The 61,196-nt window shown below is 41.1% G+C and overlaps 1 long non-coding RNA gene and 1 pseudogene across 2 annotated transcripts; both read left to right on the top strand.

Moving 5' to 3' along the window:
* The first annotated feature begins 8,812 nt into the window (after positions 1 to 8,812).
* Positions 8,813 to 10,389, top strand: LOC306882358. The gene is made up of 3 exons (XR_013785236.1): positions 8,813 to 8,891; positions 9,322 to 9,392; positions 9,630 to 10,389. It is a non-coding gene; the product is annotated as an uncharacterized lncRNA (long non-coding RNA).
* A 9,034-nt stretch (positions 10,390 to 19,423) lies between these two features.
* LOC306884011 (ATP-binding cassette sub-family C member 12-like) lies at positions 19,424 to 35,617 on the top strand (annotated as a pseudogene). The gene is made up of 30 exons: positions 19,424 to 19,468; positions 19,603 to 19,748; positions 19,996 to 20,142; positions 20,365 to 20,488; positions 20,869 to 21,095; positions 21,202 to 21,375; positions 21,479 to 21,622; positions 21,726 to 21,874; positions 22,579 to 22,686; positions 23,060 to 23,254; positions 23,368 to 23,439; positions 23,533 to 23,644; positions 24,762 to 24,834; positions 24,953 to 25,156; positions 26,068 to 26,202; positions 26,370 to 26,466; positions 28,580 to 28,645; positions 28,754 to 28,843; positions 28,945 to 29,048; positions 29,426 to 29,608; positions 29,984 to 30,210; positions 30,338 to 30,475; positions 31,178 to 31,367; positions 31,471 to 31,560; positions 31,664 to 31,853; positions 32,137 to 32,296; positions 34,415 to 34,493; positions 35,074 to 35,188; positions 35,263 to 35,427; positions 35,497 to 35,617. The product of its transcript is annotated as an ATP-binding cassette sub-family C member 12-like (transcript).
* Positions 35,618 to 61,196: the final 25,579 nt, after the last annotated feature.

The following is a 61,196-nucleotide window of genomic DNA, read 5'->3' as shown; positions in this document are numbered from 1 at the left end:
TGTGCCTAATGTTAGTTCGTAGTGTTCTCACAGGGCAAAGCAAGGACGAAGTCCCTTCATCTTGATCCACTCCCTGGAAAGAATGCAGTTCAGTCACTTGGTTTAAATGGAGAGGGGACAAGATCTTTGGCAAAAAGGCTGGATTAGGGCGGAGTATAACCATCATCTGGTAGAAATCTACAGCAGTCTGCATGCACTGACAAGGTGTGCAGCTCACTAATCCTTTTAGCTGAAGTGATAGCTATTAGGATTGCAGTTTTAATTGATAGACACTTCAAGTCCACTGAATCCAGGGGTTAAAATGGAGCCAAAACAAGAGCCATGAGAACAGTATCCAAATCCCATGGAGGCAATGACTCAGACCTTCGCGCCTTAAGGCGTTGAGCACCTTTAAGAAACTGGCCTAACAGCCTGCCATCATGAGGAGAAAGACTCAATCTACTCCCTCGAGCTGCAGAAATAGCAGCAACGAATCCTCTAAAAGTAGTAGGCGATTTCCCTGAATCCAAATGTTCCTGCAGAAACTCCAGAATGTCAGGAATTGAACATGTCATTGGGTCAAAATGATGAGAAGTACACCAGGAAGAAAATACATGCCATCTATAAGAATATAATGTCCTTGTTGATGGTGCCCTGGCACTTTGTAAAGTGTGCACTACAGACTCTGAAACAGCTGGGCCCTCTCAGGGGCCAAGCCCACAGCTTCAGTCCCTGAGGAAATGGGTGGAGCAGTGTTCCCTGAGCCTGTGACAGAAGATCTCGTCTGTGTGGAAGCTCCAGGGGAGGGCCTACCAGGAGAGATTGAATGTCTGAGAATCAGGGCATGTGGGGCCACAATGGAGCAACAAGGATCACTTCCACTAACTCTGTCTGTATCCTCTGCAGTAAAGGAGGAAGTAGTCCGAGGGGGGGGGGGGGGGGCATACAGGAGACCCTGAGGCCACTCTTGTGCCAATGTATCATACCCCAGAGGTGCCTGCATCTTCTCTAGTGAGAAAAAGAGAGGGCAATGAGTTGACTCCCAAGAGGCGAAAAGATCTACGCCTGCCATCCCAAAATGATCCCAGATGATTTTCACCACATCTGGGTGGAGACGCCACGCTCCTGGCCAAGGACCCCCTCTTGACAGCATATCGGCTGCTTGATTCTGCAATCCTGGAAGATGCACTGCCTTTAGTGAGAGGATATGAGGTTGTGCCCCAGTGAGAAGGTTGTGAGCCACCTTGTAGAGGGGATGTCAGTCCCCCCTGTCTGTTCACGTATGATGCTGCTACCACGTTGTCTGTCCTCACTAGGATGTGGCGATCTACCAGGTGAGGTAGGAAGTAGCCCAGAGCTAAATGAATGGCCCTCAATTCCAACACATTGATGTGCTGAGACGTACAGGGTGGTTCCCAAAGGCCTCTGACCCATGTACCATTGAGCACCGCTCCCCAACCTCTCATGGAGGCATCTGTTGAGATCAGTTGCCTCTGCAGAACAGGTCCCAGCCGAGAACCTTTCATGGTACTGGTTGGCTCGATCCACCAGCGGAGGGCTCTCAGAAGTCCTCTTGTGACAGGTATCTCGCACATCAAATCTGTCTGTTGACAGTGGCCAGACCTTAGTAGATACCTCTGTACTGGACGCATAAAAAGGAGCCCCAGAGGGATTATCTGAGCAGCCGCGGCCATGAGACCTAGTAGCCTGAGGCAGGTCCTCCACTGAACTTTCTGGCCAGACCGAAAAAGGGAGAGACAGTCCACAAGAGCCTGATGGTGCTCTATCGTCAAAGAAACTTTCATGCTCAGAGAGTCCAGGTTCATCCCCAGAAACTGGGCTGTCTGAGAAGGAATGAGCTGGTTTTCTCCCTGTTCATTTGGAGTCCTAAGGACTGAATGTGATTGATGACCAGCTCTACATGCTGCCGACATATCTTCTCTGACTGTGCACACACCAGCCAATCATCCAAATAATTCAGTATTCTCACATCTTGATGTCGGAGAGGAGCTAGTGCTGCATCCATGTACCGTGTGAAGGTGCGGGGAGCAAGAGACAGACCAAAGGGTAAGACGCGGAACTGAAACACCCCGCCATTGAACGTGAAACGAAGAAACCGCCTGTGTCCCTCCCAGATTGGAATCTGGAAGTAGGCATCTTTCAGGTCTATGCATGCTAACCAGTCCCCCTGACGTACAGCCTGTTTCACTCTTGGAATAGTTAACATCTTGAATCTTAGAGGTTTTAAAAACTTGTTCAGACCTCTGAGGTCCAAGATGGGTCGAAAAGTGCCATTTTTCTTTGGCACTAAAAAGTAACGGGAGCAGAACCCGGTCTCTGCTTCGTCCAACCTTAATTCCAGTATGGCTTTTTTTTTCTCCAAAGGGTTTTGATTTCCTCTAACAAGGCTTGTTCTTCCGAATGACTGGACGTTGAGGACATTGTCAGAACTCTTGAAAGAGGAGGTCTGGTTCTAAACTGAAGCCGATAGCCCTGAATCATTGATGTGATGACCCAAGGATTGTTTGTGATGCCTTTCCAGGCTGCTACATGGGCTGAAGGAAGGAGGAAGCACAGTGAGTTCTGGGAATCCTCAGGAATGAGAAGGAGGCTCATTCCCCAGCCGTTTACGGGGAGCAGCTGTTGACTGCATCTCATGTCTAGGTTGCCTACGACCCTGGTGTCGTCTAGTGCCGTCCATCTGAAATCTCAGATCTCTTGCATCTACAGCATCTCGCCTTCCAGATGATTTTTGGCCTTTTTTACGATATCTTGACCAGTTTTTCCCAGCAGCTGCTGGAATTTGCCCAAATTTGTGGAGAAATCCCCTCATCTCTCGCGCACAAGCTTGAGCATCACGAGCTTGCTGCAGCATCTCGACAGCACCAGGTCCAAACATTGCTGAAGGTACCACAGGAAGCCCTAGCAAAGACGTGCAATCCGCTGGGGGCAGTCTGGACTGATAGAGCCACAGATGCCGTCTTGCTGTCCACAACCGAGCTGTCGACCTTCCTACTGGGGTTGCTTGTCCTTTCGAAACTCTCAACAAGGTAGAAGAAACAAGCTGTAATTCAGCTACCTTCTCTGGACTCAAAGATTCATTGAGGCTTTGCAGCAGAAGGTTAAGATACAGCTGAAGAATAGCCCCCGTGTTAGCCAGGCAAGCTGTTTTAGCAACTTCTCCATGAAGCAGATATAGAATTCTATCCATGGCTCTGCAGTTCTTACTTAGTCCTTCTGAACGTCCAATAAGTGACTTAGAGGGTGATATCACTGCTGCAATCGGTTGGTCAATTGACATCCGATTTTTTCAGCATTTTGGACAGCTGTAAACATTTTAAACTCTTTTGGAAATGGTGGAGGTTTGGAAGGATGTTCCCACTGAGCCACAACCTCTCTCTCAAAATCAGGTAGGAGGGGAGAGAAAAACGGCCTGGATTGTGAGGAGACACTGGCCACATCAAATCGAGACGAAGCAGTCGGTGCTTCAGAGACCAACAGAATATTTAAAGCTTCAACTGCCCTCTCCATCAGAGCTCTCAATGGATTGGAGTCATGTGACTGAGGGGCCAGATCCTCTGACTCGTCTTCTTCATCCCCTAGCTGATCAACACTTTGTTCAGACACAGTCTCAGAAAAGAAAGAATAGTCTAGGGGGGCATTAACCTCTAGTACATCAGTTAAAGCAGTACAAGACTCATAACCAGCTTCAGACATATCTGGTGCTGATAACCCTGGGCTAGAGTAGGGATTATCATGTTGGACTGTTGTAGGTGTAGAGCTAAAGCAGCAACTGTAGCAGCCACATCCTGTCTACATAAAAAAAAACCTACATTAAACACTTCTCTTTTAGAAAACTACAGACCTGTCTCTCTCCTTCCATTCGTAGGGAAAACACTCGAACGAGTTGTCTTCAACCAGCTCTCACGGTTTCTTTCACAGTACAACAAACTGGATGCTAAACAGTCAGGTTTCAGGAATGGCCATTCAACAGAGACTGCACTACTCTCAGTCACTGAAGCCCTGCGAATTGCAAAGGCAGATTCCAAGTCATCAGTCCTCATTCTGCTGGATCTTTCTGCTGCTTTTGACACTGTCAATCATCAGATTCTCCTGTCTACCCTCTCATCACTGGGCATCACTGGGATTCCACTTCACTGGTTTGAATCCTATCTCACCGGTAGATCTTTCAGGGTTGCCTGGGGAGGTATCCAAACCACATCAACTGGTCACTACTGGAGTTCCTCAGGGATCGGTTCTTGGACCCCTCCTCTTCTCCACATACACTACATCGCTGGGTCCCATCATACATGCTCATGGCTTCTCCTATCACTGCTATGCCGATGACACATAGCTCTATCTCTCTTTTCAACCAGATGACCCAACGGTAGCTGCACGGATCTCAGGCTGCCTGGCGGACATCTCAGCATGGATGAAAGAACATCACCTACAGCTCAACCTGGCAAAGACGGAACTTCTTGTCTTCCCTGCCACTCCGACTCTACAGCATGACTTCACGATTCAGTTAGGCTCATCAATGATTACCCCATCAACTTCGGTCAGAAATCTTGGTGTAATATTTGATGACCAGCTGACCTTCAAAGAGCACATTGCAAAGACTGCTCGATCCTGCAGATTTGCACTACACAACATCAGAAAGATCAGGCCCTTTCTGACAAAGCATGTTGCACAACTTCTTGTCCAGGCCCTTGTCGTTTCTAGACTGGACTACTACATCCGAACCTACATCCCCTCCAGAAGTCTGAGATCTGCTAGTGAGCGACACCTTGTGGTACATCACAGAGAGGCTCAGAATCACTCTCCAGAACATTCTCGTTCACCATTCCTGGCTGGTGGAATAATCTTCCCACCCTATCCGGAATGCTGGATCCCTATCAATCTTCAAGCAACAACTGAAAACTCATCTCTTTTGGAAGTACTTGACTTCATCCTAAACTCAAAAAAAAAAAAAAAAAAAGGAGGAGTGCTGGTGGAAGAACTCATGAGTTTGCGCTTAAAAAACTGCTAACGTGCCTCTCTTGCATGAGCTGGGAGAATAAAGCAATTCATGCAATCTTCTGGCTGCTCACAGCCTTTCCAGGCATGCTCTATGCCAAGACATATACAGGAGTCATGACCATCTTGTGGTGGTATAGAGGCCTGGCATGATTGAACACAGGTAAGCCCACTTATTTTAGACATGTTCTAAATAAGTGGCCACTGACTATTGTCACTTCACTCAATGCTGCTGCCGCCAAACAGATAGATGGCGCTGTAATAACGTGATAACGGTATGCGCAGCATGCGTTTGTTTTTGTAATGTAATAATAAAAAAAGATTAATGAAAACATAATTAATTTATAATTCAAATAAATTATTAAAGAATTGGTATGCTGTAAAATATATACGTAGCTGTTTGGTATTAAACGTAACTTACTCCTGCGCCAAGTGAATAACGTTACTGGCTATCGCTTGACTAAAAACCTGGGCCGAATTTGGTTTTATTTTCCTTTTACTACACAGTTTACAAGATGTTGAGTAGTTATAGCCTACTTGTGGACAGGTAACAGTTACGCTTCTTTCTTGTTCTTTGTTGTGTTCAGCTACATAAAATAATCCAGAACAGAATGTATGAATAAGCCAATGATAAGATAAGAAATTATAAAATGATAATATTATTTTATTTACACCGTGTTAATCATAAATGTAGCGTGACGCACTGCATTGACAGGTTACTAGATAGTAAACTTAGCTAACTTTCATGTCAATAAAACTGACTCATTTGAAAAAAAGTGTTCATTCATTGGTCAGGAGGCTTTAAAGCAGCATTGAACTGTACTGATTTCAGGTGCACCATCACCTACTGAGAAGTTATGATGGTTAATATGTAAACAATCAGGACATTGATTGCTAAACAGATTAAAGTGTTCAATAAGTTGTCAAGAATGCTGTAGAATGTAAATAATGGCCGGGATTTCTTTTATTAAAAGAACTGCTAAGGTTATTTGCCCTAGTGCCCCTGCTGAAAAAACCAGCTTAAACCAGCCTAAGATGGTTGGCTGGTTTTAGCTGGTTTAAGCTGGAAATAGCTGGTTTTAGCTGGTCTCCCAGCCTGGCCAGGCTGGTCAGGCTGGTTTTAGCTGGTTGGTCAGCTGGCCTTCCAGCCTGGTCAGGCTGGTTTTAGCTGGTCTCCCAGCCTGTCTAGGCTGGTCAGGCTGGTTTTAGCTGGTTGGTCAGCTGGCCTTCCAGCCTGGTCAGGCTGGTTTTAGCTGGTCTCCCAGCCTGTCTAGGCTGGTCAGGCTGGTTTTAGCTGGTTGGTCAGCTGGCCTTCCTGCCTGGTCAGGCTGGTTTTAGCTGGTCTCCCAGCCTGTCTAGGCTGGTCAGGCTGGTTTTAGCTGGTTGGTCAGCTGGCCTTCCAGCCTGGTCAGGCTGGTTTTAACTGGTCTCCCAGCCTGTCTAGGCTGGCCAGGCTGGTTTTAGCTGGTCTCCCAGCCTGGTCAGGCTGGCCAGGCTGGTTTTAGCTGGTCTCCCAGCCTGGTCAGGCTGGTCTCCCATCCTGGCCAGGCTGGTTTTAGCTGGTCTCCCAGCCTGGTCAGGCTGGTTTTAGCTGGTCTCCCATCCTGGCCAGGCTGGTTTTAGCTGGTCTCCCAGCCTGGTCAGGCTGGTCTCCCATCCTGGCCAGGCTGGTTTTAGCTGGTCTCCCAGCCTGGTCAGGCTGGTTTTAGCTGGTCTCCCATCCTGGCCAGGCTGGTTTTAGCTGGTCTCCCAGCCTGGTCAGGCTGGTTTTAGCTGGTCTCCCATCCTGGCCAGCCTGGTTTTAGCTGGTCTCCCAGCCTGGTCAGGCTGGTTTTAGCTGGTCTCCCAGTCTGTCTAAGCTGGCCTCCGAACCTGGCCAAGCTGGTGTCTATTTTACCTAATTACAAATTAATTAGATTGTTCCACTTTCTGACAAGGTTAAATTCAAGGGTAGTTTAGTATCATAGTCAAGCATGCTAGATGGTACATCTTAAATTATTCTAGTTGCTAATGATATAATATATCTGAGAGGAGTCTAAAACAAAATTATAAAACTGGTTTCACAAATAAATTATAGCATAAAATACAGTATAAATCTGTAGCATGCCCTGACTTAAATCAGATTAAATTATTGTCTGATGAAATACATTCACCATAGTTGTATGACCAAATATAATTTGGTATTTATATAATATATAACAATTTTAGTGTCATCAGTAATTAAAATATACTAAAATTTAATTTTTACAATATCTTTGACAAGAAATGCATAACGCATATATAACTTCTGGAATGTGTGAGTCATTGAGGACTGATTGAGGACGTTTAATATGTACAGAATATCATTTTCTTAGTTTTCTGTAACACTTTGTACTATTTTAAATATACTTCAGTTATTTCCAAGGATGGAATTCAATTGTGTGATGTTTGTAAAATAATTAAACACTACTTGTTATAGAGAATGTAAACTCACATTTGTTTTTCATTAACATCTTTTCTCTGTTCCGACAATTTTAAAGTTAAGGCAAGACGTGTTGTTGTCGACTCCTGGCAAATGTCCAGGCTAAAGTAATCCCAAGTCAACTACTTCCATTGTTCAAAACTAGGTTTCCCACTTACTGTTACATACAATTCTCAAAAGCATGACTGACAGTAGCAGTCTGAAAGATCTGAAAGTGTAGGTTGTATGTGTTGGAGTGGGGTTTGGGGGTGAGTGAGGGGAGAGAACAGACTGACAGTCACACAGAAACAGCATCACTATATGAAAAGAGCTGCACTGTGACACACCTACATCTACAATCCCCCCACCCTAGACTGCTATACACACACCCACTCTTCCTCATCGACATCCACTCACCCAAACCTCCCATAGCAATACACCAACATCCCACAAACTCTTGCCACCACACTTTTCTCACCCAACCCACACTCATACACCCTCCTCTACACCCATCCACACCCCTCACATCAACTACCTCTCACCCAATCCACTTCTCCCACATCGATATACCCCCCCCCCCCCCCCCCCCCCCCCCCCACACACACACACACACACACACACACGCATGTTGGTTTTTGTGGTTTATTATTTATGGGGACTCTCCATAGGCGTAATGGTTTTTATACTGAACAAACTGTGTGTGCTATTGCCCTACACCAATCCTACACCTAAAATTACCCCTCACAGGAAACCTTGTGCATTTTCAGATTTTCAAAAAAACACCATTTAGTATGTTTTTTAAGCCTTTTGAATTACGGGGACATAGGCAGTGTCCTCATAAACCACCTTCATATTATAATACCTCTGTCATACCCATGTCATTATACAAATTTGTGTCCTCATAAACCACATAAACATACACACACACACACACACACACACACACACACACAGAGTGAACACAAAATAAAACAAAATAAATAAAATAAATTAAAAATTAATAAAAATTAAACAAGTAGATTGATTGAAAGAGGGAACACTAATGTTAGAGGAAAAGAAAAGAAAAGAAAAGAAAAGAAAAGAAAAGAAAAGAAAAGAAAAGAAAAGGTGGACAAGTATGGTGTCCCATACTCAGAATTTGTGCTCTGCATTTGACCCATCCAAGTACACACACACACACACACACACACACACACACACCGTGAACACAAAATAAAACAAGTAAAAAGAATAGAAAAATAATAGATGATTTAATAATAATTAATTAATTTATTTATTATGTAATGTTCTAATTTTAAATGTTTATGTGAATTCTTCGTGACTGTGACGTGTTTTAATTGGCGCGCGTGCTGAACATTCGAGTCTCATTCAAACACTGGAGTAGAGGGAGTTGCCATGGAAACGACGACTGACTAGCAGGAAGCTCCGTCTTTCGCTGCTGTTTTGACTGTTTTCGGTAAGCTTAGTCCCTAAAATCACACAGATATTACATACAACTGTCCCTGACACTTCTCTTGCTTGTAATTGTCTGTTGAAATTAATTTATAAATGGTTTAATGTCTTCGAACATGTCCGTTAGCATTTTAGCAGTTTTCAGAGGACGTAACATTAGGCTAACTCCATAGACTGAGCTCTTTATGAAAGTTTGGGATTTTAATTACATATGTATGTGTAGATGAGAGCTTTTGACAGTTCTGTAATAGTTTTGCTGGTGTTTTTTTCAATGGGTAATTGGAAATAGGCTCATTTATTTAACCTAAACATTTAGCCTAACAGTTGCACTGTACCGTTAATCCGCGACGTCACTGCGCTACAGTTAAACTGAATCAAGTTCAAGCGTGTTGTGATCTCTCCTGCTAAACAAATACAAAAACTACTGATTGCAGGAGCAACAAACAACAGGGGAAGCTCCAAGATTCCACAATGTCTGAAGGGAGCCCTAGACGGAGAAGGACAGGTGAACTGGGAAAGCTTCTTAATTTTTTAAGACGGGTTTGACATCCATAAGTAAGCAGTATGAGAATATTAAATAAGTAAACCTAGAAACAAATTCTGTTATGTTAAGAAATAATTTTTAACTTTTCCACATTTCACCTCTGCTTTAGAGGTGGCATTTACATTTTCCTTGTAATAAACCTGGCATTGCATACTAAATATGGTTGTCTCTGTGACAGATTGCTTGTTATGTTCCTAGATTCTTCAATGCTGATGGCCTGCTGCACCCCAGAATCTGAGCGAACCTCCTGTCAGACAACATCTCCAAAGCACAGTGAACCTCAAATATACACTATTCTTCAAAATTTTATATTTTTAGAAAATACATCTCTTATGCTCACCAAGGCTGAATTTATTTTAAAAAATCAGATAAAAAAACACACAAAAAAAAGCCCCAGTAATATTGTAAAATATTACGATTTAAAATAGCTGTTTTGTGTGAATATATAGTAAAATGTAATTTATTCCTGTGATCAAAGCTGAATTTCCAGCATCATTACTCCAGTCTTCAGTGTCACACGATCCTTCAGAAATCATTATAATATACTGATTTGCTGCTCAAGAAACATTTCTGAAAACAGTTGAGCTGCTGAATATTTATTTTTAATTTTCTTTAGGATTCTTTGATGAATAGAAATTTCAAAAGAACAGCATTTATTTTAAGCAAAATTCTTTACACTCACTTTTGATCAATTTAATGCATCCTTGCTGAATAAAAATATGAATTTCTTTTTTCTTTTCTTTTTTAAAATAACTTTTAAACTGTGGCGAGGGGGCTTGTTTCATCCCACTGTTTTTGGGAGAAGCACGCACAAGCTCCCAGTCCAGACTCTCTCTCCACCTTCCCGTTCTCCGGTGGCTTTTTATCCAGCCAAATGTACCATCATGGATCACAAGTATAACCAAACCATCATATCAGTTATCATAGCAAAACATTACAATCAGAGTTGTTTCAAGGTAAAAAAATTTAAAATCAGCATAACCTTATCCACGCTAATTACTGCAATTAGACACAGGTGTTTATCATTTTGCACTTTACTCAATGCTCGTCTCCCAAATCTCTCTCCTGCTGCAGACCTTGCTGAACCACGCCTGCTGAAAATACAGCTTTGGTCACAGAAATAATTTACAGTTTAACAGATATTCACACAAAACACATATCATAATCGTGCACTACAGTTATATGTGAAGAAATGGATCATCTTTTGTGTGAAATAATACGAACAGCACCTCTGCTAATCTTTCTCCTTTTGGTTTCCTGTTTCTGTCTCGGGATGCCCATCCCAAGGTTACTAAAGATTATGCAAGTTCCAGTTTGGATCCAGCCTCACTTGAGAAGACTTCAGAAGACGCCAAATCTCACGATGACTTCAGATGATGACAACTATAAATGAACATACAAAGCTGCCAAATATTATCCTTATATTGTAATCATTGCCCTAAAAGGTAAGTTAACAGATTTTCAACCAGATTTGTATTGTTACAGTGTTGGTAATATATGTAAATGAACAGTGTTTACCTGTTCTCTAAATTACATGTACCGAGATATCACCATTTATTTGTAGGCAAAACTCTGCCAGATGATGCAAAAGGTTGATTGCACGTCTCATTTGTGTGTGGTGGTGTGTACTATAACTTTTGAAGAGGAACTAATGCTCCTTTGCAGGGCTTTACAGTGCGACCATTTCAGTCCAGCCAAGCCGCTGTGCATCTTCATTCAAATACAGCGGTGTTTCGTTTAAGAATGAACTGCGTTTTTAAATTAATGAGTCAATGATTCAATTACCCATTCATAAAGACAGTCATGTACTTCACTCCTGAATGAATCAGCCGTTCGAACGAATCAATTCAATTAATGATTCAGTGATAAAATCAGTGAATTTAATTGCACTTATGCAACCTCTGAGCCTCATTAAACATCTGAAAATACACCTACAAGCCACTTGTGTTCTTCTGTGCCACCTCTGTAGTACACATTTATTCCTTATTTACTGATTTAATTTGATATTTAGCATCGTTTGGTACTGTGTTGCCTCCAGGCAACATACTTTATTTTAGGATTTTTTAATAAAATGAGACACCCATTTAATTGATAAATGCTATCTCAGGGTAGTAGAACTCAAACACTAATCAATGAAAACCCCAAAAAAGTGGTCACATGACCCACAGTGGTCCATTTTGCTTCCAATAGGTGCGTTCGACTTCATGCAGCACTTAGCAGACCGATCGGCGGCTGACTTGAAGCAGTGCATGCCGGTTAGAAATTTAGTCCGACTTGAACCGGCGCCGACCACACGTCACTGTCACGTGTGGCATCAAAGTACCGCGATAGCGTTTCGAGAGCAGCCGGCTGACTCAGCCGGCGCAATTTCTCCAGAGCGACTGCGGGAGCGCTGATGACGACACAGCTGTTTCACGATTGGCCAAATTCACCACATGACAACACCAACGTGTATTTCGGGTTTATTCTGACAACTTCAGTCCCACTAATGCTCATATACGGACTTTCAAAAAAATAAAAATAAATTAACTTTTCATGTCATCTTCATCTCGTAAATCATGTTTATTAAAAGATTACAATTATTTTTACTGCAATCACTTTTTTGTTCATTCGTATAGCATAGGTTTATTTTGGACCTTTTTCATACAGACCCTTTACAGTATTAAGCTGCATAACCTATTTAGATAATCATTTTTTTATGGAATAAATCAAATGTCAATCTTACAGATTTTTAATATAATGTGGTCATCATGGATTCTGATTGGTACTAATTGTCTAGTTACTGGGTTCATCCATCTTCACTTGCATGTGATTACTGCCAACAACTCTGGCTGGATGTCAACTTAATACAACATTCAGATCACTTTCATAAGCTGGTATAAATCATAATAGAAAGGCAAATAAATTGGGCTTATCCGTAGGCCTGTTCATGGTGTTCACGTATGAATGTTCATGGTGTTTTGTCTTACTAAAATGTGCTTTTTTATTATTTTTATTAAGTTGCAGTAGCAAAAACACGCATAATGAATCATACTGCACAAGTCAAATTTTCAATATGTTCTGTTTATTTACTTAAAACTTGTTTCTGTCGTGATGACACCCTTTCAAAATATTACATACATCTTAAAGGTTTATTAAAACAATACTTATTACATTGAACCTTTACTCACTTTCGTTGCTCATTGTGCTCAATTTCATACAACAATAACGGCATTTCTATAGCTTCCAGTTCGTCTGCAATAAAGCAAGCAAACGCCACGTGATCTGCCATGACTGAGGTAGATGCAGCAAATTACGAGAGCCCCGAAGTGTCCGACTTGACGACTCCGTTTTCAACTCCGCCCCTGACTGCAAGCGGCTACTCTCGTTGATCGCCGTCTGTAGCCGTGCTTCAAGTCGAACGCACCTAATGTCAGGACATGTGCACGTCACATGACTCCCTATTTTCTCCAATGAAAAGTGCATATATCATCAATTTTCATCCATATAATTGCCTACAACAAGTATGAGTCACCTTCATTATTAAGTTAAGAAGTATTTTCAAAAACTTTTCTTTATATCATCATATTTATTTTAGGAAATTAAAACTTCATGTTGCCTCAACATTGTACCGTAATGGAATCGGATGAGGCCATGCAGGCCTGCTAAGTTATAATACAAGTATATGATATTAGTAAGGAAAAGAGTTAGAATTATCTAAATGTATTTGCATTTTTGCAAAATTTTGTAATGCATTTGTAAAAATAGTAATTCAGATACTATATCTGCACATTATGATTTTTCTGTTGAGGAATTGCTTTCTCAGAAGCAGTGAGGTGTCATTAGTGAGGAAGGAGATTTTACATGCATGTGCGTGTGTGTGTGTGTGTGTGTGTGCATGCTTGTAAGGATAAAGTGCATATTAGGATAAGGTTATGCTGATTTTTTTACCTTAATTTTTTAACTTGAACTCTGATTGTAATGTTTTGATATGATAACTGATATGATGGTTAGATTATACTTGTGATCCACGATAGTACAATGTTGCCTGAGAGCAAGAGCTGGATATGAAATTGCATTTTATTAAATATGAGATATGCAATACTTTAAAAACTTGATAAAACTAACTGTTCAGGTGTTTGGTTATGGAAAATGATGTTAACAATAAATATATTTATTTTTTATGCATAAAAATGTCAAATGTTTAATTTGTCCGTTGTGGTACAATGTTGCCTTGAGGCAACACACTTTTAAAATATAAATAAATACAATTAATGAAAATGTTTATTGAATTTGTTATAGTGTTCAATTTTAAGCAGGAAAAACATCACAAATATTTTTTTTTCTCGTTGATATTATATTGCGTACTGTAGAGGGTTAATCTTGTATGAAAATTGCATGAAAAAGAAAATGCCAGTATTATGCCACAAATATTTTCTACTTAGCTAATCTTAAATTAAACTTGGATTGATACTTTATAATACCAGAGACCAGATGTGATACTTCATAACGCAGGGGTGTCCAGATCTGAATTTAGGAAGGCAGATCTCCAGGAGCAGGATTAGGCAGCCATGTTATATTGGTTATGTATGATGGATTTTGAACTGTACTATATTTATTGCATGTTTTCCAGTTGAAGACATCAGTACATCAGATGTTGGCCTGGACAGCTGTATCAGTAACAGTACACCACACTGACCTCTCTGCGTTTGCATGGATGGCTGACTACTACCATGTTCTATGAAGGTATTATTTTAGCAAAACTGAGCACCTGTGACAGTGGAATTTGCAGTTATAAAAAATAGTCACACATGCGTATCAGTAAATTCGAAGTAAATTTTTTTTTAGGAGTTGCAAATGTTTTATTTACACTTTCTCTCTCACAAACACAACACGACAGTAATACAATTTCAAATCCTGAGGTGCACAAATCCTATTCTACAAATCACAAATTAAGAAACTCATATGCTCACAGTTAGGAAAGAGTTGCTGCAGTGAATGTGGGGCAAAACACATTCATACACCCGAATCAAAAATGTGAAGTCATAAACAAATTAGGCACATTTGTATATGCAGTCGTGGTCAGAATTACTGGCACCTTTGATAAATATGAAAAAAGAGGCCTGTGAAAATAAACATTAAGACAATATAGACACACATCCTCTTCCAAGCAGATTTGTGACATTTTCTGTGGACTGGAAATTTTAATTATGGCCCTGATGGTGGAAATGGGAATTTTCAATGCTTTAGCTAATGTTCTTATAGCCACTTTGCAATTTGTGATGCTCTTCAATCTTTTGCTGCATATCAAAAAATATATTCTTTTTTTTACTCATTGTCGGGCACGTGCAGGTGGGGGTTTGGTGCTTGAGCACCTGCCCCTTTTCCCCTCGATGCCCAAAGTGCCCTTTTGTCAAGGCAATTTTTTTACTTTTTTTAATTGTAATTAAACGCCCTTTTGTGAAGGCCTGCCCAATCTAACTATTAGTAAAATTAATGAATAATAGTTTAGCAGTAAATTCAATTATCCACATGATAACCTTTCACCTGACGATTTCATCCGGGGCAATCCCTCACGTTCAGACACCTTTAGGATGCTTTCAGTAATGCAATTTGAAGCAAGCTTCAGACGGGCCCGGACATGTACTGGCTTAAGCAGGGGGACACGTCTGGCACTGCAGGATTTGAGTCCCTGGCGGCGTAGTGTGTTACTGATGGTAGCCTTTGTTACTTTGGTCCCAGCTCTCTGCAGGTCATTCACTAGGTCCCCCCGTGTGGTTCTGGGATTTTTGCTCACCGTTCTTGTGATCATTTTGACCCCACGGGGTGAGATCTTGCGTGGAACCCCAGATCGAGGGAGATTATCAGTGGTCTTGTATGTCTTCCATTTTCTAATAATTGCTCCCACAGTTGATTTCTTCACACCAAGCTGCTTGCCTATTGCAGATTCAGTCTTCCCAGCCTGGTGCAGGTCTACAATTTTGTTTCTGGTGTCCTTCGACAGCTCTTTGGTCTTGGCCATAGTGGAGTTTGGAGTGTGACTGTTTGAGGTTGTGGACAGGTGTCTTTTATACTAATAACGAGTTAAAACAGGTGTCATTAATACAGGTAATGAGTGGAGGACAGAGGAGCCTCTTAAAGAAGAAGTTACAGGTCTGTGAGAGCCAGAAATCTTGCTTGTTTGTAGGTAACCAAATACTTATTTTACTGAGGAATTTACCAATTAATTCATTAAAAATCCTACAATGTGATTTCCTGGATTCTTTCCCCCCATTCTCTCTCTCTCATAGTTGAAGTGTACCTATGATGGAAATTACAGGCCTCTCTCATCTTTTTAAGTGGGAGAACAATTGCACAATTGGTGGCTGACTAAATACTTTTTTGCCCAACTGTATATTCCCTGCACTCCACAAAAATATCCTGGAAATTTAGCAGTGTTCAGAATAGAAAAAAGAACGAAAATATAAGTAAAAACTAACACAAACTGCAGTAGCATTCACTATACCACGTATTATAAACACCCAGCCTAAATATTTAAAGTGAAACTGAAACGAGTGGCGTGGTTGCTGGAAACTGCACAATACAAACTCTAAATAAACTCACTTTTCTCATTCGTCACCAATCCTAATGTGCACGCTTTGCGCTTGACCTTGATTGTTTTATATAAGTCGCCTTAGAAATCGCAGCACCTTGGAATGAATAATCCAGAAAAACAGTATTATATCCATTTTCATAAAAATGTGTGTGGAAACAGAAGAAAGCATGTCTTTGCAAGATAAAACAACAAATTATTTCCATGTTTTCCTCACAAAATTACAGTGCCAGTGAGCAGGTGGATAACACTGACAATTTAATTTATGCAATTCATGATAATTCATGTACCCTTACTGGAAAGTGTTACTGAATCCTGAAAAAAAATGTATCACCATTTCCACACAAAATATGAAGCAGCACAACTTTTCAACATTGATAATAATCAGATATATTTCTTGAGCATCAAATAAAATTGGTTTCTAAAAAACCACGTGACACTAAAAACTGGAGTAATGATGCAGAAAATTATCCTTTGCATCACAGGAATAGCATTACATTTTATAATATATTAAAATAGAAAACTTTTTTTTTTTTACATTTCCACTTTTTTTTTAATTTGTAATAATATTTCACAATATTTTGATCAAATAAATGCAGCCTTGATGAGCAGAAGAGTTTATACTTTAAGGTACTTTAATAATAACAATTCTATTTATGCTTTATATTATATTATTATCACGATTATTAAATGCTGCTTTTTATTTTTACAGGACAATAGTATGTATTGCAATATAAGATATATCTTTTAATGTGCTAAAATATATATTTTTAATAATAAGTGCCGGGGGCGTGGCTTGTGGGCGTGGTGATATTTTCCTGCTTTTTTTTATTTGTCTCTAACTGATCACATGCCTGTTTTATTTTTTTTTACTTATTGAAAGGTTAGATTTTTGTGATTATTTTATTTTTAATGAAAGAGCAAAGTATAAACAATAGATTTATTTTTTATAGGCTTCTTTGATCTTATTTATTAAGGGTGCCTATAATTCTGACCGCGACTGTAAGAATGAGAACTCATATGCGAGATCTCACATGACATATCAGTATGTGAGATCCCACATGCATACCTGCGCTCTATCCACTGATAAACACAGCATGTGGCCCTTGACCCATTTTATTTGACACAGAATTCTGACATGATCGTGTCATTATTACTCAATCGACACAACACCACCCTGAAATTACTTTGCCACTGTACATTTCTTGCCAAAACCATATTTCTACAGTGCAATTTTTTTTTTGTGCAATTTTTTTTGAGTGCTACTATTTCACATTCAATATTCTAGACTAAATTAAAGGTATATAAGTCACTTTTATGGATGTTTCTTTACAAACTTCATAGTTTGTTTTTTTATACCAAAGATATACCACAACAACAACAAAAATACCAGAGTTAAATTCTAATAAAGTCTATAAAAAATGTTCAGTTCTAATAAACACACATTACAGGAAAAAAAGAATTAAATATTATGACGAAATTAATATTACAGAATATTCTGAAAAAAATGAAATATATCCCTGCATAAATCAGGTATAACTGAGCCTGTGAAGTTCTTCATTTGTGATTTATAGAATAGGATTTATACACCTGCAATGGAGATTTTGAGAAGGTGTAACTGTTTTGTTGTGTTTGTGAGAGAGAAAGAAACAAAATATAAGATTTCAACTCCTAAAACATTTTCTTAAGGGAAATAAAAGTGCTCAGTTTCGTTACAATAATACTAGATACAATAGATGCACTGTATGCAAATATAACAAAGGGACATAAACAACTTGCAAACTTATTATCTTTAAGTGAAAATATTCATTTTGAATACAAAATAGATCATTTGTGTGATTCGTGTAGACCCAAAGAGTTATTGAAAATTAACTTTGTCTACTGATATTAAAATTGTGGGTTACATGTTCATCACCTTTTTCAATCCTGACCTGATTAGTTTACATCCCTGATCTGATAATGCAAAGAACTTAGTTTTAATTGCAACATTTTAATTTCTATATTAGTCTAATAAAGAAGCTTTGTATACAGAAGGTTTGTATGCTCTAAACATGTATTTGTAACTGTATATTTTGTATTAATAAAGATATTATGACTAAATGTGGTGTGTTTAATAAATTATTACTAATGTATCTATTATTAAGTATGTGAGATTTTTAAAAAGCAGAAAATCAACATTGTTTTGATGCCACGAGAAACTACGCTGATTCCATGTCAGTCTGCTATCTGGCCGGTCTTTGACCAGCTTAAACCAGCCAAGACCAGCCTGACTGACCAGCTAAAACCAGCCAAGACCAGCCTGACCAGCTAAAACCAGCCAAGACCAGCCTGACTGACCAGCTTAAACCAGCCAAGACCAGCCTGACTGACCATCTAAAACCAGCCAAGACCAGCCTGACTGACCAGCTAAAACCAGCAAAGACCAGCCTGACCAGCTAAAACCAGCCAAGACCAGCCTGACCAGCTAAAACCAGCCAAGACCAGCCTGACCAGCTAAAACCAGCCTGACCAGCTAAGACCAGCCAGCCTGGCCAGCTAAAACCAGCCAAGACCAGCCTGACCAGCTAAAACCAGCCTGACCAGCTGAAATAAGCTAAAACCAGCCTGACCAGCTGAAACCAGCCAAGACCAGCCAGCCTGGCCAGCTAAAACCAGCCAAGACCAGCCTGACCAGCTAAAACCAGCCTGACCAGCTGAAACCAGCTAAAACCAGCCTGACCAGCTAAAAATGTGGTCAAAACCCCTCTAAAACCAGCCTGATAAACCAGCTATGACCAGGCTGGGAGACCAGCTAAAACCAGCCTGGCCAGCTTAGGCTGGTTTAAGCTGGTTTTTTCAGCAGGGGCCCTTCCTGTTGCTGAGAGAAATAAAAGCTTTACAGTCTGCCAGTTCGTTGTTGAAATTTGTATTTGTAGAAACTGTAACTCGTTTTGACCTTAATTGTGGTGACTGACACTCAAACAGTAACATAACATCTGTGTAAAAAGTAGGTGAAATAACCTTCTTGTGTCTTTGCCTTCTCAACCAGAGTCAATTTCCTCAGGGCTGTTATAAACTGACTTTGGTTTATTTAACAGGCTGAAAAAAAGACTGGATTTACAGCATCCGACAGGTGGTGAGAGAGACAGAGCACGGAGTGTCAAGACCTCTGCTCATGTTAACCTTTGAGCCTGGTAAAATAGTGATGTAACTCAGCATCAGGATATTAAAGCTCGTTGCTGCTAGAGTATTAGGGCATTCGTGGTTAACCTGACAAATACATTGACCAGTACACAGACAAAGACAGCAGGTAAAGGGTAAGTAACTTTTACTAATATTAATATATTAGTATTACTGTAAGTACTGTTTTTATTAATTCAAGACATTATATTTCATGTTTCTTCAAGTTCTTGATTAATAATAACCCACAGAAACTGAACAAATGAGGAACTCCACAGAGAAACAGAATGTGGAAGGAGTTTCTTTTGTAAGTGAGATGCTGACTGTATATTTTACTTTTCTCTGTCAAAACATTTGTCCTCTGAGATATTTTTGACTCTCATTTTTGTTGACTTTTATTTTATGATATCCATATCTCTGTTTTTCTCTCTTATTGTGCAGAAACAGAGAAGAGATAGTGCTTCAGTCATGAGTGCTTTTCCTGAAGGTCCTCCGGTTCTAGATTACAGGGAACCAGAACCTCCTCCTAAGAAGCACAAGTACCAGCAAAGCTTGAAAACCCTCATCCCATTCCGTTTTGGCTCAAAGTAAGACAATCACCAGATTTCTCAACATATTTTAGCATATTACAATTTTTTTATATCAATAAGGAAAGTGATCTGTCCATTTCATCAAGAGATCAGAGAAAAACCTAAAATAACATCTGTTTTCATCATTGCTAATGAATGAAATGCCCCAAGGTTTCTGTTTTTAATCAACAAGTCTGTCATTCATATATAATTTCTGAAAAATTCATAATGTGTTCTTAAATGCACATTTTCTAACGTTTTACAGCTCACACCCAGTCGATGATGCTGGCTTCTTCTCTTTCGCATCATTTGTATGGATGACACCCATGATGTGGAAGCTCTTTAGGAATCGGTTAGATGAGGACTCACTTCATCTCTCACCTCATGATGGAGCCCACACCAATGGAGAGAGGTACAACAATTAAGTAAATACTTCATAAGCTTTCCATTCAAATCTTTTAGGAAGTCTCAGCAGAATGAGTAGCTCCAGTGTAGCACTTGGCGAACTGAAACCACAAGTCATTGTCTGATGTTTTTTCATATATCCAGGTTGAGTCTGGGAAAATGTATTTGTGGGGAAATGAATTATGTTCAAAAAATGGGAAAAAAAAGTTGTGATTTCTGTTGTGTTCAGGCTCCAAAGACTGTGGGATGAGGAAGTCGCCCGTGTGGGTCTAGAGAAGGCATAAAGACAAGATTTATAGTGGCATTCTTCGTCTCTGTCTTGTTTGCTTTCGGAGCATTTGTTGGTCCGGTATGTAAAATGGCTTAGAAGTACACAGCATCATTCAGTTGAAAAATGAATAAAACATATTACTTTCATGTTCGTTATAGTGCTCAATATTTTATATTGAAGATGATCCCCTTTTGAGTGACCCACTTGCAAAAGATATAGTAGCAACTGTATATTTTTATGTATACCTATTTATATTTTGTGAGAAAAAAAAGTAAGCATGCTGTTATAAAGTTGCTTCTTAAACTGAATAATTTATATTGTCATTGTACTAAAGCCAGATAGTTCTAATTAAATGTGAAAACCTCTGATCTAGTGCGCATGATTTCCTATTATGTCTTGTTGTTTGAATGTTACTTTTTTTTTTTTTTTTTTACTTTTGATCTGCCTTCTTGTCTATTTTAGTAAATGAAATCCTGAGCTACATTGAGCAGCCTGAGTCATGTACACTGTTGCATGGCGTTGGTTTGTGTGTGACCCTTTTCGTGGGTGAATTTAGCAAGGCATTTTTTGCATCACTCCTGTGGGCTATGAACTTGCGCACCGCTGTGAGAGCAAAGGGAGCTTTCTCAATGCTCGCTTTCAACAAAATCATATCTCTCAGGAGTCTAACCAGCATTAGTATAGGAGAGGTAAGCTATTGATTATTGATTCTGCAGTGAATATCACTATCCCTTTGAATTACATACAATACAAACAGAGCTTGTTGTGTTAATGCTTTGTTTCTCTATGGTGTAGACGATAAATGTGTTGACGAGTGATGGCTATCGAATGTTTGAGGCAGTCATGTTTGGAACATTTCTGCTGTGTGTTCCGTTCCTGCTGATCATATGTATTATATATGCCTGCGTCATTCTGGGATACACAGCAGTTATTGGAATTCTGGTCTACTTGATCTTCATACCAATACAGGTGTGCTGGTCTCTTCTGTAATGTGTTTTGAGCTCTGTATTTGATATTTACTCATCTTAGTAATGTTTTGTTGATTTTTCCTGTCTGTATGTGTGCGCTGTAGTTCTCAATCGCCAGGCTGATTGGTGTGTTTAGACGGCGGACTGTATCTGTGACAGACAGACGTGTTCGCACTATGAAGTTCTGACCTGCATCAAACTCATTAAGATGTTTGCGTGGGAGGAATCTTTTGAAAAAACAGTCACAGGTTGTCCATCCATCCATTTTATTTTATTTACTCATGACTCTATGGAATGCAGTAGGTATTCAATTTTCTCTCATCTATTCCTACCTTATTTTTTCCAACCTAGATATCAGGAAAAAGGAGAAGTTGCTATTACAAAAGGCTGGTTATGTTCAGAGTTTAAACTCTTGCTTTACGACGATAGTTCCCACACTAGCAACCATCCTTACCTTCATTGTCCACACTGCACTGAACCTGCCTCTTCTACCTTCTACCGTGAGTGCAGAAAACAAAAATATGCTTATATTCTGCTAAATTAATAAATAGGCACTACCAGTCAAAATGTTTGATGCCTGGAAATAATTAATACTTTTATTACTTTTTAATTAAATGCTGTTTTTTAAACTTTATATTCATCAAATAATTCAGAAAAATAGCAAAAATACCACTAGATCAGCATATTAGAATAATTTCTGAAGGATCACGTGACACTGACTGGAGCTGCGGAAAATTCAGCTTTGCCATCACAGGAATTTTTTAATAGAAATAAAAGTTATAATTTACTGTATATTTTTTTTGCTGTATTTTTGATCAAATAAATGCTGACTTGTTTTAAAAACACATAATTTTACTGACCCCAGTGGACTTTTGGTAATGTAGATATAAATTTGAGTATTTTAACTTCATTACTTATACCCCCGGTTTCACAAACAAGGCTTAAGCCTTTTCTCTATGCAAATCTGAGCTGTTTCAGCTGAAAGAAACTTGCACTGTCTGATCTTAAAACAAATCAGTGCCTTTGTTTTGTCTTTAGATGCACACCAGTAATGTTTTTTCTAAGGCACGTTTATAAAAATTACTTAAATGTCCTAATTGAACAATGGCATAATCCTGGCTTAGTCTAAAACCTGTCTATGAAATCGGCCCTTATACTGTTGAGTTATCTCTAATCTCTAACTAATCTTATTGTTTCTCTACAGGCCTACACTATCATTGCTGTATTTAACTGCATGAGGATGTCTATGGGCGTGTTGCCATTTTCTGTTAAAGCGGTGGCTGAGGGTAAAGTGGCTCTCACTAGACTCAAGGTTGGTCTCTTTCAAGTTTCTCTCATTTTATCCAAAACCAAAGATCATAATCTCTCCTTTATACCTAAACCATTGGTGAAAAGGTATTCTCTTTTCCCCATGATTTTTAAGCGCCATTATCTGCTCTAATCTGGTATTAGTTCAGGACATATTTGAGGAAGATTTTAAATTGTTCATACAAGTGACTCATAAAGATAAGCGTTTAGGAAACAGAGTATTTTACACACATTTCCAGAGTATTTTACACACGCTGTAGGTTGATACTCTGACACATGTCCATCATGTCTGTTACACTGAATGAACATTTTGAATGACCTGATTTTTCTTAGCAGTACGATGCAAATAACCAAACATTTAATGCTTGTATCTACAGAAGCTCATGTTGATACAGAACCCCAAAGGTTATCTCACGCAGGATAAAAACATGGACTTAGCGCTGGCCGTGGAAAAGGCCTCATTCTCATGGGGCCTGCCAGATGCCATGAACTCCACCGAGAAGCCTCAAGATCCATCTGAAAATGCCGACTTCAAACCTTCACTCAGAAACATCAGCTTCACTCTTTCAAAGGTGTGATATGACTATATTATATGTGACGTTATGCCATTCCAATAGTTGATAAACATTCAGGATGTGTTCTAGCACTACAGCAGAGTCTAATGAATCTCTCTGTTCATTTATAGGGAAGTCTGCTTGGGGTGTGTGGCAATGTTGGAAGTGGAAAATCATCTCTGATTTCAAGTATTCTTGAGCAGGTGTGGTGCCTCTGTCTTTTCTGCATCTTAATGAACAGATTCAGATATGATATGATGAGGTGTGACTGACAGTATAATCATTTATTCCTGCAGATGCATCTTCTGAGTGGGTCTGTGTCAGCTAGTGGAACATTAGCATATGTTTCCCAGCAAGCCTGGATATTCCATGGAATATCCTCATGGGAGAAACATTTGACCAAACCAGGTGAAATTATAAACATCAAAGACTAAACAGGTCAAAGACTTTGGTCAACATTTACGTTTTTTTTTTTTTAAGTGTCAGTAGAGTTCACTTCTGCTCAGTAAATTTTACAATCTAAAACAGGCAGTGCAGTTGCCAGAGTTTTAGTAAACCACAAAGCCACATTTGAAGTTATATTATGACATTTTACTGGAGGCCAAATGCCAACACCAAGTCTATCATGTCAGCATCTTTATTGGCCAGAAGAGGAGAGATTAATGTAGTTGAAGTTTTAAAATGGTAAATGCAGCTCTAAACTGAACTTAGAAGAAAATGTACAGTCATGTCTTAAAGCAATGAAATGATTCATGACCACAGCCTTTCACCTTATATTTTGTCATAGGTTTTCAGCTACAATAAATCTTGATAAAACTTCTACAGCCTGCTCTACATGAAAGGTAAAAGAGAAACCTTCATGTTGTCAACAGTGTAGCGATGCATGTAACACAGCTTACACAGAATCACTTTTAAACCAAGCAGTTTTCTCTTGGTTAACAAGGCGAATCTGCATAATCAACCTGATCCTGTTGCAAAATCTGCATAGGGAAGTCTTTCTCCCTAACACAAAATTCCAGATTGTGTGGATGCTTGAAATGACTGGATTCCACCTGCAAAAATGGCCAAACAGTGGTAAATGTGAGCACTCTTAGTTTCTCTAGATATAAATATTAGGCGGTGGGATTGCAAGACAGACAAAAGAAGAGTATCTTAGTGTGAAACGTGACATTATTTCACTGAACAGCTAAATTTAGTGACCAGGTCTCCGACATACACAGTTTAGACACCACTAACCCTTTCATCTTGAAATTACAAATATAGCAAGTATTAATTTATAGGAAGCTGGCCCTCACCTTTCTAACACATATAATTTACCAGATTCTGTTTTAGTGCCAAGAAGACAATGAACCGCTTTATGGTGTTTTTTATTGCTTGTAATGACTTTTATTGGATGGGGTAAATTTCTGGCTCTGGTCACAGTCTTAGCTGTTTTATAATCTATGTAAATTTGTTGTTGAATATTGATCCTTTGTACTGAATTGCTGCATCCTAAAAAATATGGTACTTGCTTGCTGTGTTTCAGATATGCCAGAGTTATTAATGCCTGCTGTCTGGATCCTGATCTAGCAATACTTCCATATGGAGACCAGACAGAGGTCTGTTTCCACATTTTACCAACATATAGTACTCTAATCAGATACTAATACATTAGTTTTGAATTCAGTCAAATAGCATATGAGGATGATAATATTACTTATGTGTGTGTGTGTCTAGATTGGAGAGCGAGGTATTAATCTTTCAGGTGGTCAGAAGCAGAGGGTCAGTTTGGCCAGGGCAGTGTATTCTAACAGAGACATCTTCCTTTTGGATGATCCTCTGTCTGCTGTTGATGCACATGTTGGGAAGCACATATTTGAAGAATGCGTCAAGAAAGAGCTGAAGGGCAAATCAATCATTCTGGTCACTCATCAACTGCAGGTAATTCACTCTTGACATTATTCCATTATGTCCTGTTCATTGGCTTTGCAAGCTTATTTTCTCTTCGAAAGATTTGAACTGTTAGTGGAGTAAATATTTGCTCCTACCAGAGAACATATAGATATGATTCTCAGTAGCTTCTGAAAACATGAAAATATCAGGGAATTTTAAGTGGTTTGTGGAAAAGTCATGGTCATCAATAAAATCTTAAAGTCATTATATTATCTAATAAAAAAAGCTACAAATGCTAAAAATAAAGATATTTTTAAAGTATTGCAAAAATCAGGCCAGTTTCTGTAATGATATAGATTATTCTAGCTTTGATCTAAAACACTTAATTGACCAGTTATAGCTCTTGTGTATACCTGCTCCAAAAATGACTTTAGATAAATAAACTTTGCTGAGTTGTACGTTGCTTTTTGTCAACAGATGTTTAAGCGCTTAAAGCCTGTAGTTGTATGTATGTGAAGTTAATGTATTACCGCTGTCCTGGAAGAAGATACAAAATAAAACATGCATGGAAATGCACATAAACCTCATGTAGACAGTTTCATGATATAAACAATAATGATTCATTGGTGTTGTCATAATACATTTAATGTATAACCTCCTCAGGTTGGGAAAATGGTCATCTAAGCCTGCCTCACTGATTATGTAATGGCAGGAACACATTTTCTTTCACGTGCATTCACAAAATTAACCATAATACAAAGCTCAAACCTTTTGTTGACTCATGTCACACAGCATGTCTTAGCAACTGTGTGAGTCAGTGTGACTCAGCACAGCTGCCTTTAATGTGCAACTCCACATAATGATATGAAAATCATAACTTTTAATTAGTAATTCCCAGATTGTTTTGCATGCTCATCTCAGCCAATGTTATCAGGTGCTACTCTCTGTTGTGTTTGCAGTATTTGGAGTTTTGTGATCAGGTGTTGCTGTTGGATAATGGGGAGATAAAGGAGGCAGGGACTCACAGTGATTTGATGAAATCTAAAGGCCGCTATGCTCACCTCATTAACAACTTCCAGATGGATCAGAGCAATGTAACCACTCTCACTTACTCCTCTCAATTGCTTTATCAGTGAAATAGGCCATTAAAATAAACTTATGTTGAGATGTACCAGTTTCCAATACTCAGCAAAAACAAAATCTGAGAACAGAATGATTTGTGTAACTGAATTTCTTCTTAATTTTAATTTTTGGATCTTAGGAAACTTCAGAGTCTGATTCCAAAACACATACTGAACACAGTGACTCTAAACAGACCGATCCAGAAGAGCCCAAAGTCAACGGAATCGAAAATCCAGGTTAGTGGTTAAATATATTATTAACAAGAGTTAAAAGAATCTACTTTTCTTTCATTTTGGATCCCTTTAGGAGAGCAACAACAAATCAAATTGAACAAATCTAAAAAATGAATAGCTATTTACTACTGTGAATACTATTATATTTTCCTGAGATTATTTTATTTTGTAATAAATAACAAAAAAAAAAAAAAAAATGCAATTTATTTATAAATGTCTATTCTAAGATATAAGATAATCCTATATCTATATCCAAGTATTTATAAATGTTTTATAAGAAATATAATGAAATAATAGCTGAATGTGATTAAAAATTCAATTATAAAAGACTGTCTAAACAAAGCATCTGTTACGGGGCTGGCAAAACGTGAGACGTGTGGATCCATATGCAAAGCTTTATTAAAAAACATGATCAGAAAACAGGCAGGGTCAGAGATCGGCAAACAGGTATGGCAAGGGCAAGACAGAGCAATCCGTGGAGCAAGCATGGGTCGACGATCAGCGAACAGTATCCAAAGGGGCAAGGCAGAGAGATAATCCAGAGACGAGAGCAATAATCCAAACGGGGAGCGAACAGAGTCCAAACGGCAAGGCAAAGGGGTAAATCCAGGAAACAAAGGCAGGGTCAGACACGGCAAGATAAACAAGGCAAGACAAGACTAAGACTATGGCTCTGTAAAGTAGCTATCGCTTGGGGAGTGATAAATGCTAAACAGAATACTCGGCCATAAGAGGATCCAGCAGCTTTCCAGAGGATCAGGAGGAAGGTATGGACACAGCTTTTCGTTTGCTGCGTTTTAAGCAGGGTATCCGATCGCTGGAGGAGTGCATTGAGGAATTTTTAAATCTAGCCAATGACTCAGATCTGCCGGACTGTTTTTTGATCCATCTGTTTGGTGATGGCCTTAATAAACCTCTGAGAGGTAGCCTCTTTAGAGAGGGTCCGCGTTCATCACTCGCTGAGTTCATGGACTATGCCTTGAGGTTGGTGGGTTCTCCTTTTACTGTGGGTGTCGCGGAGGGAGACACCGCACCCAATTGGTCCATGAGAACTGCGCAAAGATCAAGTCAAGCTCCAGTTGATCGTCACGAGTCAAGCCTAGCCACAGTTGATCGTCACGAGTCATGCCTGCCAAGCCAGAGTCTGCTCACGTCATGCCTGCCAAGCCAGAGTCTGCTCACGTCATGCCTGCCAAGCCAGAGTCTGCTCACGTCATGCCTGCCAAGCCAGAGTCTGCTCACGTCTCAGTGCTCCAGCCAGAGTCACAGCACGTCTCAGTGCTCCAGCCAGAGTCACAGCACGTCTCAGTGCTCCAGCCAGAGTCACAGCACGTCTCAGTGCTCCAGCCAGAGTCACAGCACGTCTCAGTGCTCCAGCCAGTCACAGCACGTCTCAGTGCTCCAGCCAGAGTCACGTCACGTCTCAGCTCCTCAGCCAGAGTCACGTCACGCCTCAGCTCCTCAGCCAGAGTCTCTTCACGCCTCCACCGAACTGCCAGAGGCTGTTACCACAGATTCAAGGTCAGTCCTTCGAGTTCTGATATCCAGTGTGATGGACCCACCACTGATGTCAGTGCGAGTAGCTGGCATTCCCAGGGCCTCAACCCTGGCCGTTACAGAGACTGTTCCCCTGACCTCAGTGCTTCCCGTTATGGCGGTTGCCATTGCTCCTAAGGCCTCTCCTGTCCACGAGTCTGCTCCAGTGCCTCCAGAGGTGGCGGCTTTCGCTGCAGAACCTTCCGAAGTGGTGACACCCGTTCCTGAACTCACTGTCTGCCCTGTTATGGCCACGGAGGCCATTCCCGAACTCCCTGTTTACCATGTCCTATAATAAAGCTTTGCAAATGGATCCGTACGTCTCACGTCTCATCAGCCCGTAACAGCATCATGGCTTCCATATAAATTCAAATTTTGCATGAACATTTTAAGTTTAGCATTGTTTTACAGATAGATATAAGGCTTGTGCCAAATTTGTTTTCATGTGACTTGATCGCTGTAGGAGATGTTACAGTTTAAATATGCAGTCCCTATGCCTGGTAATTATCATTAAATGTAATGAATAATTCTTTTGGTAAAACAGACATCTGCTTAAAACTTCTTTCTTTTCTCTTGATAGCTTTTGATATGTCTGATGAGAAACATGTAACAAATGAATTACCCAAAGACTCCACAGAAACAAAAGGTAGATAAATGAAAACATTCACAATATATAATCACAATATAAGAAAATATCCATTATATTCATACTGGTTAACTTTGACTCACACAATGGTCTGTATGTGTGTTATAGGGAAAAAGGATCAATTAGTAACACGAGAAATGTCGCTTGAAGGTTCAGTTACGTGGAGGACTTACCACGAATACTGCAAAGCTGCCGGAGGTTTTTTTCTTCTTTCTCCACCTCTATCTCTTTGTACTTTATAAATACTGTTAACACTGTTTCTAATTTATACCTTTATCTCTGCCTACATATCTTTGTAGGGTATATACTGCTGTTCATTGTTATTCTTTTCTTCATTCTTCTCGTGGGATCGACTGTTTTCAGCAGTTGGTGGCTGAGTTACTGGTTACAACAAGGAACAGGGGTAAATCCGCACGCGCGCACACACACACACACACACACACACACACACGTTTACTTAGCTATCTAAATGGGGACATTCCATAGGTGCAATGATTTTTATACTGTACAAACTGTTTGTGCTATTGCCCTACACCTAAACTTAGCCCTCACAGGAGACTTTCTGCATTTTTACAATTTAAAAATAACTTTTAGTTTATTTTTAAACCCGTTTTACAAATGAGGACGTCCCCAAAGGGAGGTTTTTGGAGAGTTTGTCAGGTTTACCGCACTTTTGGGTACAAATTTGTCCCCAAAATATGGTTAAGTAGGTACACACACACACACATTCACCTTACCATCTTACTATCAATTCACAGTTTTCTCTCTCTTTTCTTATAGAACAGCAGTAGTAATTCATCAAGCAGTGGTAATATCGCAGAGAATCCAGACCTGCCATTCTACCTAATGATTTATGGCATTATTATCGTTGTTATGGTACTGCTGTGTATTGCCAAGGGCTACGCCTTCACTAAAGTCACTTTGCGTGCTTCTTCCAAACTGCATGACACCATGTTCAAACGGGTACGACATATTATTAGCAGATGAACCCTCCACCCATATAAGCCAAGATATTTCCACTATTTCTGCTGTAATTGACAAAGCTGCTTGTTTTTGAATTTTTTTTAGCAGAAATTGGGATTGTATTAATAATATATTAGTGATATAGTAGATTAATTAACTATGATTCATTTTATGATTCCTGTTTTTTTTCTCTTTTTTAGAATTTTAATTTAGATTAGACTTTTAATTTATTGTTATTGGTTCATGGCAAAGGAACTAGTTTTTATAATGTGAGTGGTCAAGTTTAAGTTGAAGTGATCAAGCATTGTGCTACTATTTGTTCTGTAAAATGAGAACTGCAGCATTTTGATACCATGTGACCGTACTTGTCATCAGATCCTTGGCAGCCCAATGAGTTTTTTTGACACAACTCCCACTGGCCGCCTGGTGAACCGCTTCAGTAAAGACCAAGACGAGGTTGATGCAGTTTTGCCATTCAATATGGAGAACTTTTTGCAGTTCTGTCTGATCGTCACTTTTACCATTCTCACCATCTGTGTAGTGTTCCCATACCTCCTGATCGCCGTGGCAATTCTCGCAGTCATCTTTGCCACAATCCTATAGTGAGACATAAACATTAAACCTTAACATCATAAGATGAGGTTTTGTTTTTATCACAATCAATAATCCACCAAACAGGTTTCAATCGCATGAAATTTACAAACCATCTGTGTATTCTCTTTGCCCTAGTGTTTTCCAAAGGAGCATTCGCCAGATGAAGAGGATGGAGAACGTGAGTCGATCTCCCTGGATCTCTCTCACCACCTCTACCATACAGGGACTTGGCACCATCCATGCCTATGACAAAAGAAAGCAGTACATTGAACGGTAAGATATCACTGTCAATACATTTGGATCTATGAAAATATATTAAGATATTAATTTATATTAGAATTTAAAAAAAAAAAAGTCATACAGTACGTTGTGGTACTTGCCAAAATGAATATTAAACACCATTATGACACTGATGAATCATATCCCTGAATACAGCATATCTAAGCAACAGCAGGCAAGCATAAATGTTAATATTTAGACCAACAACATGATTACAAGTGGGATATTGCTGTTATGCAACAGTCCAGTTAATAGTGAAACATTTTAGACACAATATTGCCAGTTGCTTCATCTGTTTCTGCTCCACCAATGAAACCAGAACAGAATTAGTGTTTTTTTGTTTTTTGTTTTGTTTAAATCAAATCAGTTGAGTCAATGACTCAAAGACAGCTGTGTGTCGCCACCTACTGGTGTAATGAAGACTCTAAAAAGACCCAGTGCTGTTGGAGCATATACGGCCAAATAGATTCAAGGACCAGAACTAACTGTTGTATAATTTGAAATAACATTTAGGCCATAAGATCTAAGAGAACTCGGTAGAAAAAGTTAAGAATTTTTTTTTTTATTCTTCACACAGAAGCTGTCACTAATTGCTTAGTAGTCCAACTGACTGTATGCTGACTTCACATTAAATAAATGTAGAAAGCAAACCAATGAACTGAAAGTCACGTATTGTTTGTGTGTTTCCAATGACAGGTTTAAGATGCTGAGTGACACCAACTCAAACCACTTCATGCTGTATAATTGTGGGAATCGCTGGCTGTCATTTTGGTTAGACTTCCTGTCCACTACTGTTACTCTGACAGTGGCACTTTTTGTAGTGCTCAGCCCCAATGAGGCCATAAACCCTTCTCAAAAGGGCCTGGCCTTATCTTACACAATACAGGTAAATCTCACAGACTAGAACAGTAGGTTAACAAATGAAAGTTTATATTATGTAAGATTCAACTAGATGTCTGAGCACGTTTCTTGTATTTCTGTCATTGCATTTGACAGGAATGCTTCAGTTTGTGGTGAGATTGTCCACCGAGGTGGAGGCGAAGTTTACCAGTGTAGAGAGGCTGCTGGAGTATATTACGGTAAGAGATTTAAACATTAAGCTTACCTCAGTATATCATGCATTCATATTCAGTTTAGAAGATAGTTTTTTTTTTCTTACCCCTGCATGCTTGTTTGATGTAGAATTGTGTATCAGAGGGTCCACGAAGTGTCAAGGATGCGAATACTTCCGCCGGCTGGCCACAGGAGGGCGCCATTACCTTTAAAAACTACAGTATGAGATACAGGGACAACATGCCCATAGTCCTCAATAATCTCCACATAAATATTAAGCCAGGGGAAAAAGTCGGCATTGTGGGACGCACTGGCTCTGGTGAGAGAGAATGTATTATGTTTTATTCAAAGCTTAATTTATGTTTTCATTTTAAAATTTTAAGTTTAAATTGATCTTATTATTGTCATAAGTTAATATTGACAGTTACCAGGGTTAAGTTCAGAAATAGAAAGTTGTGATATGTACTAAAATATGTTGTTGCCTTCATAAAATGCATAAAGCAGCTTGTGCATATCAGTAAAAGAATTTGCACTATGAATGAGGATGTTCTGCCAGATCTTTCTGAAATTGATAATTCGTTGACCCTCTCTTTCTGATTCAGGGAAGTCCTCTCTGGGTGTGGCATTGTTCCGTTTGGCAGAGCCGGCTGAGGGGACTATATTTCTAGATGATGTGGACATCTGCAAGCTGGGGTTGAGAGATCTTCGCAGCCAACTCTCCGTCATACCACAGGATCATGTACTCTTCATTGGACCAGTCAGGTGACCTCTCACCTTTTAACTCTTCCACTCTTCTACTATCTTATTTACAATTGGTACTTATTCTACCAGTGAATCACCTCACTTAAAATTACTTGAAACTGCAATTTACAACAAAATGAAATATCACAACTGCAAAAATTTATTTGCAATTACTAGGACTATGCAGTTATGAAAAATAAATTGGCAGTGATCTTTGATGCTTAGAACTACATTGTGTGTGTATTATAATCTTGTACATTTTGTGGTCACTATAGAAATAGTCACTATAGTTGGAAGAAATAGTTACTGATGTAAATCGAAGTAAAATGGCTTCTCAAGCGGGAAAAAAGGGGAAGGGCTTGATTTTGTCTGGAATTTATTTGGATTGTTGTCAGCTTATTTCTGTGACCTTTTCACATGAGTAACACAGGTGCTTGATGAGAGGGAATGAAACTTTGTGCATGTGTTAAGAGCAGTGTTATTTTAGTTTTACTGATACGTGACCCTGGACCATAAAACCAGTCATAAGTGTCAATTTTTCAAAATTGAGATTTATACATCTGAAAGTTGAATAAATAAGCCTTCCATTGATGTATGGTTTGTTAGGATAGGACAATATTTGGCTGAGATACAACTATTTGAAAATCTGGAATCTGAGGGTGCAAAAAAATCTAAATATTGAGAAAATTGCCTTTAAAGTTGTCCAAATGAAGTTCTTAGCAATGCATTTTACTAATCAAAAATGAAGTTTTGTTATATTTACAGTAAGAAATTTACAAAATATCTTCATGGAACATGATCTTTACTTAATATCCTAATGATATTTGGCATAAAAGAAAAATTTATAATTTTGACCCATACAATGTATTTTTGGCTATTGCTACAAATACACCCCAGCGACTTAAGACTGGTTTTGTGGTCCAGGGTCACAAATAGTTCCCTCTCAGAAAAAAGGTACAAAAACTGTCAATGGGGTGGTACTGTCAGACCTCTGTCGTGTGTTCCCTCCTCTTGTGTCCATATTTGGTTTGTTTCCTGTCCTTGTTTAGTGTGATCATTAGTTAATTCTTGTCCAGCTGTGTTTGTCTAATTATCTATGATTAACCTGTGTATTTATAGTCCTGTCTGTTCAGTTTGATTTGATCTGGTCTACTCGTTACTCCCCGGTGTTCCTGTCTTTGTCTACCTTGACATGCCTTGTTTGGATTTATTAAAGACTGTTATTTTGAGTTTACCTCCTCGTCTGCGTGTTCCTGTATCCTCATGCATGTGTGCACCGTGACAGAAGACCAGACCTAAACCGTAAGCGGTGCCCCTTCACCTCATTTTGTTTTGTTCGTTTTTTTTTTTTAAGTCTTTTGTTTGTTCCTGTTTCCTTCCGCCCTAGCCCGTGACTTCAAAGTGTGGGAGTTCGGCAGGATAGCCGCGAGTCCGCTGGCCGCGAGCCATCAAGCCCGCCGTTTGCGGGGAAAGCCAACCCGCCGCCCGCACCTCCCTCCAGTCCACCGTCCGCGGGAGATTGACGCCGGCGTCCGCAGCTCTCCCAAGCCCGCATGCAATTAATGTGGCTAGCCCGTCTGCAGTTAATGTGGCTAGCCTGCCGGCCCGCCGCTGACTCCAGTTCCCTAGTCACGGCCAGGAGTGCTGTTTTTGAGTCTTGTCTTGCCCTCAGGAACAGTTTTAATTTGTCATGTCGGTCATGTCCACGGAGACACGTCTGGGGCAGGCGGCTCCTCTTGTTGTGGCTGCGGAGGCCATTCCCAGCTGCCTCCTTGTCGCGGAAGTGGAGGCGGTTGCTGAGGGACCCTGTGAGGGCCCCTGACTCCTTGTCATGCCCAGAAGAAGCATCAGCTTCCGAGCTAGTCCAGGAGGGCTTCCTGTTCCTGTGTGTTCAGCCCTGTGTGGGCTGTCTTGTTCTTGTTTGTTTAGCCTCGGAGGGCTCATGATCCCCCGTAGCTGCCCCATGGAAATTTGGGGGGGAGGGTAGAAGGGTTCCGGCTGGAGTGGCTTGGCCGAGGGACGAGGCCATGGCCACAAGCACCACCTGCCATGTCCAACATTTGCAATATTCCATTAAAAAAGAAGAATTGTTGATTTAGATGGTGACTTCAAAGTGTTTTGTTTGTGTGGTTTATACAGGTATAACCTGGACCCTTTTAACAACTACAAAGATGAGGAGCTCTGGCTTGCTCTAGAAAAGACCTTCATGAAGGACACGGTAAAGACTTGAATGAGGCCTACAAGCAATACATGTTTCTCATAGCAGAAAACAGCTCACACTTTTTCAGCTACAGGCTTCCGAAGTTTCAAACTTGATGAACGATACGTTTTTATATAAGTATTTGGCATTTGATCAATTGGCACTTTAACTCTATTCACTCATTGATAAAGTTAGCTTTCAGGTGATCCGTGGGGTGCTGTGATTTCATTGTGATTTCAACAGTTACGGTTTCTACAAGGAGCAGCTCAAACATCATTAAGTTAATCTAGCCTTTTATGTGAGGATATAATTTATTGGGAGAGCAAAGAAAAATCACAATATAAGAGTGGGCATGTTAGTGTGATCTGCACTATGGTGATGAAACATAGACGTAACATCTGCTTAAATTCCTCTCAGTACCTTTCAGACTTTGGGCCATGGTAACATAAAAAAGAATAGAGAAACAGCAACAGAATATAATGATAATAGAATATGAAAGAAACACTCGGGCATTCAGGTGTTAAATCATCCACCTCTCTCTCTCTCTGTCTCTCTGTCTCTCTGTCTCTCTGTCTCTCTCTCTCTCTCTCTGTCTCTGATTGCTAAGCTGCCAGAGAAGCTGCACTCTCCAGTAATGGGAAAATGGAGAGAATTTCTCGGTCGGAGAGCGGCAGCTCATGTGTATGGCTAGAGCGCTCCTTCGCAATTCAAAAGTAAGAACACCAACAGACCCAGAATCACCACAAATATTCCTTTCTCTTGAAGAATGATAAAATTGTGTTCACAGATCATTCTACTGGATGAGGCGACAGCGTCTATAGACTCCGAGACTGACAGCATGATCCAGCACACCATCAGAGATGGTTTCCAGCACTGCACTATGCTCACAATCGCCCACAGAATCAACACAGTATTGGAGAGTGACCGCATACTCGTCATGGACCAGGGCAAGGTGATCCACTGATATATATATTATAGTATAGTAGCATCATTAAATAAGCCTAATTTTATGTTCTTCCAGGTGGTTGAGTTTGATCCACCACAGGACCTGATACAGAGGCCGAACTCTTTATTTGCATCACTTCTAGCAGCAGCTAATCAAGTGAACTCGTGAAGCACTTCACATAATCGTATAGACCTTCACACTGTTGCAAGAGTCTGCAGCAGAGCATACAAACTGGGGAGCAATTGTTTTTCTAAAGGGGACCTTTGTAAGGGGGGGGGGGGGGGGCACTGGGCCACAGAACTTAACATTTAAAAACACATTGCAACTTTTTATTTCAGCTTCAAATTATTAGTGTAATTTCCTTAAACTTCAAAGGGCTCTGCACATTTTTGTTCATGTGCTTTGTCTACTTTTTTTTTTTTTTTTTTTTTATATTTTGTATCTTACCGAGACCGGACTTCAAAATCTATTTATTTGTAGCCACAACACTTACAGACTAAGATGTAAATGTTCACTCATTTTTCCTAGGTTCATGTATATATTTATGTCATGAAACCGATATCAAATGCACAAATAAAGCCTTGTTTCTCTCTTGTAAGCTTGCATTGGACTTAAGATGTTCTATAGTATATTTCATTTATGCTTTGATAATGTTCTAGTTGAGTCGGTCTGTTTTTCTCATCTTGGACACTGGGTGTCTCTCTCCTCCTCCAGTACCAGTGTTTATTGGGCCATGGTTGCATCAGTGGAGACACTAACTGATGAAATGTGTTGAAATTCCAGCATCAGCGTGCATCTCAGACTGATGAGGGATTGAGGGAATTATTTTAACTCAGTGAAGAGACAGCGTGAAAGACATTAATCAGATATCAGTGACTTTTTATTGCTTGTGTCCAATATCCTTCAGCATAACTTCTGCAGTGACGCTCGTACACCCATATGACGCATCATTTAAAACACTTTCTTTCAGAGACTTTTGTATTTTAAGATTTGTTTTTGTTTTTTGTATTTTGAGCAATGTACCATCAACACTTTAGGCCAATACCTTTCAACACACACAGTCTTGTTTGAGTACACCAAGTTTCCTTTGGCACTTAATTGTTTTTTGATTGTAATGTCATCCTGTTCTGTCAGTCTGTCATCAGGTGAGAGGTTGAACCAATCCTCTTGACTTCCTGTCAAAGACTTTTCCTGTCATTTGTGGATTGTGTTTAACTACAGCATTAGTCATGATTTACACTTCAGGCGCAGATTTACTCAACAATGAACAAACTGTACTCTTAAGAACACGGGAACATGCACACCAACAGAACGTGTCATTGACTGCCAGTACCTGTGTCAGTATCCCATGAGTCATCTAATCAAATATTCCTTGACGTGATGCCAAAATCTCACTTCCCTTTAACCGAGAATCCAACCATATATTGCATCTTCAACCTTTAAACATCCAATCAAGGCTTTAGTGATTACTTCTTTGTGGAATAAAAATACAAGGTAACTCTTTATAATGGTGTAACAAACTTCTTTATATTAATTTTGTCTTGCACCCACTAGGTTGCAGTGTTGTCTGAGAAAGTTGAGAACTTTAGAACAAAAACTAAAAGCACAAGCATCTTGGCATAGAAACACATACAGTGGCCCCAAAAAGTATTTGGACACTTAAGTCACTCTTAAAAATGAATTCGTGCCATTGCATTAGGTGATAAAATATCAAACCAAGAGACATTTCTTTTAAAGAAAGCACACTTTTCAGGCAAAACATTAATGTTTAATTGATAAATAATTGCTATACTGTTAAAAAAAGCATTTGGACACCTTGTTTTCAAACTTAGTGGAACATGTCCATAGTTAATAGTTTGCAGATACTGTCTGGCTAGATATTTTAATTGTGGCTCAATGTCCCAACACTTTGTTACATACTGTATGTACAAGTCAACAACTCAAACTTGATCTGCATCAGAGAAGTGTTTAATTGGTGTTAAGGAACCAAAATAATGGAAATATGATCACCAGCCTGAACGCCAAGACTAACCAATGATGTAAAGATCTGCAGTTGCTTTACACACCTTTGCTGAACTAAAACTGGTTTAGGTTTTATCAAGGCCCTGTTTCTCTCTCTCTGTCTCTCTCTCTCTCTCTCTCTCTCTCTTTCTTTCTGTCATCCAGTTGGTAGTTTGCAAGAACAATAAATCATTGACAAATGTGAACTCTATTCTTAGCCTTGTATTACAGTTGGCCCTAACTAGTTCTTTCCTAACACTGTTGGACAAAGCTGAATGCATTGTTTCTGATCAGTGAACAGGATCTTTGATCAGGCCAAGGCTTAATTGAAGTTGATAAAGACAGTAAGCAGGCATGCTCAGTGAGGCCAGATGTGCCTGTAATAGTCCCCAAAGCTTTGCACATGCACAACGATCGCAATATAATTGTGTTTTCCCTTTTGGAGAGTTTGGCCAAGCGATGTTATTAGAGGAAGTCTTCAATCACTCAGCAGTCAAGCTGTTCCTCAATACAAGAAAAAAAGAGGAATTATTACACCTCTCAGTCTGTTTGTGAAGTCCTGCTGTGATCTGTCAGCTTTGGCATGGTGGAACTTTAAATAGATATTTTTTTTCTGCTTATAAAATAATATTATCAAAAAATAATAATACTCATGATCATTATCATAATCATAGTCATTTGTTCAAAAATGTAATGGAACGTTTTGGGCTCTGCTGAACTCTGGCATCAAGTGTATTTGAAATCAGAGAATTAAGAGTGATAATTCCAAGTCAGGCTCTTAAATCTGCTGAACATCTGAATAATTTAGTTAGCCTACTGTTGCACAACACATGCACGTAATATTGCTGCAGTGTTCGTGTTACTAGGCTGATTGTTTTGCATATTGCAATGGACCTTTTTTTTTAAGTGGAAGCTAAGCTGAAAACATACAGGTTAACCTATAAAATTGTTTCAATAGAAATTTCATGTCCAAATTATTATTTTATTTTGTAAGTGAGAATAGCCATGCAATAGACAGGATAATGTGTATATATATATATATATATATATATATATATATATATATATATATATATGCCTTAATTATTGCCTTAATTGAGAAATTGTTTTACACATTACTACAAATAATACTCATCTTACAATTATTATCCATAGTTTTAATACAAATAAAACGTAGAGTTGAACCATGGTAACCACAAATTAACCATGGTTTTGCTACACTAACCATAGTTTAACCATGATATTTGTAGTAAAAATATGGTTATACAAATAGTAATCAATTAAAAAAAACATGGTTACTATAATAAAAGGTACACTTAACACAATCATGGAATATGTTTGTCTTACTGGTTGGCTATAATTATGTTGCACAGTAGTGTAAAAACCATTATATATATATATATATATATATATATATATATATGTGTGTGTGTGTGTAGCAAAGTAAAACAACATGACTATCCTTCCAGGATGACTGGCAGACTTGACTGGGTCTGAGAATGTTTCTAGAAACAAGCCCACCGTGTCTTCACTCCCCTCCGCAAGCACTAAACTCCAAAGATAAGAGAACCCACTGGAAAACATTTCCAAATAAAAACAAGAGATGTAATAAATCCAAGTACTCCAAACATACCTGTGCATTCTGTTTCTAAAATCAATAATAAAATGGTAAACAAAACTAATAAAAAACCCAACCTTAAATACTAACACCTAATCACGTTGGCTAATCACACTCCAGAATCCTCAGTTCAACTTTACTTTAACACACTGAAGGAAAGTCAGCTACCCTTCAAGTCACATTAAAAAGCGTCATGCATCTGGATACTACATGATAATCAGGGTTGCGGTTATTGACAACTAAGAATGAAAATGTTGAAGTTAAATGTTACAATCACAGACATGCACAAGCATAAGCACACAAACAGACATCCACATCCCAGGATTATTTGTTCAAGACTCTTCAAAGAATAGGATAATATTGACAAATAGCATTTTGAAGCATTTAAAAGCTGTTTAAATGGGAGCAGACATTTTGTTTAGCTCTTTAGCATTTGTTTGTTCTTGTATTTTGCCAGCATGTCTGTGCTGTCCTTTTTTTTTTGTCCTACATGTTTTTCCCTTCTCCGCACATAAACAACCCTCAGACTGTTCTCCTTTCATAATTAGCCCTGTCGCTCTTACTCTTCACTCTTACCTCTCTTTCTTTCTCAAACATACAGGCACATTAACATGCACACAACAACAGCCTAAAAGGCCCATCACTCCCATCTCTGTCAACTGGTTGTGGTGGTGATAATAACACATGGTTTCACAGGAAAAAAAGTGATTTACAGAAGATACTCAAAACCATAAATCACAAGTCCTGGTTTACATTACCTTTCAGCCAGTTGAATATGCACAGAGCTCTACTGGGTGTGGTATGTGTGGGATATATTGAGGTGGATTCAAAGTAATCAAATCCAGTGTCATGACTCTGTAGCAGCAGAATGTACTTGTGGTAATACGGCATTTCCTGTCTCACCCTTTTACAAGGAAAGAATTCCCAATCTGAGTCAGCTAAATCAGGTATATCTGGAACCAGGTTGTTTACATGCAACAGCAGGGACATTTTTACGATTAAATCTTACACCTGATATCAGATTTAAATGCATCGGTTTTTTTTTGGTTTCACGGCTGTTACCAAATGTAATAGTATTAAGAGGTCATGCCACCACATTCAGCTTTGTATGAACGACACCTGTTAATCTGCAGGAATGTTTCCACGAACACCTAAAAACTCGCTCTCTCTGGATAAGATATGGTAGTCAGTGCGCTGTAAATCTAGACCATTGAACCTAACAGGGACTGTTGATATGTGGACTTAAAACACAAAGGACATTCTTTTACCCTCGTCCTTATCTCGTTTTTTCCCCCCTGTGGTTCGTTCCTGAGTCTCAAACTCAAAGTTTGATGGTGATAAAATATCACCAGCTATTATGCTGAGTATGTGTCTGATAACGCTAATCCACTGATATTCTTCTGCACTCAAACAGACTGACCTTCCGGGATTTAGCTGGATCTTTGGTATTGAAATGGCAGAGGTGCAAACATCAACATGTTTTTGCACCACTGCCATTTGAAAGCGCAACACTGCTGGCAGCAAGTGAGGACAAGCATATGAAGTTAATGGCATCACTGCTGCCATAAATCCAACTTAACATCTCTACTTCTGTGAGGCCGCTCTTCCCCTGTGTATGGACAAGATGCATCCCAGGTTCCCTTAACGGATTTGTTCACCCAAAAAATTAAAAACCTATGATTATTTAAACATCATCCAAACTCATCATATACAGGTCCTTCTCAAAAAATTAGCATATCATGAAAAGGTTCTCTAAACGAGCTATTAACCTAATCATCTGAATCAACTAATTAACTCTAAACACCTGCAAAAGATTCCTGAGGCTTTTAAAAACTCCCAGCCTGGTTCATTACTCAAAACCGCAATCATGGGTAAGACTGCCGACCTGACTGCTGTCCAGAAGGCCATCATTGACACCCTCAAGCAAGAGGGTAAGACACAGAAATAAATTTTTGAATGACTAGGCTGTTCCCAGAGTGCTGTATCAAGGCACCTCAGTGGGAAGTCTGTGGGAAGGAAAAAGTGTGGCAGAAAACGCAGCACAACGAGAAGAGGTGACCGGACCCTGAGGAAGATTGTGGAGAAGGACCGATTCCAGACCTTGGGGGACCTGCGGAAGCAGTGGACTGAGTCTGGAGTAGAAACATCCAGAGCCACCGTGTACAGGCGTGTGCAGGAAATGGGCTACAGGTGCCGCATTCCCCAGGTCAAGCCACTTTTGAACCAGAAACAGCGGCAGAAGCGCCTGACCTGGGCTACAGAGAAGCAGCACTGGACTGTTGCTTAGTGGTCCAAAGTACTTTTTCGGATGAAAGCACATTTTGCATGTCATTCGGAAATCAAGGTGCCAGAGTCTGGAGGAAGACTGGGGAGAGGGAAATGCCAAAATGCCTGAAGTCCAGTGTCAAGTACCCACAGTCAGTGATGGTCTGGGGTGCCATGTCAGCTGCTGGTGTTGGTCCACTGTGTTTTATCAAGGGCAGGGTCAATGCAGCTAGCTATCAGGAGATTCACTTCATGCTTCCATCTGCTGAAAAGCTTTATGGAGATGAAGATTTCATTTTTCAGCACGACCTGGCTGCTCACAGTGCCAAAACCACTGGTAAATGGTTTACTGACCATGGTATTACTGTGCTCAATTGTCCTGCCAACTCTCCTGACCTGAACCCCATAGAGAATCTGTGGGATATTGTGAAGAGAAAGTTGAGAGACGCAAGACCCAACACTCTGGATGAGCTTAGGCCGCTATCGAAGCATCCTGGGCCTCCATAACACCTCAGCAGTGCCACGGGCTGATTGCCTCCATGCCACGCCGCATTGAAGCAGTCATTTCTGCAAAAGGATTCCCGACCAAGTATTGAGTGCATAAATTAACATAATGGCCATTCTTTTATTGGTCGGATGAAATATGCTAATTTTTTGAGATAGGAATTTTGGGTTTTCATGAGCTGTATGCCAAAATCATCAATATTAAAACAATAAAAGGCTTGAACTACTTCAGTTGTGTTGTAATGAATCTAAAATATATGAAAGTCTAATGTTTATCAGTACATTACAGAAAATAATTAACTTTATCACAATATGCTAATTTTTTGAGAAGGACCTGTACAAGAACACGAAGGAGAAATTCTGAAGAAAATATTGATCAATTTTTCTTTTTTTTTTTTAGATTTCTAGCTACAAAGAGAATGCAATACACCATAAAAGTCTTAGGACACATACACCTCAAGTTTCAGGAGTGACAACCGCATTTAAATGCAGGAGTGAGTCCCGTAAATTATCGTTTCATGTGTGTATGGAACACCACTCACTCACTGTTACCATAGCAACATTCTGTCGTCTTGCAGGAGTGAATAAAAGTTTAGTTGTTTGTTATGTGGCATTTTTTGTCTAAAGACTTTTTTTGTCCATAGATTTTAACTAAACTACCGCTGATAGACGTGTAGCGTTGTGTTTGTGGTCGGGAGGCTGCTTTAGAGAGCGCTCTTGCAGTACTGCCATGTCCTCATATTTACAAGAGCTTTCAGGCATGTTGTTTGGTCTTAGCTCATAAAGATGGGCACTTTATGGAGTAAATAAAGTGGTCTGTCGCGGATATGAGAATTTTTTTGGTGTTATAAAACAAAGCATTTGGGTGTTTTAGTGTTTTTTGCACTTTTCCTTGTTTGTTGTTGTTGAAGATCTGGCAACACTCACACTTTACCACAGGGCTCATGAGCGCAACTAGCCCCGTGCTAAGTTACGACTTCTTTCACTGTTATTTTCTTGCATCTCACATACAAACGAAAATGTCTCCGGTTACTCATGTAACCTGGGTTCCCTCCTCTCAGGGAACCCAGGTTACATGAGTAACCGGAGATGTTCCCTTTATCTCGACATTACGCATGGGGAATGTATAGAACCCTGCCATGTGAAAAACTGTACCGGCCAGCTCACACATAGCCGATACAGAAGACAAGGCGCTGAGGCAGTAGTAAGACAATCCAGCGCGCTCACCCTTCCTCCTGTAGGTCGTGTATTGGACCTAGTTGAAACATCCAGCCAACACTGCACCGGCGCTGTCAGCGTCTCCCTGCACACCGTCAAGCAGCACTGAACTGGTGTGATATAGGAGGCAAAAATAAAGCAGCAAAACATGTTGGTGCTTGAAAAACACTGCCAGCCTGAATAAGCGGGCATATAATGGGGACACTTCTGGATATGTGCTTGTTTCACTTAGTAAATGACTTTACGGACATAAGGTAATAAGCATGATTCTGAACAGTTTCGCCTAGATGACCTAGTTTGAAACCATGGACTAAAGCACGCGCCAGATTGGGGAATGTCCAAGGCGACTCAGTCATCCAATGGCTGCTCAGCCTTCTCCTCCTGCACTGACAGAAACAGTGGTGCAAACAAGGGAATATCCAAGTTATAAAATTTCTCAAAAGTGTTGAGATGACCAGCCCGCTGCGAAGCAAATGTCTTGAATACACATACCTTTGGCCCAGGCCCATGAGGATGCCAGGCTCCTAGTGGAGTGGGCACGCCTACAGCTTCCACAATCCAGTGAGACAGCCTCTGCTTCAACAGCGGTCCGCCCTTTTTAGCACCCGCGAAGCAGACGAAAAGCTGTTCCGAAGTTCGAAACTGACTAGTTCTGTCCACATAAGCACGCACGGGGCACAGAGTGTGCTTCTGTGACAATGAATCGGTGTTTGGCTCGGGAGAACAGAATGCTTGTATAGTGATAACCTGGGCCCTGAACGGGGTTGAGAGCACTTTAGGTGTGTAGCCAAGTCTAGGGTTACGGTTAGGGTTAGGTTAGGTTAGGTTTTGGGTTGGGGCGACAACAGGTCATCAACTCTGGAAACCATGGTTGGTTGGGCCATTTCGGCACTACCAGAAGCACAGCATCCCTCTCCTCTTTGATCTTTTGCAGCACTAGCGGCAATATTTTGACTGGGGGGAATGCATATTTCCGACCGGTGGGTCAGCGGCTCGACAGCGCATTCCCTTTCAGGGTAGCAGTCATCAACGAGAAGTATAGCGGGCAGTGGGTGCTCTCTTCCGATGCAAAAAGGTTGATCTCCGCTTTGCCAAAGAGACTCCAAATCAACTTTACTGTTTGGGGGTGTAATCTCCACTTCCCTTGAACAATGCCCCTGGACAGCATATCCGCGCCTTGATTCAGACTGCCCAGTACATGCACTGCTTGAATCAAGAGACGTACCTGATTAGCCCACAAGAGCAGGCATCTTGCCAAGCCCTGCAGGGCGCACAAGCGCATTCCTCCTTGGTGATTGATGTACGCCACCACCGCCGTGTTGTCCGTCCAGAATAGAACATGGTGGTCTTTCACAAACGGAAGAAAATTCCATCTCCAAGCAATTTATATGCCACTGCTTCTGATCTCTCACTTGCATGCCGAATGCTGGTCTGCCATCGCAGAGTGCTCCCCAGCCTGACAGTGACGCATCCGTGGTCACCACCATCCGTCTGACCACCCTGCCCATCGCAGCACCCTGTTCGTACATAGCTGTGCCGAACCAGGGCATCGAGACATGACCGCATTATGACAAGGCGCTCTAACCATAGTTGCAATGGCCTCATATGCAGCAAGCTCAGCCGGCAGCTTCCATTAGACCAAGCTGTCTTTGAAACGTTTTCAAAGGAACCGCCTTGCCTTGTGCCAGTGTATTGTGAATGGACTGGATTCTCTGCTCTGATAAGTGCGCAATCATTGTGCGCGAGTCCAGAAACATACCCAGAAAAGTAATCGACTGGCAGGGCTGAAGTGTGCTCTTTTGCATGTTTACGGACAAACCCAGATCCGCTAGATGGGCGAGGAGCTTGAGCTTGTGTTCCTCGAGCACGCTCCTCGATTGGGCGAAGATCAGCCAGTCGCCGAGATAGTTCAGCACGCGCCGCACAAATCTCAGGGGCAAGAGCGCTGCATTCATGCCAGCCCGAACGGTAACACTTTGAATTGGTATGCGACACCCTCGAATGCAAATCGCAGAAAGCGCCTGTGATGAGGGGCCACCTGAATATGAAAATCCACCGCTATGAAATGGTCCTCGGGCTGAATGAGCGCGAGGATCTGTTCAGCGGTCTTAGGTCTAGAATAGGACGCATGTTTCCGTCTTTTTTCGGGACAAGGAAATAACGGCTCCTCGGGTACTATCTCTACTGCCTGCTTGGCTAGGAGGGAGGAGATTTCTGCCCGTAACAACGGGGCGCTCTGTTCTGACACTTCTGACATAATCACGCCGCCGAAGCGGGGTGGTCTGCGAGCGAACTGAAGAGCTTTATAGTGTTGATCACCCAATCTGACGCCGACGGGAGCGCTGCCCACACGCTCAGGGGGCTCGATAACGGAGACGGTGGTGTTAGCTGCGGCGAGGGCTGTGTGCCAGTCACTGGTGAAACACCGCTGTTTAAAGGAACGACAAGTGATGTGCCCGCGTCACACAGAAGCATTTGTCGTTGAAAACTCGGGCTGCCCCGAACTTCCGCTCCGCCAAACGTCCCCCAAGGGAGAGGTTTCGCTTATATTGCAGGTTATAGTCAGTGGAGGAAAAGAGCTCTTTTGGTGAGGCATGTAATGTTTTGTTTATTGCAACAGAACACATCGGTTTCAACATAACATTTAAACATACATTCTCGGCTTCTGGCTGCCAAGAGACCTCCGGGTGAGAACATGCCCTCTTGGCCGCTGGCCCGTTGCCGTGCACAGACTGCACCCTCTTCCTCCTGGCACAAACATCAGGAACGCTGCTCTTTTTTTCTCCAAAGGCCGAACCTGCTGACGGGGTGCCGGCTTCGCTCCAAAGCGGGATTTCTTGAACTGCCTCTGGCGAAGTGGCGGCTCAGGCTCACGTTGCGAACTCGTGCTCGGTGGTGGAGCGCGACCAGCATATCCGGCCGATCTGGATCTTGACCTGGGGGAATAAAAGCGTCAGCTAAATTAATAAATGTATATGTAAATGCAAAGGTGAGCCGTGACAGCGTCCTCAATGGGAGGCGGTCGTGCGTACCCTTTTTTCTCTGCCCCCTCCACTGTCGTGAGAAGTTTCCCTGTGCATGAGCTCGGGCTGAGTGAGGGGAGTGCCATGACCGAGTGAGCTCCTCATGGAGCTCAGGGAAGAAAGGGGCAGGTCTCTGTGGCACGTCCGCCTGGTGGCTCGCGCCGAGAAAAGATCTGTCCATCCAACGTTTAGACGGCTGTTCAGGGGCGGCCCAGTCCCACTCCAGTTCCGCTACAGCCTCCGTGAGGATGTTTATCAGCTCTGTATCCATCGAAGTCGGGGTGCAGCTAGCCTCTGAAGGGGCCTCCGTTTATTGATGATCATTTTGCTACTTTCAGTGGCCTTATATCCAAATATAATTTACATGCAACAGACTTATTCTTTCAGCTTCGTAATTTTGTAAAAACTCACTTCTCTAGTTTCCCTCAATTGCCAGAAAAATCCCTGCTTGAGAGTTTATTGTCTGCCCCTATAAGTGGTAACCTTATCTCTTCTATCATGTTGCTTTCATCTAGAACTTCATCTCTCTCATGTTTGAAGTCAACATGGGAGAAAGAGTTTCAGCTTTACTGAAGAGCTCTGGTCCGAGGCCCTTGTTAGAGTTAATTCTACTTCTGTTTGTGCCCGGTTCAGTCTGATTCAGTTAAAAGTTTTGCACCGAATCCACTTTACCAAAGCTAGACTCCATAAATTGTTCCCAGAAACAAATGACTGTTGTATTAGATGATCCTTTTCTCCAGCTGACCATGTTTATACATTTTTCAGTTGCCCTAAATTGGCCTCATACTGGGCTTCCTTTTTTGATTTTCTTTCAAGAGCTTCACGTATTTCTCTCCTTCCGTGTCCTATGGTTGCTATCTTTGGTGTGTCCGTATTTTCCTCTACTCTTTCGAAACAACAAACAGATGTTACTGCATTTGCTTCCATAGTTGCTAGAAGATGCAATTTGCTACATTGGAAGTGTCCAACTCCACTCACTACTGCCTCTTGGTTAAAAGATCTCATGTCATTCCTTTCTTTAGAAAAACGAAAGCACACCATTCAGGGCTCTACTATTAAATTCTACAAAACTTGTAACCCCGTTCTAAATTTCTTTGATCTTACTAGATTCTGACTGAGTTTGGTCGTTGTGTGAATGTCTACATTTAGGTACAGTACTACATGGCTGCAGTTACATGTTTTCTCATAGTGTTATTATAGATAATGCAGTTTCATTTCAGTCCTCCTGAGGGGTTTATGGGTGGGGGGAGTTTATGTATTGTTTTAATTCTAACTTGGATTCACTTAATTCACTAGGGTTAAACGTGGGGATAAGAAAAGAAAACAAAAATGCAGACAATGTTCTTTTTGATGTACTGCTCTGTGTATTACATTTGTCTGTGTAACAATAAAACATGAAGGGACCTCCGACCAGGCATCCGTGTCGGAGGCATTCGTGGACATGGTGTCATCCTCTTCACAGCTGAAGGAGACCATTCACTTTCTTTAACATAGATGAGCGGAGGCTACGGTGTGCGAGGGCGACGTGGGCGCTGGGCCGACGTCAGCCTCTCGTTAAAGCCTCCTGAAGGAGTAATTTGTAGGAGTAATTTGAACAACGGCCAGCCTCGCCTGAAGGTTGATTGGCAATTCTTCACAGGCTTGGCAATCCAATCCTTCCAGTGTCGCCTCGGCATGGGTGTGGCCCAGACACAGTACACAATCCTTGAGTGCATCTGGAAAGTCAACGGCCCCGCCACACATTACATTTACATTTATTCATTTAGCTGACGCTTTTATCCAAAGCGACTTACAATTGCTATATATGTCAGAGGTCGCACGCCTCTGGAGCAACTAGGGGGTTAAGTGTCTTGCTCAGGGACACATTGGTGTCTCACAGTGGATTCGAACCCGGGTCTCTCACACCAAAGGCATGTGTCTTATCCACTGCGCCATCACCACCACCACATGCGGCAAAGAGACGGAACGCAAGAGGGGACCGCTATCTGCGTCGTCCACTCTAGTTGCGTAGGTCAACGGCAAAAACAGGCTCCAGGTGAAGGAGAAAGATTCTGAGATATTTTGGTGCCCGACATCACTTATATAGCGGCTAAGCCAGCCAATCAGGCGAATGCTCGGACGCCATTGGCTATTGCAAAGAGTGATTCAATCAGGCTTCAGCATTTCGAGGAAAAGGGTTTCCTCATACTTAATGTCGAGAGACCGACTCGATAAGGGAACACTGAGGCATGTTCAAATCATACGTCATTAACAACTAATTGTTCAGTTCGGTTCCGTACACACTGCGTAGAATTTCTGTAAATGCGGTTGTCACTACCTGTATTTTTCGGGAGTTCATGCGGTTGTCACTCCCGTATTTTAGTGTGTGTACAGGATGCGATTAAGGAGTAAAAGGTGAACTGACAACCAAATGTAGCTGCAGTGTGTACGGGGCCACAGAGGCATCAAGTCACATCCAAATCTTATCTTGATTTAATGAAATTAAGTCATTTTATTCAATTTTGTTTATTATTTAATGTCCATTTTCTTAACTTTGACTCAACCAAGAAATTTTAATTTATCTAATTGTAGCGGGTAGGACGTAGGCAGCGGGAATTGCGCCTTGATTGAATCAGGTGGTGGCTGTTTGGCGCTGCACCTTTTGATTGAATCAGGTGGTGGCTGTTTGGCGCTGCACCTTTAAATCCAGCAAGCCGGCGGTTCCTCTGATTAGTGTTGTGCTACAGACTCTTGGTTTCTTGGACTCTTGATTTGTTGTACGAGTTGATGTGAGTTCATGTTTAAATGTATTTTAGCCTCCTTGTGAAAACATGGATCTGATTTGATTCAGACTATTGCATTGTTTTGTAGCTCGACTTGGTGTTTGTGCGGTTATTCGGTGCCGTGGTTACATCCAGCTCCTTGTCTTCACGAGCCCTCATTGGCTAGGAATGGTGTCTGTGGTTCAACGAAAATGTAAGTTTTCTGCTTTTACTTAGGAGCAGCGTTCAGCTTTTTTTTTTAGGCACTGGCCGTAATGAGTCTTCATTGATTCGTGTTCTGTTTATAGTAGTTACTGGTTTAGAGTGTGACCACTACAAGTTTGCCGAGTGCTGATTGTTGTACGGAGAATGTAAGTTCACTGGCTTCCTTTCTCCCTCACGTGTGTACATCTTCGTCACGGAACGCTTGTTCATATAGTCATGTTGATTCGCCATGTCTGTATTATAGTTTGGCCTGGGAATGTACGAGTAAAAACCAGACATAATAAAGTGATCGCTACAGTATTGCCAAACAAGCTCTTGGCTGGACGCTGTGGTCTGCGTTCATACAGGTTGGTAATGTAGGCTACTTTAGCACCTTGCCCTGTTCCGACTGTTGATATTTAAGGGAATACCTTTTACGGTTTAAGTAATTTTTAGCCCATTAATGCACAGGCTACAAATTAGGCATAGCTTTGATTTGACCTGTATAATTATTTGTATGATATTGTAATTGTTTTCTTTGCAGGAGGGTCGTCATATGCCATCTTGGCCACTGTTTTTCCTGTGCCTTGTTTTTAGTATTCAGTGTGAGTGTGGGTGTGGGAGGGAGGCCCACTGTGTTGCCCCTCAGTCTCTCCCTTGTGCGTGTTGTTGTATGCTTTGTTTGTGTATGTAATGTTTGTATTTTAGGCCATTGGGTTGGTACAATATCTTGGGGGGTAACAACTTTGTTGTGTGGCCACTGATTTACTGAGTGTAACTTTTTTGTTCTTTTTGTGCATGTGACTTGTGATGTGCCTTATTTATTCTGAGTTTAAGTTTTGCTGAATTTTTATTGAGTGCTATTTATTCAAACACCTTGATTTTGCACTTTGTTGCCCCCGTTGTGGAATTTGTCCAGAGGCCTAACGTCTGTTTTTCATGTGTATGTCTAATTTGAGAAATAAAAATAAATTGTTTTTTTTCTAATACTCCAGTCCCTCTTTATCCTTTTATTTCCCTTTATTGGGATAGCCTGCTTGTAGACATCTAATATTTAGATTGTTGGTTATCAACTTGTGATCGGTTACAAAAGGCCCCCTAGGGGTTACATTTGGCGTAGTCGGCAGGGTTTATTGGGATTGGAGTAATTTGTTGTTTTTGTTGTGGTGTGTGTGTGTGTATTGAGTGCAGGTAGAGTACAGGAAAAGCAGTGGTTGGGGACTGGGCTTGGACAGCGGTTCTGCAAGTGACAAGTGGTTTGCATAAAAAAAAAAGAAAACGTAACTTTTTTTTTTTTTTTTCTCTTTTGGGTTTAAAATGGCTCAGGAGTTGGAGGAACAGGTCGGGCAGCTAATGGAGCAGATTAAACAGTTGCAGGTTGACAATGAAAGGCTACGTCAGGGAAATGTAGCATCTGCTGGGGCTGTAGGACAGGGAGAGCAGAGTCAGCAAGAGTCAAATCGCCAAGAGCCAAATCCGCAGGAGCCAGGGTCTTCTGGATTAAGGTATGTGTATGTTCCTAGAGAGCGTAAATATCCCAGGTTTTCTGGTAGTTCAGAGTCTCCTCCGGTGGAGGAATGGATTGAGGAGGTTCGTCGATTGTCTACAGGTTAGGCATATGTCCATAGGTGAGCAGGCGCATTTCGTGTATGATCTTCTGGATGGGGAGGCAAAGCTAGAAATTAAACTCCATCCAGCTCTAGTTAGATCTGAGCCTGAAAATATTTTCTCTATACTGACTGAGACGTTTGGCTGTAGCCAGTCTTATATTGACGCTCAACAAAAATTTTTCCAGTGTCGTCAACGGGAGGGAGAAACGTTGCGTGAATTTTCACACTCATTAATGTCACTTATGGAAGTCGCCCAACGTAAAAATATAACTGCAATTGCTAAACCTGACTGTGTTATCCGTGATCAATTTGCAGAAAACGTTAGAGACAAAATGCTGCGTAGAGAATTAAAACAATACATCCGCCTTAATCCTGAGTCCTCCTTTTTGGACTTGCGTCGTGAGGCATTTCGCTGGGCCGATGATGGCGAGGGGCCTCGTCCTGTCCGTGCAAGGGCTTTTTCGTGTGACGCTAGTTCAAGGGGGGTGGGAGCGTGTCAGGCAGAAGCCCAGGTCGTTGTAGCACAACCAAGTAATGAATTGACAGAGCTCAAAGACTGTTTACGTAGGCAGCAGGCCCAATTAGATACTATTCTTAAACATTTGTCCCCTGGCTTAGGGCCATCCAATCTACCAAATAGGCAGACTAATCATCAGAGGCGGTTTCGTTTTGATTTGGATGGCAGACCTATTTGTCTGCGTTGTGAGCAAGTAGGCCACATGGCTAGGGATTGCCCAGTTGGTTCACGGCAGACACAGCGTGTGGGGGTTGGGTCCAGGCCACCGGGAAACTAGCACCCTCTAGTGCATGGAGCCAAGCACTAGAAGGGGGTTTGATGGGCTCAGATTCGTTTACATCTCTTTTGTCCTGTCCTTCTGCATTGGTGGGTGAGTGTCCAGTGGCAGATGTTCAGATGGGCGGTGTAACTGTTGCTTGTCTTATAGATACCGGTTCTATGGTATCTACCATCACCGAGTCCTTCTTTAATAACCATTTTCGATTTTTGGGGCGTGACCAGCTACGTTCCTGTGGTTGGTTACAATTAAAAGCGGCCAACGGCCTAGATATCCCATATCGAGGTTATTTAGAATTGGATGTAGTAGTCTTAGGAAAAGTTCTTCCTTCCATAGGCGTTTTGGTGGTTCAGATTTAAGATAAACAAGGATTGATTGGGATGAATGCCCTCCGTTGTTGCCTGCAAGAGTTTTTTTGCCAAGACGGTGCAAGTCTGTTTACTACTTCCGGGTTGACCGTCCCAGCCGTTTGGGAACATGCCTTATTAGCGTGTCAACGCCTTGAGGACCTCTCTACATCTGGTGTTCTGGGTAGGGTTTTGACTGCCCCTGGGTCCTCCATCTGTGTTCCAGCCGGATCTTTAAAGTTTGTGTCAGCCACCTGTAGGCAGGGGCTTGGCCCATTGATTCCTTCTGTACTGTTAGAACCAGCAGGGGCAGGGTGGCAGTTGCCACCAGATTTAATTGTTCCAATCTCATTGCTCCCCATTGGAAATGGTACAGTACAAGTGCCAGTTGTTAATGTGGGCACGGTGGATCGGTGGATAAAACCACGTACCCTGTTGGGGGAAATGTACTTAATCACTGCACGTTCCGCTAGCAAATCCATCTGCTTTCAGGAAGAAAATGGTACCCAAGGCCCTGTCGCGTTCATTCGGTCAATGGAGGCTGCTATAACTCCCTCGTTGGGGTTTGCGGACCTGTCCTGGTCTAATCTAACTGAGTCCGAGCAATGGGAAGCAAAGTCTTTACTTCAGAAGTATAGTGATACTTTTAGCTGTAGTGAGGCACTTTTAGGCTGTACTGACTTAATTAAGCACGAGATTCCTTTGATTGACGACACTCCGGTGCGGCAGCGCTATAGACGACTTCCACCATCTCAGTATGATGTCGTGAAGACACATATCCAGGAGTTGTTAGATCAGGGAGTGGTAAAACCGAGCTGTAGTCCTTATTCCTCACCCATCGTGGTTGTGGAGAAGAAAGATGGATCTATTCGTCTTTGTGTCGATTATAGACAACTAAACGCAAAGACTAGGAAAGATGCCTTTCCATTGCCGAGAATTGAGGAGTCTTTGGATGCCCTCACAGGTGCGTCTCTCTTCTCCACTCTCGACCTTGCGAGTGGTTATAATCAGGTGCCAGTTGCTGAGAAGGATCGGGCTAAAACCGCTTTTTGCACGCCATTTGGCCTGTTTGAGTTTCAGAGGATGCCATATGGGTTGTGCAACGCACCCGGGACTTTTCAGCGGCTGATGGAAAGAATATTTGGGGACCAGCGTTTCCATTCCCTTCTCCTGTATTTAGATGATGTGGTCGTTTTTTCATCTACGTTCAAACAACATCTGGAACGTTTGGAGTTGGTATTCAGTCGTCTACGTGAGAATGGTCTTAAGCTCAAATTAAAGAAGTGTCATTTTTTTCAGCCTGAAGTAAAGTTCTTGGGCCATGTTGTTTCGGCCTCTGGGGTCTCTACGGACCCTGACAAGATCAGTGCAGTTAGGGAATGGAGTACCCCATCTACAGTTGCAGAGCTGCGGTCATTCCTTGGGTTTGCGTCATATTATCGGCGTTTTGTGCAGGGGTTTGCGAGGTATGCGGCTCCTCTACATAAATTGGTGGCAAAGCTCCAGCCACATCCTAAAAGGAATAGGATGGGGCGTAATGCCACTTTGCGGGACCATTGGGACTGGGGCTGTGATCAAGCGTTTAATACTTTGAGGGACAAACTGATAAGCGCACCAGTTTTGGGTTACGCCGACTTTAGTAAACCATTTGTCCTCGAGGTAGATGCTAGTGGGCTGGGGCTTGGTGCAGTTTTATCTCAAGAGCAGGATGAAGGACCTCGGCGTCCAGTCGCTTATGCAAGCAGGGGCTTGCGGCCAACTGAACGAAACATGGATAATTACTCAGCCATGAAACTTGAACTGTTGGCACTTAAGTGGGCAGTAACAGACAAGTTTCGGGATTATCTACTGGGTACCAAATTTACTATTCTGACCGATAACAACCCGCTCTGTTACTTGCGGACAGCTAAATTAGGAGCCGTAGAGCAACGTTGGGCTGCGCAACTCGCTCTTTTTGATTTCACCATAGAGTACCGTCCTGGCGCATGTAACAAGAATGCGGATGCGCTATCCCGCTTGTCGGCACCACCAATTCCAGTCTCTATGGAGGAGATGGCCTCGGGGATCTCTGTGCCAGCCGAAATTAAGAGTGTGTTTATGTCCCCTTCTGTTGAAATACAGGCCATAGATGCATGCCCTACAAGAACCAGGGCAAATCTCCAACTTTTGCAGGCTGAGGATCCTGTTTTGAAGGCCTTTCTTGTATATTGGAAGAGGGGCACTCCTCCTACAGCCCCAGAGAGGTCCACTGAGCCCCCTGCTGTTGTGGAGCTTGTCCGTCAATGGGCAGACCTAGTAGTCCATGAGGGTGTCCTATATAGGAAGACGCATGTCCCTGGCAGCACTAAAGAGGTCTTGCAGCTACTGCTGCCTCAGGCTCTCCAGGCAGAAGTGCTTACAGCCTTGCATGATGATCATGGTCACCAGGGGGTAGAACGAACAGCTAGTCTTGTCCGCCAGCGATGCTATTGGCCCTTTATGCGGAAGGATGTCGACCGGTGGTGCCATGAATGTCGGCGGTGTGTGGTGGCCAAGGCAACTCAACCAAAACTGAGGACCTTTATGGGTAGTCTGTTGGCATCAAGGCCCCTAGAAATTGTAGCTATTGATTTTTCCATATTGGAAAAATCTAGTGATGGGAAAGAGAATATTTTGGTTGTAACCGATGTGTTCTCTAAATTTGCGCAGGCATACCCTACGGCAGACCAGAAGTCGTCAACAGTAGCTAGAGTCTTGACAGAGCAGTGGTTTTACACTTATGGTGTCCCACTACGTATCCATACCGATCAAGGGCGCAATTTTGAAGGTGAGCTGTTCCAACAATTGTGCAGAGTGTATGGAATTCGTAAATCCCGCACTAGCCCATACCATCCAGAGGGCAACGGACAATGCGAGCGATTTAATCGCACATTGCATGACTTGCTTCGTACACTACCTCCTGACAAGAAGAGACGGTGGCCTTACCATCTGCCACAGGTTTTGTTCGCTTATAACACCACAGTCCATCAGTCTACGGGGTTTTCTCCGTATGAACTGATGTTTGGGCGTAAGCCCACTCTGCCACTTGATTCTTTGTTGGGCACAATCGAAATTCCATCAGATTCTACTACTGCTGAGTGGGTTCAAGAACACCAGGAGCATCTCTCTGCAATCTATAGCCAGGCCCGAGCTCATTTGGAGTCAGCCGCTCAACAACGGGCAAAGAATCATTTGGTTCCTTTGCCACTCCTACCCCCTGGTACACTAGTGTATCGTCGCAGTCACCCGCATGGACGGCATAAGATTAGTGATCATTGGGAAAGTGTGGTGTATGAGGTTGTGAGGTGCCTTGATGAGGTTGGTACACTTTATAAAATTAGGCCAAGGGATCAGTTAGGTCCCGAGAAGAATATCAACCGGAAAGAACTGCGCCCCCTCCCAACTGACCCAGGTTCACCTCATCTTGTATCTGGGGGTGAGATGTTTAATGTAAGCATGCCAAACTCCATAGGGGACGATGTTGATGGCAGTATGGATGAAGGTGATGATTCTGGAGTATTGGTGGCAATTGATGCACCTCCTGTAAGAGGATCAACAACTTCCACTGAGTTAGGAGTGTTGCAGCCTCCAGCTCTTGAACAGCAGGGGCAGACTACACCTCAATATTTAACACGTGACTCCTTGGGTGTTGAAGGGGAAGTATTACCATCTGGCAATACCCTCGTTGCAAGGAGAACTGCTAGAACAAATGCAGGCCGTCATCCCAACCCTCACAACCTCCCATGCACGACTGTTGGAAGATCACCTGTGGCCTCGGTAGAGAGTGCTCTAATTATTTCCTCCCATGGCACTGTTTTTAGGCCTTGGGTTTGACCCTTGCCCTAGTCACCGGGACGGTGACATTCAAGGGTGGGTAAATGTAGCGGGTAGGACGTAGGCAGCGGGAATTGCGCCTTGATTGAATCAGGTGGTGGCTGTTTGGCGCTGCACCTTTTGATTGAATCAGGTGGTGGCTGTTTGGCGCTGCACCTTTAAATCCAGCAAGCCGGCGGTTCCTCTGATTAGTGTTGTGCTACAGACTCTTGGTTTCTTGGACTCTTGATTTGTTGTACGAGTTGATGTGAGTTCATGCTTAAATGTATTTTAGCCTCCTTGTGAAAACATGGATCTGATTTGATTCAGACTATTGCATTGTTTTGTAGCTCGACTTGGTGTTTGTGCGGTTATTCGGTGCCGTGGTTACATCCAGCTCCTTGTCTTCACGAGCCCTCATTGGCTAGGAATGGTGTCTGCGTGGTTCAACGAAAATGTAAGTTTTCTGCTTTTACTTAGGAGCAGCGTTCAGATTTTTTTTTTAGGCACTGGCCGTAATGAGTCTTCATTGATTCGTGTTCTGTTTATAGTAGTTACTGGCTTAGAGTGTGACCACTACAAGTTTGCCGAGTGCTGATTGTTGTACGGAGAATGTAAGTTCACTGGCTTCCTTTCTCCCTCACGTGTGTACATCTTCGTCACGGAACGCTTGTTCATATAGTCATGTTGATTCGCCATGTCTGTATTATAGTTTGGCCTGGGAATGTACGAGTAAAAACCAGACATAATAAAGTGATCGCTACAGTATTGCCAAACAAGCTCTTGGCTGGACGCTGTGGTCTGCGTTCATACAGGTTGGTAATGTAGGCTACTTTAGCACCTTGCCCTGTTCCGACCGTTGATATTTAAGGGAATACCTTTTACGGTTTAAGTAATTTTTAGCCCATTAATGCACAGGCTACAAATTAGGCATAGCTTTGATTTGACCTGTATAATTATTTGTATGATATTGTAATTGTTTTCTTTGCAGGAGGGTCGTCATATGCCATCTTGGCCACTGTTTTTCCTGTGCCTTGTTTTTAGTATTCAGTGTGAGTGTGGGTGTGGGACGGAGGCCCACTGTGTTGCCCCTCAGTCTCTCCCTTGTGCGTGTTGTTGTATGCTTTGTTTGTGTATGTAATGTTTGTATTTTAGGCCATTGGGTTGGTACAATATCTTGGGGGGTAACAACTTTGTTGTGTGGCCACTGATTTACTGAGTGTAACTGTTTTGTTCTTTTTGTGCATGTGACTTGTGATGTGCCTTATTTATTCTGAGTTTAAGTTTTGCTGAATTTTTATTGAGTGCTATTTATTCAAACACCTTGATTTTGCACTTTGTTGCCCCCGTTGTTGAATTTGTCCAGAGGCCTAACGTCTGTTTTTCATGTGTATGTCTAATTTGAGAAATAAAAATAAATTGTTTTTTTTCTAATACTCCAGTCCCTCTTTATCCTTTTATTTCCCTTTATTGGGATAGCCTGCTTGTAGACATCTAATATTTAGATTGTTGGTTATCAACTTGTGATCGGTTACAAAAAGCCCCCTAGGGGTTACATAATGCTTACTCAAAGTTATTCTAGGTCATTAGACATGAAGATATGGTGCTTTGTCTAAAAACTATTTCCTTACAAGTTGTCTTTATACAAAAAACTGTGGCCTGTAAAATCATTGACTAACTAGGCCGCAAAGCAGCAAGGTTTCGGACGTAGCATTTGTAATCACGGGGTCTGAGGGGCCCTTTCACCCCTCCAAGCCTTTTACATTGCAACATTTGATGACATATTGGCCCCATTAACAGTGTGAAGTGATTGACTACAAAGCAATAACCTTTTCCGTACTGAAACCCTCCATATGAACAGATAAGCTGTGTAAATCATCTCTGAGTGAATGCAGATGTATGCTCATCTCTAGCTCTCAGGCAAGCTTTCTGTTAGGTGAAGAGCCTACAAGTGTGGAACTAAACATACTGCACATGGCGTTTGTGAATGTCACTCATTTGTAACCTGAAAACAAGTGTCTGAATGTACTTCTGCAGAATATATAAACAAAAACCCAAAGAGGAACATATAAAAATCATGTTTAATTTTAGTAGGCAATAACTTTAATTGAATTGTCTCACAAAAAAATGGCAATGGGATTGTTAATGATTTTTAAATACTTTCTAATGCATTTCAGAATCGGCCTCCTGGTACTGCTACTCTGCACTTGTACGCAACACACTGCACAAGCGAAAAAGCAGTGTTTTTTTTTTTTTTTTTTTTTGAAGTGCTCTTCCCTAGTAAAAAAGTAATATATTTAAAATACATTTATTTCATACTAAATATAGTTAAAATCTATTAACATATTTACTGACATATCATTTGAGACATACACTATATTGCCAAAAGTATTGGGTCACCCCCTTCTAATGAAAATGTTTGACTACTTTAGTAATTTCTATGAGTACAAATGTTAATGTTAAAGCATATAATGATATTCTAGGGAATTGTGTGCTTCTAATTTTATAGCAACAGTTTGGACAGGACCTTTTTCTATTCTAACATGACAGTGCCTCTGTGTATAAGGCACGGTTCAAAAAGACATGATTGATTCAGTCAGTGTGGAAGAACTTGACTGGTCTGCAGAAAACCAAGTCCTGATCCCAGCTGAACACCTCTGGTGTGACTTTATATGCAGACCTTGAGCCAAAAACTCATCACCAAATGACAATGACTTGTATAGACACTATAAGGACAAAAGTGTTGGGACAACACCTTCTTTAGAACAGAAAAAGGCACTAACAAAACTGTGGCAACAAATATGGAAACATAATAACAAATTGTATTTCCATCTCTGTTGCAACAGTTTTGGACATGTCTAAAATGACAGTACCCTTATGTACAAGTCATTGGTGTTTGGTGATGAGTTTTTGGCTCAAGGTCTGCATATAAAGTCACTCCAGAGGTGTTCAGCTGGGATCAGGACTTGGTTTTCTGCAGACAAGTCAAGTTCGTCCATGTAGTGTATGGCCATGTCAAAGACGAAACAAAATTGATCAAACTAAAATGTTAACGTCCTGAAACACTGAGACTGAATTGGCCATTGCTCCTCAGACAAAAGTTACAGATTCTTATGATAAACTGTTTGCTGACCAAGCCACGAGTGTGGACTTTGGTCTTCATTCACATTGTTTGATCAAGTTCAAAACCCTGACAACTGTATGAGCTCCACTTGGACACAATATGCAATTTTCCTGTTTTTGGATCCTATCTCTGTCTCTCTGCCTCACCAGTATCCTGAGCCCACTATCAGCACTATCAAGGGACTGGTCCATTGCACAATAACAGCACCCAGCCACAAAAAGTACCAACGAAAAATCATATTAAAATATGGTGTGTCAAATTAGGAGAGTGTGGTCTAGAGTAATGACTGTCAGGGGTCTTATTTGTGTGTTATGCAACATCAGTTCTATTGCGTTATAAAAAATGGGCACACAAACACGAACACTGTAGTTTTTTTGCATGATGGTTCAGCAGCTGAGCCAGAGCACATATGACCTGAAGGTCTGTCCCTAAAAGCCTCGGAGGGATGGGGGCGGAGCTTGGCGAGACAGGCCAGTGGGTGGCATCATGGCACAGAGCTTCTAAGAAATGCTGGCATGATGGCCAAACTGAGTCCCATTAGAGATAAAGGTCTGATGAGTAATAGTCAGTTCTGTAATAGTGTAAGAAATGACCATTACACATGGTTAACAGCTATGTAGGGCAAGAGTTGATGTTATTTAGAGGGTTCAGCAGGTTTATCAGTAGAACTAGTTTTGAAATATAAAATTAAACCTACTGGGATACCAACAAATATACTTAATGTTGAATTTGGATTATTAAAAGATAAGTTTGGCGAAGTTTTAAACCTAGTGAACACTCCACAGAATACCTTAGCACTCTGCTTCCAGCACAGAAATTCATTCATCCTTTGAGGAACATAAATGTGTTGTGCAGGGAAATTAAGGAGCCATGAGTGTATGAGTGTATGTATGTGTGCTTGAATCACCATAAAACTGTCACTTTGCTAAGATCTCTGCTTGAGTCACACAGGCTCCACATTAAACTTGAAATGCTCAACACCACTCAGAGATTGCTATGGCAGTCGTTTTAATATTCATTCATACAGGTGTGGGAGTGCACACAAGGAAATTGTAAATGAAAGAAGACCTTGAGATAGCAATTAACATTTTTTTTTTTACACACTTCATGATAATTTATTGTATGTTTTATCTTCTGAAAGAACAGTGTGGGTACCAACTGGTGAGGTTTTTCCACAGCTTTTCAGTGCAGGACAGTCCATCAGACCTCTGTACCAATGAGCCATATTATTATTGCAACAAAGATAGAATATTAAAATACAGTTTAAAAATCTTTACATTTTTTTTTTGTAAATTATTTTATTTTATTTTATTTATACAGACTGGAGTAATGCCTTCTGAAAATTCAGCTTTGTCATCGCAGGAATAAGTAAAATTTGAAAAAGGATTAAAATAAGTCATTTTCACAATAGTACTATTTTACTGTATGTTTAAAGAGAAAGAATATACATGTATAGAATATACATGTATTTGTTTTTAACACAGTAAGATGAGAGACTTAATATATTATAAATAAAATTCTCCAGATAAAAAAACAAATATGTGTATTCCATTTCAAGCAGAATCTTGACTGACAGGACCTCCCAACTTCACTGACAGGACCTGCCAGTTGCTGCTTCTCTGTTCATTTATTTTTTGCTGTTTAAAATATTCTGTTAATGCAGAAAATGTTGACTAGATGCCACTAGGCTCTCCAGACCAGCTAAAATGACACTCTGAAACCTTGTGATGTGGCCCTTAAAGCAATATAGTGTAAAACAGTGACATCAGATGGCAGATTAGCCATTAAGACATAAAAAGTCCTTAATCACCATAGCGTAGATAATGCAATACAAATAAAGTGTGAATGGAACCGGGCCTCTTCACTTACCAATTTACTTTAATAAGCGGTCATTAGAGTTTATCTCCTCCCTGACAGCATACAGACTTTACTCAGAAACAGACAACTCAGATGACACACATTTACACTAACCAATGGAAAACTTCTGAGGTGTGTTCATGGTAACGTCACACAAGGCTGAAGGTAAGGCTGTCAGGCTATATCAGACACAGGTGCTACCCTGTCTGATCTTTGACTGTGTGGTTTGAGGTTTTACATCATTTATTTAATGTTATAACAAGAGGTCAAACAAACAGACTCAATTCCTTCCATCAAGTCATTACGTGTAAATGTGCAACTGTTCTTTTTTAAAATGGAATGTATTGCTGAGTAACAGACCAATGCTGTTGGTCGCTCTATGATGCATTTTGGGTTTGCCTTTTCCTTATAAGGATCCCAAAATTTGGATCTGGACTCAAATGGGACAATTTTACTTTCTCAACTGATGGTTTTATCTATAATACATTTTATTAATAAAGAATCACATGGAACTTTCCAGTTTCAAACAAACACAAACATGTAACAAATTCTCCCTATATAATAAAACAATGGTATACACGCACATGCAAAAACTCACAAACTGACACCAAAGTGGACCAAAGGTGATAGCCTTTCAC

This window comes from Barbus barbus (genome assembly GCF_936440315.1).
Source record: "Barbus barbus genome assembly, chromosome: 2".
Lineage (NCBI taxonomy): Eukaryota > Metazoa > Chordata > Actinopteri > Cypriniformes > Cyprinidae > Barbus > Barbus barbus.
Note: the sequence above shows the minus strand (reverse complement) of the source record. Positions and strands in the feature narration are given on the sequence as shown.